This window comes from Anoplopoma fimbria, chromosome 17 (assembly GCF_027596085.1).
Source record: "Anoplopoma fimbria isolate UVic2021 breed Golden Eagle Sablefish chromosome 17, Afim_UVic_2022, whole genome shotgun sequence".
Lineage (NCBI taxonomy): Eukaryota > Metazoa > Chordata > Actinopteri > Perciformes > Anoplopomatidae > Anoplopoma > Anoplopoma fimbria.
The window spans coordinates 21,926,165-21,998,253 of NC_072465.1; the positions used below are offsets into that span (position 1 = coordinate 21,926,165).

At 39.3% G+C, this 72,089-nt stretch overlaps 4 protein-coding genes across 5 annotated transcripts in view; 1 reads left to right on the forward strand and 3 right to left on the reverse strand.

Moving 5' to 3' along the window:
* Nucleotides 1-9,406: 9,406 nt before the first annotated feature.
* On the reverse strand, nucleotides 9,407-12,437 carry nat8l2 (N-acetyltransferase 8-like 2). Its single transcript, XM_054617656.1, has 2 exons — nucleotides 12,337-12,437; nucleotides 9,407-10,307 (listed from the first exon to the last, which is right to left on the reverse strand). The coding sequence occupies exon 2, from the start codon at nucleotides 10,293-10,295 to the stop codon at nucleotides 9,624-9,626; it is 672 nt and encodes a 223-aa protein (XP_054473631.1). The 5' UTR covers nucleotides 10,296-10,307; nucleotides 12,337-12,437; the 3' UTR covers nucleotides 9,407-9,623.
* Nucleotides 12,438-14,505: 2,068 nt separating this feature from the next.
* On the reverse strand, nucleotides 14,506-15,725 carry LOC129106356 (adenosine receptor A1-like). The gene is made up of 2 exons (XM_054617745.1): nucleotides 15,397-15,725; nucleotides 14,506-15,160 (listed from the first exon to the last, which is right to left on the reverse strand). Exons 1-2 carry the CDS (start codon nucleotides 15,723-15,725, stop codon nucleotides 14,506-14,508), a joined length of 984 nt encoding a protein of 327 aa, XP_054473720.1.
* A 10,204-nt stretch (nucleotides 15,726-25,929) lies between these two features.
* On the reverse strand, nucleotides 25,930-27,057 carry LOC129106367 (adenosine receptor A1-like). Its single transcript, XM_054617755.1, has 2 exons — nucleotides 26,729-27,057; nucleotides 25,930-26,500 (listed from the first exon to the last, which is right to left on the reverse strand). Exons 1-2 carry the CDS (start codon nucleotides 27,055-27,057, stop codon nucleotides 25,930-25,932), a joined length of 900 nt encoding a protein of 299 aa, XP_054473730.1.
* Nucleotides 27,058-40,241: 13,184 nt separating this feature from the next.
* slc12a5a (solute carrier family 12 member 5a) overlaps nucleotides 40,242-72,089 on the forward strand; it is a 145,690-nt gene continuing 113,842 nt past the window's right edge. For both annotated transcript variants that reach the window (XM_054616573.1, XM_054616572.1), the window contains exon 1: nucleotides 40,242-40,401. In XM_054616573.1, coding sequence (XP_054472548.1) covers nucleotides 40,242-40,401 — 160 coding nt within the window. The remainder of the gene's footprint in view (nucleotides 40,402-72,089) is intronic.

The following is a 72,089-nucleotide window of genomic DNA, read 5'->3' on the forward strand; positions in this document are numbered from 1 at the left end:
AAACCGCATTGATTTCTTCCTGAATCACCTCCTCAAGGTCTCCTGCTGGAGGACTCTGATCCGTCGCTTGAAACTCGTTGTGCTCTTTTTTTTTTTTTACAATGGAGGACAGAAAAGTGAAAAACAAGCCGGAGTTTCTCGTCCCTGCGTCCTGAGCATACTTCATAATCAGAAGAATATTTAGAGCGCTTTAGCTGCTGGTAAACGTTTCTTGTAAAAGTTGTGGGGCAGTTACTCTCAATAATGCATCAGTGACAGTTTATTGGGTGATAAATATTATTTTACCCTAGCGGAAGTCATTTTCTCCGAAAGTGCACTATAAAACTTTAATTGCCTCTGTTCAGCATTAAGTTCAGCCTCTGTGGGATTTAACTGCTTTTTGTGTTCGGGTGTGTCGCCGACAGTACAAGCGAAGTGTGTTAAAGAGTTGAAGTTTTTTTTTTGTAGATGCGGAAATGAAAACCAGGAGTTCAGGAATAAAGGAGAAGAGTTTTCATTGACAAAACAATCTTAATTCAAAGTCTTTTGACTGTATCACATGGTCTTCATCAGCAGATTGAGTTCACTCAGTTGACATGAAACTGTTGATGTTTAAACTTCCATCTCATCTCATCCATGTTGGCTTCAAGGTTGACGTAAAATAGCTCAGAAAAACAGAAAGTTTAAACATCGAAAGATCCACCACAACTGAACAAACTGCAACTGCTGATGAAGACTGTATAAAGCAGTCAAAAGCTCCGGTATAAGGCAAGGCGAGTTTAATTGTGAAGCACATTTCAACAAGACAGAGTGCTTTACATAAACATATATATAATCATTGACACATAAGAAATACAAGACATGATGTAAAGAGAAATATAAGAAAGTCAGTGGACCTTGAGTTGAAATTGTTCTTTCAATGCTGTTTCCAAGAACAAAAATTAACAAGATCTAGAAAAATCTACAAGAGATTTCTGAAACTGAAGAGTTAAATATCATAAAATACAATAAAATACAGTTTACCCTTGAGTATCTGATAAATTTCCAAATTTTGTTATGATGGTGTAGATATCTTTTATAGTCAGTTCTTCTTTCTGGAAAATTGGGAACTATTATTAATTAACAATGGAGGTCAGAAATTAATATATAGTGGCTTCAGCGGGTGATCAGATCAACGTTTTGCACTATTTATTGGGTAACAATTGGTTGATTAAAAATCATCGTAACTTTTTTGACAATAAGTCATACAATCAATTCCCATAATGACAAATCAAATCCCCATTTTGGGATTTTTTATCAATTTTTTCAAAAATGTATATGTTTTTGCCAAATGATAAGGCATGAACAACTTGAAACTAATCATTTTTTTTGGGCAAATATGTTAATAATCCCAATTTGAGCTCAAGTATATTTTCTTTACTTTGATTACCCTTTATTATCCCTTTATTTGTTTTATTTTTTTATCAGTGAAGCAACGTGACAAAAACAAAAAATACATGTAATGACATTGACATGGAAGACAGACCTTAAGACGGACATTCAGACAACAACATAAAGCAATTACCATGACAAAGGTAATGAAATCATAAGAGCCCTGGGGTATAGATTACAATTAGATTGGGTTACATAGGGTGTGTGTGCATGTTTGTATAAGAGGCAACAGTATACGTCCGTGTAATAGTAGTACAACTTTATTTTTTTATCAGTAAAATTGTGTTAACTTCATCATTATTGGTTATTTTATGTAGAATCAATTGGCAACATGTGCTAATCAAATTAATAACAATACAGTGTGCGAAAGTCAATTTCTTATGCCCCTACTATCAACAAATAAATATAATATATATACTGTATAAACAGTAAATCAGTGTCTTTCATGTCTACAGAAACTGAGTAATACTTGTTTAACTGGCCCTTTTTTTTTTAAATGCCTTAAATGCCTTATCAAGCTTTTAGCCCAGAGGGTCACAGGGTCAGAAAAACATTTGTTCGTGCCGTCCATTTACCTTAAAAAACACACACAAATGATAAACTAGGGGATGGGAGGGTTTGTGTGCGTCGCCAGCAGCATGTTTATTCCTCTGATCCGAGCTGTGTTCTCTATTAACGGCCTGCAGAGGAAGTCAGGGCCCTGCGGTCCCCCGCCTCCCGCGGCGCACAGAGGAGATGTCCGTCTGTTTATCATTAAAGGGTCAATCTGTCAACATGACCTGATCAAATAACTATTACACACTTTGGCAGCTGTGTGTGTGTGTGTACTTGGGCAGTTGTCGTCCGATTTTGTGCAATCAGAGTTTTTTTGGGGTTTTTTTGCCAGGACAACAAGCAGCTTGTTGTGGACCCGCTGTTCCATTTGATGGAAAAGTGTGATTGTGTGTATGTGTGCGTGTGCGTGTGCGTGTGCGTGTGTGTGTGTGTTTGTGTGTTGTGTAAAATTGTGGAAGTGCAACAGTTGCATTACATTGATCAAACAGTAGATTTACATGTGAATATTCAGGTAAAGTACTTCAAAATTGTACTTAAGTACAGTACTAAAGTAAATGTACTTTTCACCATTGCATGTTGCTTTTTCTTAAGATACATTTTCAATTCTTCAAGCATCCCAGTTTTGAATGCGTCTCTGTTCAGCATGCATATATTAAGACTGCTTAGGTAGTACATTAGATTTTATACTTGGCATTTAAACATTAACAATTAAATACTACTTTCTCATTGTTGCGCCAGTTTTAACGATCTAAATATGTAATAAAATAAAGTTTAGTCACTAATATAGATGAATAAAAAATAATATCATTCACAAGCTTCCGTTCTTGCAGAAAAAAAAGGCCAATCTTTTATACATTTTGCTGATAATACTTTTACTTAAGTAGGAGTTTGAATTTAGGGTTCGTATTTATAGATCTGAGAATGCTTTCAACCACTGCATGATACAGAGAGAACATCCTGTCACACTAGATGTTGCAAATTGATAAGCATTGAAAATGAACCTGAGAGCTGAAGTTCAGGGTCATTATTTCGATCACGACACATTTAAAAGTGTAGACTGGGCATCCTGGTCACCCAGTGGTTCAGATGCCATTAAACTACAAGATCACTGGTTCAAATCCAGCCAGGGATCTTCGATCGATGTCATGTCCCTGTCTCTCCTCTTTATTACATAGTCTTGTCTTGAAAGTATATTTTCTTTCAGCGTTTTCATCTTTGTCTTTCCTAAACTGTCGTCGTCTTTATTGGTCATCTTGCTGAAATAACTGACAATATCTTGTTGTTTATTTTGGTGTAATTTACAGAAAAGCGTGATTCAGTAGAGCATTCAGTAAATAAAGCATCTGATTGAATGATGTGATGGTCCTCTAGATTGGTCCCTCTGTTTCCATCCTGTTGTGGAAATGTTGAGTGTTTGAAGATGCACAAACCACAGTGCAGAAGATCTTTGTTACATGTAAAAGTTCTGCATTCAATATTGTATATATTGTCAGAACATACCAACAGTGAAAGTACTCATTATGCAGATTGTCCCATTCAGAATAATATACATTATATTATTAAATTATAGTTATTGATTGATGAATTAAAGCATCACTTGAATGTTGCAGCTGATAAAGAGGGATGATTTTAATTACTTTATTAACTGCTCTATAGCTAAATCTATAATAACATAACGTATTTTAATTGTTGATCATATTTTGTACGAGTATTCTGAATCTGTAAAGTAACAACTAAATTCATCAAATGAATGTAGTGGAGTACAAAGTACAATAAATGAGTAGACGTATAAAATAGAAGAACGTGGGAATACTCAAGTACAGTGCCTCAAAACAGTACTTAAGTACAGTACTAAAGTAAAGGTACTTAGTTACTTTCCACCACTGCATGTTGCTTTTTTTAGCTTTTTGAACAGCGCAGTTTCAGTTATGATCAATGACTTTTGAATGGTTCTCTGTTCAGCACGCATATATTCAGATAAAGGCTGCTTAAGGGTAGTTTGGGAAAAAGTCAAGAAGAAAATATAATGACGCCGAGGTTTGTTCCACACAACAGGAATACGTTAAAGACACGTTTTTTTTTAACCTTTTTTAACGTATAAAGTGGCCTATTTCCCTCATCTGAGGGATTTTTATACAAAACTAGACGTGATATTCCACATCACTTTTTACAGTGTGTGGCTGTTATTTTCAAGGTTGTCCTCCCTCAGGCAATTCATTATGAATCTGCTTTAATGTAATGATGCATAAGTATCATTGGATGCAATTTGTGGTTAGACTTAGACTGTGGTTAGAGTCTGCATTAAACTTAATCATTATTAAGTTATATAACATTTGGATGCAGCCCCAATGTTTAACCTCTGGAGGACCACTGTTGGTTGATTCAGTGTCTGAGAGAGAACACATCACTTCTTTCTTCAAAGCTTCTGATTCCTATTTGTACAGTTTTTTTTTAAGTTTACAACTGTTCTTTGAAGACTTTTGTCTCAGTCGACTCTATAAGGTTCATATTGATAGATTATTGTTTAGTTTTTTGCTTTTGTGTGTCAAATATGAAAAATGAAAATCATCCGTCAGAAAAAAATAAATAAAAAACATATACTGTCAGTTTTCATCCAACAACAAACCAAAGTGTCTTTTGAATATTTGGTATTTACTTATAAGTTCTGTTTATATTTATCACATCAGATTCATTACAAGAGAGTATATTATTCTCTTGCAGAGACTTATCTTTTTGTAATTTCTTATTATTACATATTTGTCCATATTTTTGCTGCTCACTAAGCTCCTGACATCATTTCATTCTTCTTCTGCTATCCTTTTTTGTTATCCATTAAATTCGGTATTTTAAATTTAAAGTAACCAATGTTAATTTTTTTTAGGAAATACATAAATAGTTTATTATAAACAATAATCATGTATGTCTGACTCTTTGGATAATACCACACAGCTGACACATGCTGAGTGTTGACTCTCATGGAGGCCTTTAACGATACAAACCTTCACATGTTTGTCCCCTCAGCCTCTCAACACCTGACACAGATTCAATATTGCCATCTTGTTTCCACTAGTGTTGAACTCAAAGCCTCTGATGCACAGATAGAGCACACAAAAACACTGCCAAGTGTTATAACACAGGTAAGAGTGACTTTACCTCTGCTTTCTCAATCACTCTCTTTGCTTTGGAGAGCTGCCAAGTGTCATTAACCTGAAATGTGTGTAGAGGTGAACTCAAAACAAGTGTCATGTGTTTGTGGGTACAAGGATGTGACGAACGAGGACTTAAAAGAACAGAGATCAAATAGAGATGACGAAATGACGCTGAAAGAAATAAACTCTATTCACATTTATCAATTTATTATTAGCATAAAGCACATACAATACTTGAAAATATCATTACAGATATGTATAAAGAGGTTTATAGAGTGATCCTGCAGACATTTTGGAAAGGTAAACTTGATTGGCCAATGCATTCTTCATTTCAACACATTTTGGCTGCATTTAAAGGAACATTTCGTGGAATACGCTTGTGCTAAACGTACACATTTCATACAATATCTACCGTAAATGCTCATAGATAGATTTCATGGCAGAGGTGTTGTATTGAATTGCATTAGATTGTAGAGGTGTACCTTTATATAGTGGCGACTTGTACGTGTACCACTCTCAAATCTGCATGATAAACATGAAGCCTCAGCAAGCAGCTTGGTTAGCTTAGCTTAGCACAAATACTTTGAAACATAGCAAGTCATTTTTACATGTGTGGCTATATTTGAATTAAACACATAAGAAATATCAAGTTTAATAGTTAGTTTCAGAAGTGCTAGTAGGCAGATTTTGTCACCTTAAGACTTTGACGATCAAAATCTCAACTAATTGCGTCATTAAAACAAAGTCTGTACGTAGCAAGTGGACGTAGTTCTTGTAAAGTCCCCTATATGTTTGCGGACTGCGGTTTTAAAGCTTCAAATTCACCGCCATCTTAGATTTTCTTTGTCGCCTTCTTGTTTTTTTTGCAACTAATGAACGGAAGTGCCCATATTTGAACTGTGGAAAGAAGTGACATAGAGACGGCGTATACGGCTCTGGTAGCGGTAGCGACCTGTCAATCACAAGGTTGCCCCGCCCTAAAACACACCCTGCTTTATCGTCTCTTTCACTCTAAATAAGACCATAATTAACTGAATGAATATCATGCTATATTGAAGGCAACTTGAAACTAGCGATTGAGACCATAAACAATGTTTACTGAGGTAATTAAACAAGTGAGAAGTTGAGTTACTTTCTCATAGATTTCTATATAGAACTTCTTTTTGCAACCAGAGGAGTCGCCACCTGATGGCCAGTGGAGAGAATGCAAGTTTAAATCACTTCCTCATTTGCTTCACTTGTCAGTGGCGCCTGCATCAGGCCGAAACAAATTAAATGTTACTAAATCCTGATTGATGCAAAGAATTATGTGACATTCAACCCAGTCGCCTGAATAAAATATTTGCATGCATTGTACGTTTCTGCAAAAACTACAGATACGTTGACTCAAAAAAACTGATATCAACATTTCTAGAAAGGTGTGTTCTGATCGAAACCTACTTTTTATATCAACATTTCTACACGTGTATGTCAACATCATGAAGTGTTTAACTGCATTCTCGATTACATTTATGTTTAGGCACAAAACTACTTAGTTACGGTGAGTAAAACATCATCGTTTTTCTGTACCGTACTTCTGGTTTCACACTGGACACAAACAGTGGTCTCCTGGGTGAAGGTGTTTGATCCATGAACCTCCCCCCCTACGATGACTTTGATTAAACGTTGTTGTGAAACTTCAAAAACAAAAGTAATCTTGAAGGAAAAACGTTCCCTCGAAACGATAATTGACGATGCAGTTTTGTTGTAAGGAAATGTGATTTTTCTAAATGAGAAATTTCAAATCTGTAAACGGATCTCAGAGAAACAAAGAAATAAACAAATCTGTCAAGTTCACATGGCCTCTAAAGTAAAAACATTAATTTTTTGAACTACAAAATTAAAAATGTATTAACTTTATAATTTCAAAAGGTTTATCATAATAGAAGTTATTACACTAGAGTTATGTTGTTTCCGAGCAATTCCAGCAGTCATCAGTCCTGCTGAGTGACTTGTTTACTGGTTGAATCAATCAGCACAAAAACACACGTGGGATAGGCATGCGTGTGTGTGTGTGTGTGTGTGTGTGTGTGTGTGTGTGTGTGTGTGTGTGTGTGTGTGTGTGTGTGTGTGTGTGTGTGTGTGTGTGTGTGTGTGTGTGTGTGTGTGTTTGGGGCGCTTTTGATGGTAGGTCACTTGTTTTCTGACCCAAAAATGTTCTGCAGTAGTTACAAAACACAACATTTTGGTGAAAAGTTTTCAGATGATTTACTAAAGAAAAAGTAGCAATACTATGGTATAAAAATACTCCATTACAAGTAACGAGTATGAATCCTGCATAGAAAATATCATTTAGTTTAAAGAACAACATCATTATCACCAAAATGTATTTAAAGTTGTAAAAGTCTATGCACTCACTGGCCCCTGCAGTTATTATTACATTATTGGATGATTATAATATGATTTCATATGATTATCATTATTGTTACTGACGCATTAAATTGACTAGATGGGGCTAATTTTAACTGCCTAATTATATTTATTTATTCAATTTTTTTAATCTACAACAATGTGTCATGTTCTTTTAAAATCGTCCTCGTAAACTAAACTTTAACTCATACACATCTGTGCCCTGTTAATATTCATTCATGTTGTGTCCAAGCCTCACAACAAAGTAGTAACAAGTGTCTAAAGCTGCCATGTGTTGGATTTTAAACATTTAGCACCTCCCAGTGGTAGAATAAAAAACACACACACTGTGGCACACATAGTGAGTGCATCGGTATCCAGGTAATATGTTTGTTCATGTAAACAGAATCATTTGAATGATGCTATAAAATCATATGAACATTCTACAAAGTGTACCTTTCATATACACTGCTACAAAAACTAGGTTAAACATGATGAACCGCCACCTCAATCTCAATAAAAACAAACAAACTGTGACCTTAAAAACAACCCAGCAGGGCTGCTGCACATTATAAAAGGTGTTTCTTTACCTGTATTGAGTTATTTTACAAGAGTATCAATACAACCATGTAAAAATACCCCAAGGACAAGTACAAGTATGGCATCAAAATGTTTAATTAAGTAGGAGTCCAAAGGTATTATCAGATAAATGCATTAGTATTAAGTAAAAGGAATCATTATATTACTGGATTATCACTACTGATCCATTACTGTGTGAGAAGTATTCTGTAGTTGTAGCTGGTCAAATTTGAGGTAATTAAAAATATTAACCAACAATCTGTCAAGTAACTATGACTAAATGTAGTGGAGTACACATGTGAAGCACAAGTACCTCAAACATGCACTTGGAAACCGTCCTCAATGTATTTATGTTACTTTGCTAGTACATTTTGATTGGACCATCGTTCTCACGTTATTGAGTGCTTTGATTCTCACTACAGTAATATTAACACACATTACAGATATTGTAAACATCTCATTATCATCTACAGTAAATACTGCAAATAAAAGAAACCAGTGAGTTGCATCTCAGACGGTGTGATTCAGTGCTGCTCAGATAAATGTCGCCCTCTACTGTATATTATTGTAAATTATGTCCATTACCTCCATTATGATTGTGACAAAAAGCAATACGTTAATTATTTTTTGTTAAAGTCAGCTTTAAACTAGTTAATTTAAATATCTGGATTTATTAGGAGGAAAATATTATGATGATATGTGTAAATATATGAATAGGTGAAGTCAAATCTGGAAGAAAATGATAAAATACCTATATTAGTTTGTGTTCATGGCCTAAGGGCACATCTACATTATGACGCAGACCTAAATATGAGACGTAAATATTTGTTTGATATTAAAATGTAACGAACACAACAGGCAGAAATGGTCAAATGTTTGTTTCAGTTCCGTGAGGTTAAGACAATAATTTCACTAACAGTAATCTCGCCAACATCTATTGTTTAAACTCCTGTATACAATGTAAAAACAGTGCAATTATTAGAAATACGTTCTGCTATATTGAAGTTTATTCTTTTGTTTTGGCCACGCCAGGAGTTAACTATTGAGTGTCTATTTTATGGGGAGTGGTGAATAAATGAACAAGGTGTAAGTGATAATAGTGAAAGACTATGTTTGACTAGCTGTGACCCTCCTGCTAGTTTTATTGCACCCGTTTGGGTGGGAAAAGTTACATTTTTATTGGTTTATTTTTGGTGTTATAATACCAGCATAGCTCTAGCCGAACTAATGTTTTCAGTTCAAGCATGTGAGTGTTGGAAAGAGGATGTGGTGTTAGAGCAAAACCAACAGCGTCCCAAAACCATTTGAGGTGATTTTATTTCTTGCATGATTTTGTGTATAAAAACAGTTAAATGTGATTGGTCATTTGTAAAATAAAATCACAGCAGTAGAAAATGGTAAAAAATTTAAAATAATCAACAGTCGGAGCAATCTTGGTCCAAACTTTTAGGAACAGTAGGCCTACTGTTTAAAAATGCTTAAAACATTCAGATAAGTTTTATAAAGGGCGTCAGTCAAGTATTGATTATACTCAATAGTAGACTACAGGTGTTTTTCCATTTTTAAAATCGTCACCTTGGCCATCGTTACTATCCAATTAGAAGCATGGGTTTCGGTGTGTGAGGCAACGTGAATGAACCCCAGCTTCTCGTACAGGGACACAGCAGCCGCCTGGGTGGAGCTGGTATCCAGCACCACCTTGGAGTAGCCTCGCCCCTTACAAAAGTCAACCACAGTCTGAGTCATCCTGACGCCGAGGCCCATCCGACGGCACGACGGTGAGATGATCATTCTGAAGAGTTCCCCGAATCTTTCTTTACCACTTTGTTTGGCCACTACAGCCACCGTACCCAAGACCTGGGTCCTCCCATCAACCTCAGCCTCCGCCACCCAGAAACAGTCTTCCGGTCTGCTCAGATACATCCTGGGGATGTCCTGCATGTCTGTCCGGAGTTTCTCCTTGACAAAGCTGGCGTAAAGCTCATGACAGCAGTAGTACACGAGGCCCACCCAGACTCCCGGCAGCACCACGGCCCCCAACACGGAGCCGAACAGGTAGCCTGCGACACACAGAGCCAGGGTGACGCCGAGGTGTAGGGGGCTGGTCATGGCGTTGCGAAAACATGGGCCGATGTGCTCCCTGATGCCGACGCTGAAGAGGGTGAGCACTGTGTCCTTGTCTGAGGGACGGTAAGGGCGAATCAGCAGCTGCATGACCACAGGGAACTATGGGAAAATAAAATAAAAGGACTGACATGTGAATTATTGCATTATTTTATCGGAGTGTGTTCATTCATTACAAGCAAAAATACCAAACATTCATTAGTTCCAGCTTGTCAAATATAAGGATTTGCTTTGTTTTTCCTCTTTGTTATATCATTTTAAATTGAGTATTTTTGGGTTTGGGACACAACAAATTCTACAAACCAAACTCACTTTCGGCTTGGATTGGATATTTATTCTTTGAACCATCTTCTGGCCATATCCTAGCCAAATCCGAGTCAGCAATCACTGGTTTCTTGTCATATGATCGGCTTTAAAATAGCAACTCTGTGAAAGCTCACTGCAGTCAAGCCAGCCGCCTCTCAGGTTTGTCTGGTCAAACTAGCTGCCTCTGTGTGTGTGCGATTGATCCAATACTTACGGTAATGCAATGTAATATTCGTCCAGTCTAAAGCTATGGCAAATCCCTTCAAGGAATACTTCTGGTCTGGATTTCAAAGTAAAGGATCTTGTGTATTTGGGTTCAACTCTGATGTGGGATGAAAAACCCATTCTTCCATAAGTAGTTTATGAAATTTATATTTTATACTTAGTGCCTCTTAGACTACCTGCACAAACAGTATGAACTACTTTTACTGTGTACTTTTTGAGTAATCCAAGTATCTTTCAGCGACCAAGATTCAGCCTTTTTCTCCAACTTTGATGTGGTATTAAAACACTTTCTTCCATAAGTAGTTTTTTATATAGTCTTATATATTTTGAATAAGTACTTCTTAAACTGTATGCACAAATAATATGAAGTATTTTTACTGTGTACTTTTTAAAATAATCTAAGGTCAAAGTCTGTGACCAAGATTCAGCATTTTCCTCAAACTTTAATGTGGAATAAGTAGTTTACGAGTCTGATATATTTTGACTAAGTACTTCCTAAGCTATATGCACAAATACTATGCACTACTTTTACTGTGTACCTTTTGAGTAATCCAAGGTCAAAATCCCCTCCATAAAACAAGAAAAAGCCTTTTCTTGTCCATCAAGCAAATATTGCCTGGACTGGTGGAAATACATTTGTAGGCTGGTGGAGTGGGTAGAGCAGGGATGAGGGTGAGGGTGGCTGACAAGATGAGCAGGGAAGCTGGGGGCTCTGCCCTCCCCATATCAGGTTTTCTTGGCTTTACTTGATTGCAATTCTTTACGCCAGCATTGCAATGCTACTATCTAAAAAGGTTGACTTTCTGGGCCACTTGGGTTGAGTAAAATATTTTCTTTTTTGTTAGCATTTCTTTTTAACTATGACATTGTAGATCTATATTATTGAAGCATCACAAAATGATGTTACAACAAATCATGAACATGAAGTTGTGGGATGACATAGGTGTTGTTTTTCATTGTCTAGCGGAAATGAAGAGAGTTGGTTCATTACATTCTTGTGCTGCATTGCCAATTTGAATAGAACTGTGTTTTACTTTTACTGCGTACTTCAAAAAGTATGCAGTAAAAGTACTTCATAGTATTTGTGCATGTAGCTTAGGAAGTGCTTATTCAAAATATATCAGACTCATTAACTACTTATGGAAGAAAGGGTTTTTATTCAATGTCAAAGTTTGCCAAAATGGCATATTCTTGTTCTATGGGGGGGGGATTTGACCTTAGATTACTCAAAAAGTACACAGTAAAAGTACTTCATAGTATTTGTGCAATTAGTCCAAGAAGTACTCTGTCCAAAAATATTAGACTCATAAACTACTTATGGAAGAAAGTGTTTTTATCCCACATTTAAATAAATAAATAAATTTAATCATACTGAAATCTAAGAATATCTATTAAAACTGAACAACCACCCAAACACAAGCAATCTAAATTACCAAGACCTTAGGGGAAGGCAGAGAGGAACAGGTGAGTTTTAAGATTTGATTTAAAAGCGGTGAGGGAGTCTAAGGTGACGTCACTAGCGTCATACGTCACAGTAAACCCGATGCTGGTCCCATTATAACATCACACTTTAATGAAAGTTGACGCTGTCTTTACTTACGAAGCACCGGACAATTTGTGAAACTAGTCCTGGTCGAGGAGCTCCACGGTCCAACTAGCGGCACAAATGGACTACAAACGCCATGTTTGTAGTCCATTTGTGCCGGGAAAACTGACCGGATGGTTGGAAGTTAACCCAACTTTCATGTTTTATGTCGGATCAAAGTCCAGCTAAGAAGTTGTATAAGGCTACACAGTACACAGTAAAGATACTTCATAGTATTTGTGCAAGCAGTCCAAGAAGAATCCTGTCCAAAAATATTAGACTCATAAACTACTTATGGAAGAAAGTGTTTTTATCCCACATCAAAGTTTGAGGAAAAAACTACTGAAAGTGTTTTTATCAGTAAAAGTACATCAAAGTTTGAGGAAAATGCTTGTCAAAATCTTGGTCACTGGAAGTTTTTATTCAAGAGTTTGCCAAAATGGCATATTATTGTTCTATGGGGGGTATTTGATTATTCTTCATAAAAAGTACACAGTAAAAGTACTTCATAATATTTGTGCTTACAGGTTAAGAAGTACTTAGTCAAAATATATAAGAGTCATAAACTACTTATGGAAGAAAGGGTTTTTATTCAATGTCAAAGTTTGCCAAAATGGCATATTATTGTTCTATGGGGGGTATTTGACCTTAGATTACTCAAAAAGTACACAGTAAAAGTACTTCATAATATTTGTGCTTACAGGTTAAGAAGTACTTAGTCAAAATATATAAGAGTCATAAACTATTTATGGAAGAAAATACTTAATTTAAAATTTAAATTTAAATGCAAGTACAACTACTTCAGTCAGTTGAGCTGATTCAAGGACATTACTTTTGCTAATTGTGTAATCTTAACATCATGTTTTATGGCTTTTATGCAAACTACACACAATAACAAAGATAAATATTCCACATTAATTTTGATATATAGTGAACAACAATTTAAGCCACAAGGGGGAAATGTTTGCACTGATCTCACATCCTCATTTCTCATATCTGTTGATGATAATCTTGTTTAATGCAAAACTAAAGCCAGTTATTGCATCACTAACATCCAAATTATTTCCAATAGGTCTGCCCATTTCAGTCAAGTTCAAGTCGGCCTCGGCACTCGCTAACCTCGTTCTCGCCGTGCAGATAGTTTTGGTCGCACATTCCCTGAGTTATCCGTCTTTGAGATCTCTGCTGTCGTCCCGGTGCATGAAAGGAAATTTGGTTAGAATTTACATTTAAGAAAAAAATTCAATTCTTTCCAGAAAATATGTTCCTCTGTGAGCATGGACTCTGTTTATTATGAATGATATGAATCATGATTAGATACTTAAATAACATAAATATTCTACACATAGTAACTAAGTTGATTTTTTTATTCATTTAAATGAACATATGTGTAAATAGATCTTAGTGCCACGTTTAGTCTGGTTGCAACCCGCATGGAGATTTGCTTGAAAGTGCATCAGTGTAGTGAATGAAAGAGGTGTTCTTAAAGATGAACATACTAAAATACTTTCTGTCATAATATCTTTCTACCACTCATATTCCTATTATCAAGTGTTTTAAGTGGAAAGTGATAATCAATCAGTTGTAATAATATAAAGTAGTGTTTTTTATATGATTGACGGCTACAACAACAAAGTCTAATGGAGCAGTAGTTCCAACTACAAAGTATTTTTGTCCCTCAGATAAATGTGACAGAGATTCTCACTTCCTGTTAGGCTTTAAACTTGATCTTTAATAGAACACATTATGGGAAGTACACTTGTTTTGCAGTTTTACTCAGTCAGATTAAAATATTGATGATCGTGTGTGTCCGACACAGACATAGCACAGAATGCAGAGTTATCAGACTGACAGAAGAGGAAACTGTACACATTATTTTTTTTATAACGACAGGAAGTAAATCCTCACAAAAAAGCAAATAATCACAAAATATATGTACTGAAGAAAATGCAAAACTAAATTTAGCTTAAGATTTTAAAAGTTAAAAAACAACAGGCTCCGTCTACTTACCACAAACCTATTAAAATACAGTGTAACTGATAACACACCTGATAAACTACGTATAAAAAAGAAAATTGCATCAGCTAAATGAAATACATTCTGATGAGTCAAATAAAATGTATGTTCTTTGTATTCATCAATATGCCTGTATAATCATTCACTCATAATGAAGGAATTCTTCCTTCACTCTTTTCTGGCCACGCTGATCATGTTACTGCTGACATTGTTGTCTGTCGACTGGCTTGACTGAGTTCCTTGATTTTCTTCTCCACATGCGATATACTTTCTCCAGAGCTTCAGGTACGCCGTCTTGATCTTTTGTATTTTGAACGCATACACGACTGGGTTTACAGCCGAGTTAGCATGAGAAAGCAGGATGCCAACATAGAAAGCTGTTACTGGTACATCACTCGGCCCGCCAAAGTAAACAATGCAGTTCATAATGTGGAGAGGGAGCCAGGACAGGACAAACAGAGCCAAGACCAGAGACAGAGACCCCGCCAGCTGTTTCTCTTTCTCCAGGTAGTTCTGAGACTGCTTTTGGGGACTGTTGCCTGGTTTATCTCGAAGGTTTCCTCGAATGGTGCAGAAAATGTAGCCGTACAACACAGTCATCACCAACAGAGGTGTGAGGGTGCAGAGAAAGAAGTTGAAGTAAACCAGGTATGACATGGGGATCACAGCTATGAACTGGCAGACGATAGTAGAGTTGACTGAACTGGACAAAGTTTCATGGTTGTACCATCCAAGCATGGGAGCAAAACTCAGTGGTATTGCAACGAGCCAACACGCTACAACCACGAGCCAAGAATGTCTCTGTGTTACTGTCCTTTTGTACCTAAACAGAAAAAAACATTAAATTATTGATGTAACAAAAATGCACGGTGAAATAACAAACTATATAAAACCATCATGAAGTAATTGTTGTGATGTTCAGTGCCTTTACAGTGTAGGCCATGCAAAAGGGTCAGAAATGTGGGTTGAGATAAAACGGATAAAAATATAAAGCATGTCATTCTAAGCTGCACCATTTCACGTTTCTCTGCACAATTAAGAAACCAGTAAAAGTCTTACCTGAGAGGAACATACACCCGGAGGAAGCGGTCCACTGCAATAGCCATGAGACACAAAACTGAGACGAGGGTCAACAGGATGACCACGCAGCTGATGAAGAGACAGCCGTGGAACGAGGTCTTCACTCGTCCGTCCACCACCACAGCCAGTGGTATGGCCACGCAGCTAACCAGGAGGTCGGCCACAGCCAGAGAGACGATCAGGCAGAAGGTCGGCTGTCGAAGGCATTTACTGGTCCAAAGCGCCAAAACGACCAGCACGTTACCAAGACAGCAGCTAACAGCGATGAGCACCTCCAACAAGGTGTAGATCACTTCTCCCACATCCATCTGTTTGTTAATGGTGAATGTGAGTCTATTTTTCAAATAGAAGACCCTATGTTCTATATATCTATAGGTCTGATGATAAAACTAACCACAGTTGCAGAGGTATATGAGTCACTAAAGAACTCTGGCCAAGAAAACCACAAAGCCACATCCCCGATTCAATAGACAGCTCTCTATACCTACAAACAGAGCCACTTCGCTGAAAGCTGCCTGATTGGTGCAACCTGTTTTGTGTTTGTGCAGACCGGGGGGGCGCATTGCACATTTTTACATATTTTTGCATGAAACTTTATTTCCGCTTTCTATACATACGCCTTGTTTCCAATGCAAGCAACACACACACACACACACACACACACACACACACACACACACACACACACACACACACACACACACACACACACACACACACACACGCACAGACCTCTTCAAAATAACAAGGCAATATATGCATGTTGAGTTGATACATGTTGAACAATGTTTGGGTTTTTCTGTATTCACAAAAGATTTTGCACTTAAATCTTTTGGAAAAATCAGCCGGAGCTTTATTAAATACAGTGGCTTTGAGAATACAATAATAATAATAATAGTGCAAATAATAATGATACTGTTGGATGGATTGCTGAGGAATACAACACATGTTGACAAAAGTGCTGTACAGACCAGAGCATGTAGCTAAAATCACACATAGAAGACACACTGACATTAACATCAATGCACAGAGCACACTAATCCCAGTACACAGGGAATTGCAGTCGTCCTGGCGGGAGAATATGAAGGCGTGGATGAATTTCTCAACATCTTTTGATGCAAGAAACAGCTTAATTTTGGCCATTGTACGAAGCCTGAAAAAACTAACTTTAACTACTGCATTGACTTGCTTGTCAAACTTAAAGGCGGTGTAGCGGCATTCTTCTCTCTGTCTGGTGATCCACATTACCACTACTGTAACAGTCTGCGTATTTGCAATGAGCTTGACGCAAAATGATTCTTCAGAGGCAGTAACTCCATTTTAAAAGTTTACTCGACAAAAAACAAAGTTACAAGATTCATTCTGTGCTCAACTTGGCACTACGGTCAAAAAACTGTCTTGCTCCGCAGACTGATTAACCTCAACTGAGGGCTATTGGCTATGACGTCGTCAGTAGCGTAACTAAAGGAGCATTTCAACATTTTTCGTTACTATATAACTGAACACATCTTATGAAGTCTAATATGGCTCTTACATTTCCAGCCCCTAATTGCTTATGCTGACCGCAAAACAATTACCAAATATTATTTTCAACGAGCCATAAAATATTCAACAGGCATCAATAATCATACATTCGTTTACATCATGTTCAAAAGGTAAATACATTTTACACCGCCACTGCTTGCTTCAGCAGGCAGAGTTTGTTTATGGGTCTGTCCAGTGTGTTGGTTTTGGTTTTTACACTGACTCGCCTGACTGTTCCACTGGAGTCTGGTAATGTCTTTACTACACGACCCATGATCCAAGAGTTGCGAGGGGCAGTTTCATCCATTATCAAGACGATATCTCCTGGCACAAAGTTCCTCTGTAGGGTGTGCCACTTTTGTCTGTCCTGAAGGAGTGGCAAATATTCTCTGGTCCATCTGGTCCAGAATAGATCCGCCATGTACTGTATCTGTTTCCATCGTCGTCGTGCATACTGATCCTCTTCAAGATTCCAGGTGGAATGCTGGGTTTTCAGCAGCAACAAATGGTTAGGTGTTAAGGCCTCCACATCGTTAGGGTCGTCTGACGCTTGAGTTATTGGTCTATTATTGATGATAGTCCTTCATTGTCTGAGCACAGAATTTAGCACTTTTCTTACAGTACGGATTTGTCTTTCCCATATGCTGCCCTGATGAGAAGCTGCTGGGGTGTTGAATATCCACCTGATGCCCTTTTGTATCATGGTGTTCTGTATTTTCGTCTGATTCAGGTTTTCAACTGCCTCACGCAGTTCTCTTTCTGCAGCAACGAAATTTGTTCCATTGTCTGAACGCATTGTTGTCACTTGTCCTCTTCTGCATATAAACCGACGTATGGCGTTAATGCAGGAATCAGTGTCCAGACTGTGGGCTATTTCAATATGAACAGCTCTCACGGTTAAACAAGTGAAAATCACGCCATAGCGTTTGACAAGACTCCGTCCACGCTTGACTTCAAAAGGACCAAAGAAATCAACCCCCACATTGGTAAAGGGTGGCTGATCAGGCAGCAACCTGTCTTCTGGCAAATCTGCCATTTTTTGCCTACCAGCCTTTGTGTTGAATCTTCTGCACACGGTGCATCTTGAAATTATTTTCCTGACAGCTGAGCTAGCTTGAGGGATCCAATATTTTTGACGCAGCATAGCAAGCATGTAGTTACGTCCACAATGTCCGATCTCTTGATGGATGTGTTGCAGTATGAGGTTGGCCACAGGTGAATTCTTTGAGAGGATAACTGGATGTTTAGCCTCCTGTGGCATCGCAGGTTTATTAAGCCTGCCTCCAACTCTCAGTATCCCATCCTGCAAAAGGGGGTCCAGTCTGTAGATTGGACTCTTCTTTTTGACAGGAGAGTTTCCTTGCAGAGCACTGATTTCTTCTGTGTAATCCTGTAGCTGACTTAGCCGTATGAGCTCTGTTTCTGCTTTAACCAAATCTTCCAGTGATAGTGGACTTGGTTTCATTGTTGACTTGAATTTCTTCATCTGCTGTGTAAGCGTGTTCTGCTTTTCTGGGTTGTTCTCAGCTTGACTGATAGTAGCTTGGAACTGTCTTCTTTTGTTTTTTAGTTGCATCAGTGTCTCCTTTAGTCGGAGAAACCATGCCACGGCCTTTTTCAATCGTAGCCACCCTGAGTAGTAATTGATTAGCTTGTTAACTGGGTCCAGGCTGTCTTTTGTGATGCACACAATGACTGCAGCACATGTTTTGATTTCTGGGTCTTCTTCTATCACTGAATCCTTTTGATCCAATAGTTTTGGCCACTCACTTTCTGGTTTCAGCAGAAAGGCAGGACCTTGGCTCCACGTTTTGCTTTGAATGAACTTCTCAGCTTTTAACCCACGAGAAGCCTGGTCAGCTGGATTTAACGCTGAGTTGACATAACGCCACTGGGTAGGCTGAGAATGTTCCCTTATTGTGGTAACTCTGTTGGCTACGAAGGTTTTGAAGCGAGTGTTTTCATTTGAAAGGTACCTAAGCACTGTTGTGCTGTCAGTCAAAAAACTGATTCCTGTAATGGGACTTGAAGTTCCTGTCTGAGCATTCTGTCCATTTTGACAGCCACAACAGCTGCTGTTAGTTCCAGTCTTGGTATTGTGACATGCTTCAGTGGTGTCACTCTTGATTTCCCCATTAGAAGAGAACAGTGTTTTTTGTTCTCCTGGCTGGTTAACACAATGTAGGATGCAGTCGCATAACCATCCTCACTAGCATCAGCAAAATGATGCAGCAGTGCTGACTGTGGGGGTCCAAACCCTTCTGGCTTGATGCATCTGGGTATACTAAATCCTGCCAGCATCTCCAAATTTGACAGCCATTCATGCCATCTTTTTGCATGTCCATTTTCTATCTCTTCATCCCAGCCATGCTTCGTTTTGCACAGGTCTCGCAAGATGAGCTTCACTGGCAACATGAGTGGAGCTAAAAAACCAAGAGGGTCAAAAATAGAACTAACAGTGGACAGGATCCCTCGTCTAGTGACAGGCTTGTCTGGCACATTTATCTGGAACCTGAAGTTGTCAGTCTCTGTGCACCACTGGACCCCAAGGGCACGTTCCATGGGAAGTGTGTTGTGGCCTAAGTCCAGGTCTTTGACTTCAGGAACTCTTTCCTTGTCAGGGATAGACAACAAGACTGTCTTACTGTTGCTCACCCATTTGGTCAGATGGAAACCTCCTCTGGAGCACAAGTCTTGGAGGTCTTGTACTAGGCTGATTGCCAGGTTCTTTGTTGACACTGACTTTAAACAGTCATCGACATAAAAGTTTTTTAGCACTGTCTCAACTGCTTCTGTGCTTGTTACTTCTTTTGCATCTTCTGCAGTTCTTCTTAGGGCATAGGAAGCACAACTAGGGGAAGATGTGGCGCCAAAAAGGTGAACCTTCATCCTAAACTCTTCCACATTGCCATTCGTATCACCCTCTGGCCACCACAGAAACCGTAGCAGATCTGCATCTCCCTCCGGGACCTTCACCTGGTAAAACATGGACTCTATATCAGCCATAAGTGCCACAGGGTGCTCTCTGAATCTTAACAAGACACCAACGAGTGTGTTGGTGAGGTCTGGTCCTTGGAGTAACTGCTCATTTAGTGATGTTCCCTGATATGTAGCAGTGCAATCAAAAACAACTCTTATCTTCTTTTTCTTAGGGTGATACACCCCGTGGTGAGGAATGTACCACACTCTGCCATCACCGCAACTGAGCTGCTCAGTGGGTATTTTTTCGGCGTAACCTTTTTCAATTATGCTTTTCATGAAGGTTTTGTAATCTTCATGGAAGTCTGGATTTCTTTTGAATTTTCTCTTAAGTGTATCAACCCGCTGTTGAGCAATGCAACGATTATTTGGCACTTTGATATTTTCGTTTCTCAGTGGCAAACTCATGCAGTAATGTCCATCTACCAGCTTTGCCGACCTCGTGGCTAGGTGCATGAACTGGCGATCCTCTTGAGACATTTCATCCTTCTCTTCACAACTTCTTTCCGGGAAATCTGTATCGTACTGCTTCACTAGCAATTCTTCTATCTCCACCACTGAGATGCGATTAGCGGTGTAGCTCTGCAGTTTACCGCTGGCTGTCTTGAGGTCTTCTCCCTTTCTGAGAGGTCCATTTATCAACCATCCCAGGGCAGTTTTGATAGCATATGGCCCCTCACCTTCACTATTTATGACACGCCATGGTTCGATGGCTTTTGGGATGTTGGCCCCTATGAGCAGACCAACCTCTGCTTCAATGCGTGGGAGATGCACGTCTTTCAGGTAAGGCCATTGTGAAATATCTTCCTGTTGTGGAATGTTTTCTTTCTTTACTGGAATGTGGCTGTGTGTAAACACCTTTGGCAGTTCAATGTATGCGTTTTCTTCGATTCCACATACTTCTAGGTCTGAAAGCACACAACTCTTCATCAATTTGTGACTGTTAGACTTGTCTTGACCCATTGTGTCAAGAAGAAACTGGGTGCGCTTTCCTTTAAGGTTTAGGGTTTTCTGTAACTCCTCACTGCAAAAGGTTGCAGTGCTCCCAGGATCTATGAAGGCATATGTTTCTACATACCTTTCACTCTTTCTGGATTTCAGTTTTACTGGTACCACAGCTAGAACACATTCTCCTTCTCCAGCCCCAGTGCTTCCACATAACTCTTGACCCATTGTCACATAGGCACTTGAGATTGTGTTGCTCTCAGTATTGCTCCCTTCTGGTGCAGCAATATCTTCTTTAATGACATGGAGTATATCTGGGTGCCAATGAGAACATGTCTGACACTTAATTCTCTTTTTGCAGTATTTACTAAGGTGCCCAAATGTGAGGCATCCAAAGCAAAGGCCTTTAGACTTCAGGAAGTATATCCTTTCCCTGTTCGTCAGCTCTCTAATCTTATTGCAGACAGAAAGAGCATGATTCTTCTGACAGAATAAACATGGTTTGTGGAAAGCTGTAACGACATCTTTTACTGGGCTGCTTTTCTTTACTGTTGTCTCTGAGGCAGTGTCTTGTACACCTGTAGCAAAGGTGCTTTCACTTTGACCAGTTTTCCTGATGGTTCTCTCTTTCATAGTTTTATCCTTTCCCTTTGTGGCTTGGTAACTCTCTACCACATCTCCAAATAGAGGATCCAGAGCTACCTTTGACTGCCTGTCAATAAAGTCAACTAGGTTAGAAAACCTTGCTCGTCCTCTTCCTCTCTCATGGATCTCAAATGCAGTTGATCTCCACTTCTCTCTCATTTTGTAAGGAAGCTTTGAAATGACAACTCGCATGTTAGTAGGATTGTCCATTTCTTCCATAAATTCAATATCATGCATGGTGTTCCTACATCCGATCAGGAAAAGAGCGTAGGTGCTTAATGCTTTACCATCCTCTGGTTTGATCTGAGGCCATTTCAGTGCCTTATCCATGTATGCGTTGGCTATCTTCAGCTCATCTCCATAATGCCTTTGAAGTAACTTTCTGGCTTCTGAGTAGCCTCTTTCTGGTGACATATGCTCACAACTGCGAACAAGCTCTTGTGGTTCCCCACTGGTATACTGCTCCAAGTAGTAAAGCTTGTCATGATAGCTTTCAGTTTTGCTATCCACAGCATGTTCAAAGGCCCTGATGAAGGATTTGTAAGTGAGAGGGTCACCTTTAAACACTGGAATGTCCTTGCAAGGTAGGTAAGACATAGTCTGCTGCTTAACAAGCATTTCCGTAATGACATTTTGTCTCTTCATGACTTGATAGAGCCCACTTTCACCGTTTCCAGACTGACAGTGTCCGTTATCATAACATTGGTTACGTTCCGTGTCTTGTGCGGACTGCACCACTATGCTTGGATTTTGCGCTGCTCTTCTTCTTACAGCAGTATCTGAAACTAGCCTAGCCACATCTCTCTCTTCCTTTGTCTTACTTTGAGAACACTTCTTTGTCGTATAACTGATGACACTGTCCTTAGCATTGTCATGGTCTTCAAACACCTTGAGCTTTGCACTGGATTCCGCAATGGCTGTATCAATTTCTAGTTGTTCCATTTTAGCGTTTAGCTGCACCTTTTCCATTTCAAGCGCTTGCTTCCTTTTTAATGCAGATGAACGTGCAATCAGTGCTGCATGCTCTGCTTGTTCCTTTATGCGTACTGAGGAGCCAGTGGTTGTAGATGAAGCTACTGAGATACTGCCAGCAGATGAACCATATTTAGTCTTACTCCTAAAATGTCTTGTTGCAACTTGAGATACGCCGCATTAACATCACAATGTTCAGATTTGCTTGCTGGAGATTCATTTGCAAGATTAATTCCTTTGGCATCTTTTTGATCTGTTACTTTCATCCACATTGCAGAACACCAATTTTCGGTATTTTCCACAAAGTCTCTTATGGGTGCTGATCTTGGTTCGAACCAGTTATGCTGATCTGCTTGTCTTTCATCTTCATCTAGTAGAGCCATAACTTCAGCATTTATATCCTCAAACTCTTTGAACACGTTGCAAAATTTCTGATCAAGCATGTCTTCCACTTCTTTCACATTTGTGCCATCAATTTTAAGGTTTTCTATTGTTTTCATCATGGCTGTAAGTTGAGATAGTTTACCTCTTCTGGCTGCTATAAGCCGACTGATTCTGTCTTCCAATGCTTTTTCGGTGGGCTTTGGCGCCCTCTTTTGGTCAGAATATTCCATAGCCACACACCGTTCTGCCGTCTAAGTCAGTGCACAAAACTGTCTGCATTAGCTTCAAAACATCCCGTTTTCCAATGAGAAGCTAACGTCCAACAATTTCATTCAGTGTGCACCGATTTTCCACAGATATCTGTGTCCAAACCGCTAATATTTGCATCCACAGATATCTGGTGTCCAAAACACATTACATTACATTAATACATTTCACCGCTTTTATCCACTTACAATCAGTAGTATATACATATCATTCACCCATTCACACACTGATGACAGGCTACCATGCAAGGTGCCACCATCAGACTCTAACTAACATTCATGCAACATCCAGTCCACACCGATGGCAAGCCTTCGGGAGCAACTTGGGGTTAAGTATCTTGCCCAAGGGTCTGCCGAAGCCGGGTATCGAACCACGACCCTCTGATTGGAGAACTACCTTGCTCTCCACTAGCCACAGCTCCAGCGCTCCACGCGATGTAGCTTTCCGTCTGTAGGCGAAATCTTTATATATATAATCCACAGTAACGTACGTTATCCCGTATGAAGGCTTTGACTTGGTCCTCATCCGTGCAAAGGGTTTATTCCTCATGATAATCCTTTCTTTTTTCCATCGTGAGCGAAGTTTTTTGACTCAAATGTAGCGGCATTCTTCTCTCTGTCTGGTGATCCACATTACCACTACTGTAACAGTCTGCGTATTTGCAATGAGCTTGACGCGAAATGATTCTTCAGAGGCAGTAACTCCATTTAAAAAGTTTACTCGACAAAAAACAAAGTTACAAGATTAATTCTGTGCTCAACTTGGCACTACGGTCAAAAAACTGTCTTGCTCCGCAGACTGATTAACCTCAACTGAGGGCTATTGGCTATGACGTCGTCAGTAGCGTAACTAAAGGAGCATTTCAACATTTTTCGTTACTATATAACTGAACACATCTTATGAAGTCTAATATGGCTCACAGTGTGCTGGGGTGTCCACTGGATACGGTGGAAGTGGTGGGAGACAGGAGGATGATGGCCAAGCTGTCATCCCTGATGAACAACACCTCTCACCCCATGCAGGACACCCTGGCAGCTCTGTGCAGCTCCTTCAGCCACCGGCTGCTTCACCCCCGGTGTGTGAAGGAGAGGTACCGCAGGTCCTTCCTTCCTGCTGCTGTCAGGTTGCACAACCAACTCTGCTCCCAGCAGACCACATGACACATGACAATAAAAACACTGTGCAATAACAGTTAAAATAGTGTTTTTTTTCTGTCTGTAAATATTATATTTCAGTTATTGTGTTTTTCTACTGTTTTTATTGCTTATTTATAATATATTTTTATCTTGTCTTTCTTTACTATGTCTCTTGTGTGCACTTTAACTCTATGCTGCTGTAAGCCTGCAAATTTCCCCGCTGCGGGACTAATAAAGGATTATCTTATCTTATCTTATCTTATAACGAAGATAAATATTCCACATTAATTTTGATATATAGTGAACAACAATTTAAGCCACAAGGGGGAAATGTTTGCACTGATCTCACATCCTCATTTCTCATATCTGTTGATGATAATCTTGTTTGATGCAAAGCTAAAGCCAGCTATTGCATCACTAACATCTAAACTATTTCCAATAGGTCTGCCCATTTCAGTCAACTTCAAGTCGGCCTCGGCACTCGCTAACCTCGTTCTCGCCGTGCAGATAGTTTTGGTCGCACATTCCCTGAGTTATCCGTCTTTGAGATCTCTGCTGTCGTCCCGGTGCATGAAAGGAAATTTGGTTAGAATTTACATTTTAAAAATTCACAAGCAATTTATCTTTCCAGAAAATATGTTCCTCTGTGAGCATGGACTCTGTTTATTATGAATGATATGAATCATGATTAGATACTTAAATAACATAAATATTCTACACATAGTAACTAAGTTGATTTTTTTATTCATTTAAATGAACATATGTGTAAATAGATCTTAGTGCCACGTTTAGTCTGGTTGCAACCCGCATGGAGATTTGCTTGAAAGTGCATCAGTGTAGTGAATGAAAGAGGTGTTCTTAAAGATGTACATACTAAAATACTTTCTGTCATAATATCTTTCTACCACTCATATTCCTATTATCAAGTGTTTTAAGTGGAAAGTGATAATCAATCAGTTGTAATAATATAAAGTAGTGTTTTTTATATGATTGACGGCTACAACAACAAAGTCTAATGGAGCAGTAGTTCCAACTACAAAGTATTTTTGTCCCTCAGATAAATGTGACAGAGATTCTCACTTACTGTTAGGCTTTAAACTTAATCTTTAATAGAACACATTATGGGAAGTACACTTGTTTTGCAGTTTTACTCAGTCAGATTAAAATATTGATGATCATGTGTGTCCGACACAGACATAGCACAGAATGCAATGTTATCAGACTGACAGAAGAGGAAACTGTACACATTATTTTTTTTATAACGACAGGAAGTAAATCCTCACAAAAAAGCAAATCATAAAATACATGTAATATATGCAAAACTAAATTTAGCTAAAGATTTTAAAAGTTAAAAAACAACAGGCTCCGTCTACTTACCACAAACCTATTAAAATACAGTGTAACTGATAACACACCTGATAAACTACGTATAAAAAAACCTTGATAAACTACATATAAAAAAGAAAATTGCATCAGCTAAATGAAATACATTCTGATGAGTCAAATAAAATGTATGTTCTTTGTATTCATCAATATGCCTGTATAATCATTCACTCATAATGAAGGAATTCTTCCTTCACTCTTTTCTGGCCACGCTGATCATGTTACTGCTGACATTGTTGTCTATCGACTGGCTTGACTGAGTTCCTTGATTTTCTTCTCAACATGCGATATACTGTCTCCAGAGCTTCAGGTACGCCGTCTTGATCTTTTGTATTTTGAACGCATACACGACTGGGTTTACAGCCGAGTTAGCATGAGAAAGCAGGATGCCAACATAGAAAGCTGTTACTGGTACATCACTCGGCCCGCCAAAGTAAACAATGCAGTTCATAATGTGGAGAGGGAGCCAGGACAGGACAAACAGAGCCAAGACCAGAGACAGAGACCCCGCCAGCTGTTTCTCTTTCTCCAGGTAGTTCTGAGACTGCTTTTGGGGACTGTTGCCTGGTTTATCTCGAAGGTTTCCTCGAATGGTGCAGAAAATGTAGCCGTACAACACAGTCATCACCAACAGAGGTGGGAGGGTGCAGAGAAAGAAGCTGAAGTAAACCAGGTATGACATGGGGATCACAGCTATGAACTGGCAGACGATAGTAGAGTTGACTGAACTGGACAAAGTTTCATGGTTGTACCATCCAAGCATGGGAGCAAAACTCAGTGGTATTGCAACGAGCCAACACGCTGCAACCACGAGCCAAGAATGTCTCTGTGTTACTGTCCTTTTGTACCTAAAAACATTAAATTATTGATGAAACAAAAATGCACAGTGAAATAACAAACTATATAAAACCATCATGAAGTAATTGTTGTGATGTTCAGTGCCTTTACAGTGTAGGCCATGCAAAAGGGTCAGAAATGTGGGTTGAGATAAAACGGATAAAAATATAAAGCATGTCATTCTAAGCTGCACCATTTCACGTTTCTCTGCACAATTAAGAAACCAGTAAAAGTCTTACCTGAGAGGAACATACACCCGGAGGAAGCGGTCCACTGCAATAGCCATGAGACACAAAACTGAGACGAGGGTCAACAGGATGACCACGCAGCTGATGAAGAGACAGCCGTGGAACGAGGTCTTCACTCGTCCGTCCACCACCACAGCCAGTGGTATGGCCACGCAGCCAACCAGGAGGTCGGCCACAGCCAGAGAGACGATCAGGCAGAAGGTCGGCTGTCGAAGGCATTTACTGGTCCAAAGCGCCAAAACGACCAGCACGTTACCAAGACAGCAGCTAACAGCGATGAGCACCTCCAACAAGGTGTAGATCACTTCTCCCACATCCATCTGTGCTGATGTTTGATAGTTAATGGTGAATGTGAGTCTATTTTTCAAATAGAAGATCCTATGTTCTATATATCTATAGATCTGATGATAAAACTAACCACAGTTGCAGAAGTATATGAGTCACTAAAGAACTCTGGCCAAGAAAACCACAAAGCCACATCCCTGATTCAATAGACAGCTCTCTATAGCTACAAACAGAGCCACTTCGCTGAAAGCTGCCTGATTGGTGCAACCTGTTTTGCAGACCGGGGGGGCGCATTGCACTTTATTTCCGCTTTCTATACATACGCCTTGTTTCCAATGCAAGCAACACACACACTCACACACACACACACACACACACACACACACACACACACACACACACACACACACACACACACACACACACACACACACACACACACACACGGACAGACCTCTTCAAAATAACAAGGCAATATATGCATGTTGAGTTGATACTCACTAATAAGGAACCCTTCTTTAAATGCTTTATAATCGTTAATAAATTACACTATTATCATTAGTTAAACGTCATTATATTAGAACAATGTTTGGGTTTTTCTGTATTCACAAAAGATTTTGCACTTAAATCTTTTGGAAAAATCAGCCGGAGCTTTATTAAATACAGTGGCTTTGAGAATACAATAATAATAATAATAGTACAAATAATAATAATACTGTTGGATGGATTGCTGAGGAATACAACACATGTTGACAAAAGTGCTGTACAGACCAGAGCATGTAGCTAAAATCACACATAGAAGACACACTGACATTAACATCAATGCACAGAGCACACAAATAAACAACAAGTAAACACGAGTAAGAAAAAAACAAAAAACATGGACGACTGTCTAATCCCAGTATACAGGGAATTGCAGTCGTCCTGGCGGGAGAATATGAAGCCGTGGATGAATTTCTCAACATCTTTTGATGCAAGAAACAGCTTTGGCCATTGTACGAAGCCTGAAAAAACTAACTTTAACTACTGCATTGACTTGCTTGTCAAACTTAAAGGCGGGATCAATTATCACAGCAAGGTTTTTGACATGGGGGTTTCACAAGGGTGGACAGGTTGCCAAGACCTTTTAACCTAACCCCTTTTATCCCAAAATCTGAGGTCCAAAGTTCTTTCAGACACCTGCTCTCCTGTTTGGACAACTAGAGTTAAAACATTGAAATTCTAAAATATGTCCAGACATGAACTTTGAAACAACCTTAACTGTGCAGCGTTAACCACACTGCATCTTTGGAAGGTCACACTTAAACCAAAAATACAGTGGAGTAATGTCTAACTGAGCAGAAAACAAAGTCTCCCTCCCTACCTGTGTGTGTTGTTATCCGGCCATGCATGCTTTTAGTGCATGTAAGTACATGTGAGCGTGCATCAAAACCTAACACGTTTGACAAAATGTGAAAAAAATGACCCTGAAAGTGTTGGTGCACACAAACCACACAGTTATAGAACTGCATAACAGACATGAAACCCACCCCTGGTAACTTTGGTTACGGCAATATTTACATGTCTGTTTGTTTGATAAGTAAACATGAAGGCTTACTGAAAATGCTAACATTCAGGGTTAACGTTCAGCTCAGTTGGCGTGGAGACCACTCTGACAGGGGTGCGCAGATGAGGGACAAACATAATTGGTCAGTGATGTCTCAGGTCTCTCCATAAGACCGACCTGAGAGAGACAAAAACAGGCATCAGATCCACCATGAAGACTTTGTGTGTTGCTGCTGTTGTTGTGCTGACTCTCACCTCGGGGTGCCAGGCTGCACCTCTGGCATGTGGGATGCTGATCAAGTCACTGGACAAAGCTCCAGATGTAAGTTCCATATTTATACCTACATTTTTATTTTCCAAACCGCTTCATTAGATGAAACTCAATTGAACCTAACCTGAACATTTACAAATGAATTAATAATAATTTATAAATAAACAGGATTTCCCTTCTTTTGTTGTTTCAGTTGCCTGGGATTTGGTACTTCATAGCCATGTCCGCGCAGAGCTGTTGGGTTTCAAACTTAGTGAATTCTGGTTTATGGCCAAGTATTGAAGTGAACATTACCACTAAAGACGTACCGAAGGGCTACAGAGCCGAATTTAAATATAAATTGTGAGCAATCTTTCATCTTGTTGGCATGGATCTGATGCATCATATTGTCAGAGTATTTATACATTATACACCACCATGTCCAGTAAAGTTGTATTTTAAATCTTTAATAAATCGTTTGCAGTTTGGAATATTGCGATACTCATTCAGAAGATGATTTGTTTGAGAGCAACACCTCTTTTGATTTCGACAACAACCGTAAGAGTTTTTTTAATATACTGAGAGCAGTAGTGTTTCATTTAAAAATGTTCCCTTCATCTCTGCTTCTTTTAATCACTATGTCAAACTTTTACAGTGCAGACCACTACTACTTCTACTACTACTATTTTATCCCTACTACTTATAATAATAATAAAAGAGAATATAAAGTGATAGAAAATAAATATCAAAAGAGATTGTTAACAGAGCATTGATAGTGCTAATACATGTGAGCCCTCTGGTAGGCTTTGAATGATTTGTAGAACACTGAAATAGATTTGTTGCACTAAAAGATTTTTTCTCTCATGTCATTTTAATAATGATATTTATATTTTTGGCATTTTGATACTGATTTGGTGTAAAAATGTGATTATGATGTTATAGTTTTAACTTAAACCATTTAATGTTTTATTACCATCCACATTTTTCCAACAGATGGCGCAGTGGGTAAACCAGATGTGCTGCAGCAGAGTGGCTGTCCTGACTGCATCGTTATCAAGCAGGACGAGGGCATAAGGACTTTAATGCTCTTTAGTAAGGAGAACAGGGGGATTAATTAAGAAAATATTGGTTAATATTTCCAATTATGCTGATGTACAGTAATATAAAGCTAGCAGAGAGGAACAAGACTAAATTGTGACGCAACAGCTGTGCTCTGAATGCTAACGCCAGCATGCTAACACGCTGATGCTAAGCCTCACATAATGTCCCACATGTTTAGCATCTCAGGTTCTAATTAGCACTTAGCACAGGCATAGCTGAGACTGATTGGAATGTCATCAGTTCCACAAGTATTTGGTAATGAACCAAATAGGAGAAATTGTAAATTTAACCTAATGATTTGCTACAGAAAAAAATGAAGGGATCACCAAGTTATCACAATTCATCCTGATGGCAACATGAATGTCTGTACAAAATTTAAAGGCAATCCATCGGATGGCCGTTGAGATATTTCAGTCTGGAATTGGTGAACCCACCGACAAACAGACCTTAACATCACTATACCATTGAAAAATGTGTTAATTAATACTACTGTATTTTGTTTTAATCTCTGACAGGCCATAAATAGCATGCACTGCAAACATACAGTGAGTGAGATGTCTCTGGTGTATGTTTCACTGGTGTAGACAAGATATCATCACAAAGATTTAATCTCCAATGTGTTACCTCTTTAACAGGTAAGAGAAAGAACGTCACTGATGCTGAGCTGAAGGAGTTTGAGTCACAGGCAGAGTGTCTCGGCTGGTCCAAACCACTGGTCATTAACCAAGATCACGGTAAGACTTGAAAAAGAGTAAGACGTCTTAGCAGTCAGTATATGAAAACAAGAGTGTGGCGTTACACCATGTTAGTGATATTGACCTATTATTATTATTTTATTATTCAGTTCGGCTATGAAGCCTTGTGCACAGCACACTGTATATTATCCTGCAGGCCTATTATTATTCAACTTATTGTGCAATTTCCGCAGCGTATTTTACCAAATTATTCCTCCCACAGCGTCTATTTATTGGTTTATTTGGTAGGGACAGTGCACATTAATTATACATTTCTGCAAATGCACCAGAGTTAGCCATTAGGCTATGTTTCATCTGTAGTCTCTAGACAGATGTAACAAAGTCACCCTAAAAACAGAATATAACATTAAAATGACAAAGATTATGCTGCATCGTTAAACACTGAAAAAACAAACATATCATAGGCACAAATCCTAAAAACATGCAGAGTTAATACATTAAAACGTGGGGGCTGATTGGGAATCATGTGCTATGTCTTATGTCAGATATTTTCCCAGCAGTTTTTCATGAAAAACGCGACAAACGACGTGAAATTTCCACCTAGACTTACATGGGGTTATGGCGTGACGAGAGTTTAAAGAAAACTCAACTTTGGGCCCTTACTGACTCGTCATACTGTAACATAGACATTTTTATTTAAGTTTAGAACGTTACTAAAACTCTTGACTTTATTGGGCCAAATGGGCATCTTGATAGCTCTCACAGTATTCATCTAATCACTCTTAAGGGTTTTTAAGAAAATTTGGGGATTTTTAGATTTTATAAAGGATGTGTATTTGATGGAATGTTCAGACCTACAGTGCCCTCCAGAATTATTGGCACCCTTTAGTAAAAATGAGAAAAACGAGATGCGAAAAAAAATCTTTATTGTTTATCCTTATGATCTTCCATTCAAAATATTCACAAAAATGTAACCTTTAACTGAAGAAACATAATTGAAAGAAACATTAAATTCTTATCATGAAACAAATATTTTCTCAAAAATATATGTGCCACAATTATTGGCACCCCTTCATTTAATATTTTGTGCAGCCTCCCTTTGCCAAGATAACAGTTCTGAGTCTTCTCCTATAATGCGTGATGAGGTTGGTGAACACATGGCACTGGATCTGAGACCAGTCCTCCATGCAGAATCTCTCCAGATCCTTCAGATTCCAAGGTCGACACTTGTGGACTCTCCTCTTCAGCTCATCCCACAGTTTTTCTATGGGGTTTAGGTCGGGGGACTGTGATGGCCATGGCAAAACCTTTATTCTGTGGTCGGTGAACCATTTTTGTGTAGATTTTGAGGTGTGCTTCGGATCATTGTCCTGCTGGTATGTCCAACCACGGCCCATTTTAACCTTCCTGGCAGAGGCTGTTAGGTTTTCATTTAATATCTGCTGGTATTTGATGGAGTCCATGATACCATGTATCCTAACAAGATGTCCAGGGCCTTTGGAAGAAAAACAGCCCCACAACATCAAAGATCCGCAACCATACTTCACAGTGGGTATGAGGTGCTTTTCTGTATGGCTATATTTCTGCCTACGCCAAACCCACCTTTGATGTTTGTTGCCAAAAAGCTCTATTTTGGTCTCATCTGATCATATAACCCGGTCCCATTGAAAGTCCCAGTAACGTTTGGCAAACTGTAGGTGCTTTAGTTTGTTGTTGATTGACAGCAGAGGCTTTTTTCTGGCAACCCTCCCAAACAACTTGTGGTGATGTAGGTGGCGTCTGATGCTAGTTTTGGAGACTTTCTAACCCCAAGACTCAACTAACCTCTGCAATTCTCCAGCTGTGATCCTTGGAGATTCTTTTGCCAGTCGAACCATCCTCCTCACGGTGCGTGGGGTCATACACACACGTCCTCTTCCAGGCTGATTCTTAACATCTCCTGTCGCTTTAAACTTCTTAATTATGCCCTGATAGTGGAAATGGGTATTTTCAACTGTTTAGAGATTTTCTTATATCCATTTTCTGATTTGTGCAGCTCAACAACTTTTCGTCGCACATCGTCACTGTGTTCTCGGGTCTTTCCCATAGCGATGAATGACTAAGGGAATTTGGCCTGTGTCACCTCATATTTATACCCCAGTGAAACAGGAAGTCATGGTTGACCACTTAAGAGTTCCTAATCAAACAGGTGAATTTAAAAATGTAAAATATGACTGGAATTATACTTCAGTTAGATTGTAATCATGAGATTTTCTAGGGGTGCCAATAATTGTGACACACATTTTTTGGGAGAAAAATATTTATTTAATGTCAACATTTTTTTTTTCTTTCAATAATTTTACTTCAATGAAAAGGTAAGATTTTTGTGAATATTTTGAGTGAAAGACCAAGAGGATAAACAGCAAAGACATTTTTTCACAGCCTGTTTTGCTCATATTCACTAAGGGTGCCAATGATTCTGGAGGGCACTGTAGAGTGGTGATGTCATCGCTAGAGTGGAGAGGAGCTTGAAAAATATTCTATTAATCCCTATAAGGCGAGAGCTCCTCTCAAGTTCAAGACGGTCCATCACAAATACAATTACGTCTTCGGGCAGTAGCAGCCAAACTGTCAAAATGTTTTGCAGAAAATTATTCTGTGTGGCTTTGTTGCAACAAGGCTGTAAAGCACATAGTATATAATCCTGCGGGCTTAATAATCATATTCTGCTTATGCTCCATCTTCCGTACAAAAGTTTGGCGCGTAACTCATCCCTTAGCGTTGCATGCACATGTGTCAAAATACATCAAAACGTGCAGCTTGTTTGGGAATCGTGTGCTATGACTTTTCTTAGAGATTCGCCAAGCGGTTTCCATGGAAACAACAAAAAATGGTGAGAAATTTCCTCATAGCCGTGAATGAGTTTTTGGGGTGAAGAGAGCTAAAAAAAAACACTCAACTTTGGGTTGAGTGTTTAAAACGTTAACAAAAGTTTAAAAGTTTAAAACGTTAACAAAACTCTGGACTTTATAGGGCCAAATGGGTATTTTGATAGCTAGCACAGATTTCATGACATCAGAGTTTAAGTTTCAGGAACATTTTCAGTCCTTTTCAGATTTTATAATGGGTGTGTTTTGGATGGAATGTTCAGAGCTAGAGTGGTGATGTCATCGCCAGAGTGGAGAGGAGCTTGAAAAATATTCTGTAATTTTTCCAAACAATTTGCTCTTATTCCCACAATTTTCACTCTTCATACACATTTTTATGGTCAAAACGTAGGAAATGTTGTGCTGGTCGTAGACATGTGTCTATGAAATCAATAAGACTTACACATTTTGACTCCATGAGCCAAAAAGCTACATCAACTGCTCCATTGGACTCAATGTTAATTCTGACGACAATTTCTCAAAGAAAGCAGATAGTACCATTTTTCTAATCTGCTCAAAAGCTCACCTTTTTTAAAACAACAAACATAAAAAGTACATCTCTGCGTTCGTCAGAGTCTTATCTTTGTGATGATATCAGCATGTTGTCTATTGGAATCATGGTTTTACGATTAAGGGCGGGAGTTTGACAGTTGATTTTGTTCAAAATCACTGTCTACCAAAAATCTTTAATCAGTCTGACTCTCCACCCAGGTGCTCCAATCGCCATGGCAACCAGGAACCTATGTGTGTGTGACCTGAATCTCAAATACAGAGATGAGAGGAGCGATAGCTCCTCATTCTCAAGTGACCTCATGGTCACATTTTAAACACCACAAACATAAAAATGATATCAACGTGATTGACAGAGTCTTTTCTCTCTGTTGATAATAATATTTTGGCGATTGGACTCCTTTTTTTTCCAAATGAACCTCATTTGTACTTTAAACGAACCCCAAACTAACCCTAACTGAACCTCAATGATACAGCTGTCTTAGAGCTGTTAATATATTGCACCGTCTTCGGGCAGTAGCAGCCACACAGTCAAAATTTCTTGCAAAATTTTCTAGTTATTATTATTGTTGTAGTTATTATTATCACTGTTTTTAAATATTATAAATATTCTCTGCCGTGCCATTTGTAACATGCAAAACATGGCATTCTAAAATGTTTTCTGGGGTTGTTATAAATTGCCATGAACATTAGAGAATTCAATATAAAATAGTTTCAATTATGTTGTCAGTATTGTTATTTTTCTTATATCTTTTCTTTTTTGCTACTTTCACAGATTATAAAAACTGCCTAAAACTTGAAGATGACGACATGGCTACATCAAAATTATTATCTTTGATCTCGGAAAGACTGAAAAACGCAAAGCCATTCGATTGTCTCGGAGAGAATGTTAACCCTCCTGTCGTGTTCGGGTCAAATGTGACTGAAATACTTTAATCAATCATAAATATCTGATTGCCTCAAGGCCTTATGATATCCTCCACACTAGGCATTTGAACATATAAATTGCTGATCACCACTTTCATTGAATTTTGAGTGGTTTAGTCAACTTTGTTACACCCATGGTGTTCCCGGTAAAAAGTGAACGCCATAGGAAATGAATGGGAAACACTAGATTATGTCCATTCATCAGATGGAAAACAGCCCCATACACACCCACACATCCACAACCAAACCCCATATTTTCCCCATATCCCCACACCACACACACACAGACACACACCTGTGTGAACACATGTTCACAGCCCCATATATAAAGTTGTACACATTTCAAACTTCAAAAAAAAAATCAGGTGTTTGTTATGGGAACCCATCTCCATCCCGAGCTTATGTGCCATCCCCCCACGTGAACCACACCTTCTAGACTAAACAATGTTTCATATCTTCGCACTTTGCCCCTATATAAACCTTTATTGTGCCTTGCTTTCATTTTACTCTGTGAACACAATGAGTAGGCGACTGATAAGGCGATTTTCTGTCAGAGAGGCTCTGGACCTAATTTAGCAAAACATTTTCAGTGTCTATTCTTTGTATATTCACAGCAGTTATTCATGTAAACCACTAGTCTGAGACATTATTTACAGCTTAAAAAGGTGTTAAATAAAATTTGGTGATGATTAAAGGTTTTTGTGTTAATGTAAGAGCAGTTAAAACAGACTGGTCAAATTTGACTGGGAACACTAAAGTAAGGGGGGAGAAATGAACATGACAGGAGGGTTAATTATTACCCCAGCACTTTAATGGAGTGGGCTCGGCAAACATGGGCTAATTTGTAGTGAATGTGCTCGAGCACTGCGATACTAACTATTCGTTAACACCAATCATGTTTTTGTGAAATGGAAACCCTACTTAAGATGTAAAGTTGTTTTGGAGGGAATTATTAGTGTTTGATTTACTGTTATTAGACTCTCAAACCCCTTTTTTCCTTGATTTAAGTTTTTAGCGGTGCTCTACATTGCTTTTTACAGCAAAGTAACCAGCAAATAAATAAGGCTTTTTCAAAATATTTTCTTTCCTTTTCCAGTTTTAATGAATAAATGATTAGTAAAGTGTGACAGACTTTTGCAGACAGAGAGTTTTAGAAAGCCATTATTTAGGATTTAACCTGTTTACTGCTGCAGGACGCTGTACAGCAACTCAGCCTGCTCACAGTTCTGAAACACATTAAAACACTTCCCAGTTGTAGTAAAAAGACTAGATGTTTCTCTGATTCACATCAAATAATATGGAAAGGAAAGGTGGTCTGATCTGTGGTGAATGTGCTCGGACACAGCTATACTTACTATTTTTGAAGAGAATTATTACTGTTTGATTTACTGTTATTAGACTCTCAAACCCCTTTTTCCTTGATTTAGGGTTTTAGTGGTGCTGTTCATATCTTCTCTCTTTAAAACAATTCAATATCATCATTAATAACTGATATATAAATTTAAGGTTTATTCAATATAACGTTGATTTTTCTTTTCTTTTCTTTTCCATTTGTAGTGAATAAATGATTAGTAAAGTGTTACAGACTTTTGCAATGCAGGCAGAGATTTTTAGAAAAATATATATTAGGATATAAACTGTTTACTGCTGCAGGACACTGCACAAATGTCAAATATGAGATGTGTCTACAAATTTACCTATTTGTATTTGTGCTAAAGTGTTTTGTATCAGGATTTGTGTTTAACATGTGTTTAATGATGAATCAAAATTAAAGTTAAAGAGAAGGTTACCCCTTTACACCTTGCATTCAAATGTGTTTAAGTGATCGGATTGCAATTAAACAGTTCTTGACAACATGAAAGTACAGGTGTAATATCAGCTCAAAGCATTCCATTGGTGGGATTTATTATTAATTGCAGACCTAGACCCCTTCACAAAAAAACATGTTGACTTACTAAACACTTCTGTAACTAATTATATTAATCATTTTTGCATATTATTAAGCTGAAGTTCCAGAGCAATGCAACTGTGCAAGCTGGTTCAATAAAACAATTTACTGACACAGGTAAGGCTAATAGAAAACAGACATCACTGTTGTTAATGTTACACTTGAGGACCTTCTGTTATATGACTAGCTGACATGTACACAATTCAGTTAATATGAACCTGTCAATCCCCATGTTTAGGATCACTGACATACATAGAAACAGAATAATGGATACACTCTTCAATATAGTGTAATACAATACAAAACCACAAACACAGCCTCCATCAAACCCTTGAATTGGATTCACGTCACCATTACACAGCAAAAAAAGATTCTGATTTTGAGGTTTTGTGGAAGAGTCATTGCATATTGGTGATATTCCATTGCATTAGGTTCAGTTTAACAGTTCAGCTTAACAAGCCTAATTCAAATCAGGGTGTGCCCTTCCCCATGGTCTTATATTTGATGTTTATCCACAATAAAATAATGTTACATAGTTGAACCCTCTTTATAACCAAATCTTTACACTGTTGACAGAAACAGAGCAATGTCTTCCCAATTTCTGAATCTACTGTGTGATCTTGCATCATTGTAAGAAAACTACAAAAACTAAAACTAAATTATAATTATTCAATACATACTATGTGCTGCAGACATTTCATGTCATGTTTCCTGGTAAGAAGCCTGCTTGTGACGGGAGGGTCTCTGGTTTGATTCTGGACCAAACAAATAGGTAGACTTAACTATCAGGGGGACATTTTTACTAAACTGCCAAACTAAGAAAAAACAAACAATAAATTACTTATTTAGGGTTTTTGGGTCCTGATATTGTGCATGCCGCTGACTCAATGTCGTGGTTTACTGGGTAACTTAAATACAGCAGAGCCAGCCATTGTTAATGTTAATTAACTTTTCCTATTATCACAAGTCAAAGTGTCTGTTTGGAAGAGCCTTGCTTGGACAGGGAATCCTAAAGAGCAACACTTGTTTCACACTTCTACAGTAAATCATCTCCCACACCTCAGATTTTTCCATCAATTCAAATTAATCAAAGTGAAATTAAATTGAATCAAGTCTGATTGTTTCTTTTCAGGGTGGAAGCGGGGCAAAATCATCCAGTGGGCCCTGATCAATGTTCAATTAAATTAAATTAAACAGCTGGCACTACATAAGAATAGTTTTCTGGGGTGGGAAGAGTCCTGTCTGGTTGTCAGAGGAGGAAGAAGTATTCAGATGTTTTTACTTAGCACAAAGTACAAATTACAAATGTACTGGCATACAAATCTAGTTTAAGTACCAGTATTATGCAGAATGGCTTATCTCAATCATATTAATGGATTGTTTTTATTGTTGCATTAATGTGTGCGTCACTTAAATTTTGCAGGTAAAGGTGGAGTTTAATTTTGATTTATATGCTACAGTGTAGCCTAACCCATAATACTATATCATAATCAATTTGTTGCTTTATATTTGGTATTGAAGTAACTAAAGCTGTCAGTTGAATGTAGTGGAGTAAAACGAACAATAAATGTTTCCAAAATGAAGTGGATTGGTGCCAAATTACTTAAAGTATGCTTTCAGTTACATGCCACCACTGCCGGTAGATAATCCAGCCTTGGCAGCAACCAGTTGCCTTTTATCAGGATATATCATTGACACATCAAACTATTTATATACAGTACCAGTTAAAGGTTTGGACACACCTTCTCATTCAATTGTTTTTCTTTATTTTTATTTTTTTCTACATTGTAGATTAATATTGAAGACATCCAAACTATGAAGGAACACATATGGAATTATGTGGTAAACAAACAAATTCACAACAAACCAGAATATGTTTTATATTTTAGATTCTTCAAAGTAGTTGAATGAGAAGGTGTGTCCAAACTTTTGACTGGTACTGTATATACAAAAATACATTTGAACTCAACGTCAGCCGGTTTACTAATTGATCTTTGGCGTTTAGTTTAGTTTTAGTTTAGTTTATTTGCACAATTGAAAAATATAAAAAACACAACATTGATAAATTATATTACAGTGCAGGAAGAGGCAGAAAGCCCACTGGGCTTATTTGAAGCCTCCACCTATATAATATTAAAAAAAAATCACAATACTATAACGAATACAAAAAGAAAATACATATGGTATGAAATATAATATATAATATATGTTCGGTGGTTGCCTAGCAACGCCAATTCAGACGTATAAGATGGCTGTGTTGCTTTGAATTAAAAAATAAAATATAATAAAATAGGACTAGATTAAACAAATACAGTCAGTATATGGAAGCATAAGGAGTGTGGTGTTGCACCATGATAGTTATACCGATTTTTTTTTTAACCAATATTGTTATCAATATTATTATTATTATAATTATCCATCCATCCATTTTCCGTAACCTGCTTATCCAGTTAAGGGTCGCAGGGGTGCTGGAGCCTATCTCAGCTGTCAATGGGCGAAGGCAGGGTTCACCCTGGACAGGTCGCCAGTCTGTCTCAGGGCTGACATATAGAGACAGACAACCATTCACACTCACATCCACACCTACGGGCAATTTAGAGTCTTCAATGAACCTAAGCTGCATGTCTTTGGACTGTGGGAGGAAGCCGGAGAACCCGGAGAGAACCCACGCTGACATGGGGAGAACATGCAAACTCCACACAGAAGGTTGTCCAGCCCGGGAATTGAACCCAGGCCCCTCTTGCTGTGAGGCGACAGTGCTAACCACTACACCACTGTGCAGCACATTATTATTATTATTATTATTATTATTATATTATTTATTATTATTATTATTATTATTATTATTATTATTAGTAGTAGTATTAGCATTATTGTTATTATTATTATTAATAATATTACCATTGTTATTATTAATAGTAATATTAATATAATTATTAATAATATTATTTTTTATTATTTTTTGTATAGTTTGTATTATTGTTATCATAATTATTATATATTATCTGCATTGGCATATGCAGTATAGGCATTATATAATGATATATATTATATATTATATATATTTTTTTACCATGTTTAGTATAATTGTGTTGTGTGCGACCCCTATGCTTCGGCGCTAGGACCCAGGGGCCCGCGGTAGCTCCAGACACCGGTTGATGAGACGGCATCACAGGTCTAATTAACCCGACAAAGAGCGGCTGTCGGCTCCGGTCGGTGCAGACTGAGGTTAAGCTCCATCACACGGTGAAGGCGGCGTGCAATAACGAAAAAGCATCCGTCAATCAGTCACCGTGGCAAGAAGACCCCACGCCCACTGGCCTCACCGGCGACAACCATGAGCCAGAGATTCACCGTCTGCAAGAGCGACGGCGCCCGACGCCCCTCAGACATCCAGGGGGAGGTGAACCAGCTGTTCGAGGGGGACGAGCCCCCGACCCCCGGCGGCGCGGAGGGCGATGATCCGGCCGGTGCAGAAGTGGTGGTGGTGCTGCAAGGTAGGGGAGAGACACTGGGGCTGCAGGATACACACACACACACACACACACACACACACACACACACACACACACACACATCTGTGCACATGCAATGTGCACAGATGTGTGTGTGTGTGTGTGTGTGACATGCATTTTTACATTGCATGTGCACAGATGTGTGTGTGTGTGTGTGTGTGTGTGTGTGTGTGTGTGTGTGTGTGTGTGTGTGTGTGAAAATATGAAAAAACAAAAAGAGCTGGAAAAGACCAAGGTCCCTTTGTGAGGACACTGTAACAGGACCTTAGTGTTGCTGGTAATGTTCTAAGGGAAACACATAACCAGTCGCTTTTACATGCATCCTCTCTGTTCTCACAACATGTCTGCATGCTTTTCTCTGTGTGTGTGTGTGTGTGTGTGTGTGTGTGTGTGTGTGTGTGTGTGTGTGTGACATGCATTTTTAATTTCCACAAAGGGCACTGTCTGGCCAATATCGGGGCGGCACTGCAAAGGGCTCACACATTTCTCTTTTCACAATAAATTGTTACTGTTTTGTAACATTCTGATGTGCATGTTGACAAACACAAATAGGGGGAATATGTTTTTATGTTTTTATGTGTTTTAGAAAATGTTCTGTTAATTATGTGTGCATGCTCCCACTGCTGCATACGTTCAAATGTGTTTATTTTTCATAATTAGTCCAGTTAATTTCCTTTGTGACCCCTCAGTAGTCAGACAGTAGCCTGTAATGCTCTCCATCCTGATTTATGTAGGATTTATGTATACTTTCTTATATTGAAGCAGTCATGATTCACCCTCTTCACATGCTACTTGTAACTGCGTGTGAGCAGCAAACTACTTGATTCCCTGGTGATGAAAAGGATATACATCAATGTCAAGTATGTTTCAACCTTGCGGCTTTGCTTACTGTAATAGCAACACTTTATTAGGCAATAGCTTGCAGTGTGTGTCTCTTTTTGTTGCAATTGAAATATAAATATACAGGACTAATCCTGTGCTCATCATAAGAAAACATCTGATTAAAAGGGCGAATAAAAACAAAGGTGGCCAAACCTTCTTCTCTGCTTTTAGTTATTGCCCCTCTGAGTAGTACCAGCCTACTGGGAACCAGAGCCTTTGTGGTGCCATCCAGTCACCAACTCACCTTAGTGAAATAATCAAGGTCCTGTCATTCATTTTCTGAATTGAATGCGGCAGTGCAGAACAAATGGGAGGCTAGAAACTCCTATCAGGCCAAAAAAATGGAAGCCATTACCATTACCAATGATTAGCAGTAGGAAAAGTGCAATCATTCAGGTCCACTCAAGTGCAAATAAAGATCTAGCTGCAACTGAATCAATATATTTATACAGTTTGAACTTATGAAGGCTGCCACATCAATGGCATTTCCAATTAATTGGCCAGGCTCTCTGGATTCCCAGAAATGCATATATTGCAGCTTTAGATTGGCTGCCCGTTAGTTTTTTTGCTTTGCTCGGAAGTCTATTACAGTCACAGTAGGCAAACAGTTACATATTTTGTCAGAACAGGGCTGTTCTGGATTTATATGACTACCATAAGTCCTTACACTTCATGGCTTATACTTGCCCCTCTCATTGGATATATGAGATGTCATCCCCTTGTCTTGTCCTTCCTGCTGTGCCAACGTTTAGCAGGGCTGACAGATTTCCACTATTAAACCAGCCAGCCACTAAGATGTGGAGTAAAAGCCTTTAATTACCAGCCCAGCACTCCCCTTCATTGCTACAGAAAGCCTTAGAGGTTCAAAACATATCACCGTGTCCTACCGTGCAAGTGCATTAACATATGCCTCCTCAGCATTTCCCCACTTGAATGCCCCAGCGTGTATCAATCATTGCTGTGGACATAAAATCTGGCTGTGTGGGTCAGTAGGAACAAACCTCACCGTCTCCTTGTGTTCCCTTTAAGAGATGGAGAACACTTTATACTGAAGGACCTCCCCTCATGTACAGTATGTTATGTTCTGGCTGAGCTGCAGCCTGGTGGAGACTGGCGTCTCTGCATCCACTTTGCTGGTTGCCATGGTGACACGGTACATTTTCACCGGCGTTGTCTCACAATGGTCTTGCAATAAGGTGAAAACACTAGCAATCAGTATCATTATGAAATCAATCTCTACCTGCGTGGTGTGGTATTTTCCCTCCTGTTTTTCTTTCTGTGTGCCTAGAAGGTTTTGTTATAGAACAAAAAGATGAATTTTATTATAAATGAGGATCATATTTGTACTGTACACCATAAGTGTTCAGATAATGATGTAGTTAGGGACACTATATATACAAAATTGTACTGTTAAATAGACGTGAAAGACTGGGTACAACAATAATTTTCATTATGGATTAATCTGTTTTTATTTTCTTTAATATTGTTTTAATAGAAGAATGTTTTTCTATTGTGAAATTGTGAAAAACGTCCATCCATACATGAGCTAAAGGTGACATATAAAAAAAAAAAGATGATGTGACCAGCAATCCAAAAAATGCTAAAAATTCTGTCATACAAGACAAAGAGAAGCAAAAATCTTGACATTTAATGCTGCGTTCGAAGAGAAAACATGTAAAGTCAATGCACAGGCGCGAATAGACGCGAATTCGAGCCAGGCGACGCGAATGAGGCGAAATTGCGAAATTCGCGTGACGCTGTGTTGCGAAAGCCAATCAGCGTTGAGATTCTCCTCCTGTCATCCTGTCATGTAAGCAAAGTCTAGCACCAATCGATCCGAGCTCCGTTCAGAAAACAAGCATTTTAAAAGTGATTTCCTTGTGGTCTTACAGAGAGAACTAACAAAACATGAATTCTGACTTTTTACAAATCGGCATCATTATGTAGTTATTTCGGCGTCCCTTTTTGTACATTTATTGCAAATAAATCACAGCAAAATTGTTTATTTTCGGTCCATACAGCTGTAGTAAACCAGCCGACGTGTGGCCTGCTTCCACCGATGTTATGAACCCAGACAAGACGGCGTTTAGTTTCCCGGGGATATCTGGGACTGCCACAACAAGCACAAAGCAGAAATAGCAGTTATTTCTTGCATGGTTGATTGCGGAAATAAATGGCTTAGTTGATGACGGTTTCCAGGGAGATAAGCCACTCCCCCTCTCCGGTGCGTCTGTCGCGAATGACGTGAATAAACACTGACGCGAGTAACGCGTCGCGAATATTCGCTTCGCTTTTGGTGTGAATGCGGCATAAGAAATTGAAACGAGAGAATATTTGTCATTTTATCTTGGTAAATGATTAAAATGATTGATCCTTTTATCAAAATAGTGTTTTTGTCGATTGACTAACGATTAATTGACTTATCTTTGCAGTTCTAGTGTATAATGATTTTTATCGCAGTATAGATGGAATCAACCCCATTGTGTGTTTGCGTGAGTTAATTCAGCTTAAACCAAGGGCTTGTGTAACTATGATTCATACTTGCAGGCGTGTGTGTGGAATAGGACTGCGAATGTGTTCAGGTCTGAATATATCTATGTAATTATTCCATTGTTGGCACTTTATTGCTGCGTGATAATTCCACTGTCTACCGAAGCCCCCATTCAGCCTTGTTCGTATTTTAGCTGGTGGTACCAGAGCAATCTCTAAATTCTTCCACCTTGGCCTGGACCCGTGATCCTGTTTCTATTGATCCAGAGGGAGGTGTGAGCTTAGTCGGCTCAGCAGGGCCAATGTGGTTGGTGATGGCTTGTTGCAGCAGGGAGGAAGACCCTCGTCTGGCTGCCAAGTGCCCCTCTCTGCCCTTGACCTTGCAGTGGTGTAAAGGGATATATCTTCGTTACAGCAGTCGGGCTCTGGAATGGGCTGCATATGGGTTCAGAATGGGCTGAGTGTTGCAGTTGGCAAAATAGTGAGGCTTTGCAAATTCCAAAGTCATTTATAAATCTTATATTCCCAAACATATTTATCATTTAAACCTGCAGTCATTGTTTTTTTTTTTTTGCACTGAAAACACGACCATAATTTGTTTGACAGAGACTGTGCGCATTGACATATCACATATTATCACGATTTTAAAATCATCTTAATATGGTGAGTGTAAGCAAACTTTCATTATGAGATGTGTGTCCACCTGATGGATGTAAATTCAGTGTTTGGTCTCCATGAAATATCTGGGTGTTCAGCTGCTAAAAGCTCAACGCAAGATGGTAAAAGGTTCTGTAAAGCAGAGTCAGCTGATAATAATATGTTGGTTACATATTAATCATTGTGTTTTGATCCATTTTTAATAAAAAAAATATTGATTCGAGCAGCTTTTAGATAGGAGTGTATGCTTTTCAAATCTTTTGGATTATCACTGTAACTACCTCAATTAAATTCTTTTTTTTTTGTCATTTACATTTTTTATTCTTTTGGACATATTAACTTTATACATAGACACAAAGATACTATAATGAGGTTTAGGATACAGTAATGATATATACACACAAATCCAGTCCACAAGTACTCCACACCTCTAAGATCGTGAATCTGTAATGTAAGCCATCAGTTTTCCACGTTTGGTCAGTTCTGCTTTTAAATACCGTATTTACACGACGGAGCAGACCTCCATATGTCTGAACTATTTAGGGTGAATGAGAGTGGCCTCTTTTTATAACTCCATCTATTACTGATGCACTCCTTGCATGCCTCGACTCCTGCGGTTTTCAGTCAAGCTGTGATTGCCCCGACGGTTTCTAAATTTGTGTAAGAGTGTGAATATGTGTTTGTGTATATACTTGTGGTGTAGTTGTATTCATGAATCAACAGTAACTAGCAGAAGGGCTTGGCTCTCAAAACACAGACATTCTGACGTTAATAACTGTTTCCCAATTTGTCCCCAGAGGTTTGGTTTACGAGCAGAGAAGCCGACTTGGCTGAGGTTTTAATCCGTGTCAGGATGTTCTGTTTCCTTGTAAGCGAATACGGTCCAGAAGACAATGACGCAGCATGGGAGCACAGCGACAACAACAGCCACAATCACAGCAGCACAACCTCATAACCTCATGAAAGCGGGAAAAACAGATTTAGTTTGGAGCCAAAAAATCAATTCGTGTGCATTTTTGTCTTTGCAACTCACTGTAGGTCAATTTCTAAAATGTATACTGTATACAGAAATATCTGTGTGTGTGTGTGTGTCAAGGAACAAATGGAGAATTAACAGCAGTGTACAATTCCCAATACCCTTCCTTTCACTCCAATTTAAACAATGTATTATTATGTGTTTGCTGTGGTATCACCTCGTGTATACTGGCCTTTCAACACCAAACCCAGAGCTGAGCTAAGCAGACAGTTATTAAAGGTTTAAGCTGGCAATCTTCTGTAATATTGTATTTCTAATGTAAAAACAAACAAACATTGTTGTAGTTAATCTCTCAGTATTTTCTGTCTTTCTTTGTCGCACTTGTGAAAGATGTTCTAGTCTCATTATGACTTCCTAGTTCAAATGAAGCCCACTGGTTCCTACTAAAGATGCAGATCTTTGTAATAAATATATATAAATAATAAATAAATATTATTATATTATATTATTAAATCAGGATTAAATACGGTATTTGTTAGGGGCTATTCTCCACATAATGTTGTTATTAGTAAGTCGGCTGAAATCCGTATCGAGCAGCGGCTGCCAGCGATTGTGCTCCCATGATAATGGGCTGTTGGCCGACCAGACTGAGGATTGTTTGTGTGTTTATTCAGGCATTTCTGCCCCTGTGTTGTAATGATGCCACGTAAATAATGGAGAACCTCTTTGATATAGAGGTGCAGTCCGATGGTGAACACAGATACTGAGACACAAAGGGCCATTGTAGGATTAATATAGTGGGCTGGCTGTTTATAGTCACTCCTGGGAAGAGTGTGGACACCTGATTAGGATTTTTATGGATTATTTATCAACACCCGGAAAGCCTCGCGTAATCACAGCTTTTCTTGTCGTGAAGGGAGAACTGTGATACTAAACATTGCATTTGCTGTTGTTGGCCATCTGTTCACACAAAAAGGGATTAGGTTTGAGACGTGAGGTTTTTGTTTGGATAAAAGCTAAATTATTTTCATTTTTGAAATGTATGGGGGCTACAAAAACAAAATGTCAGCATTGAATGAAAACGGAAGTGCAAATCCTGCTACAAGATCCTTGTTTATTAGTGTTCAGTCAAGACCGATTTGACAGTTTGTCAGTGAAGTTTGTTTGGCATGCGTTTCATGCATGGTTAGCCAGAATTGCCCATAATGCACCTGTGATTGGTCCAGGTGGTGATAGGACCCTTTCTTTCCCAACTGCCAAATAAGGCTAATTGGTTTGACATTCAGTCTAATAGGAGCCAACCTCTGAAACAGTGTCTGCAGTGGTTGTCATTGCAAAGTCCTTTACCATGAAGTGTTATGATGTTTAGTCTGCCTCCTGTTGTTATCGTGCACATAGAGGAACAAACCTACCTCCTGTGTGCAGAAGTGTAGACCTAACGATTATATACTGACAGGCTGCTGCTATAAACAAAAAAGTAATCGGTCACAACCTTGGGGTTCGTAGCAGTTTACTGGGATTTAAATGATGAAGATTGCTTTTCTTTAGGTCATCTAGGAGACTTTAAGGTGCTCTTTGTGCTCAGCATTCCCCTTTATCGAGATTCAACGTGCCACGCTCTGGTCTTGAATCCTTCCCAAACACATTATCAAAGCTCGGCTGGGAATTTGAACATGGGAGAAGCTTTATTGCTTGACTGGCTGTACCATCTCTGCACATTATCTTTAACAGATGCACCCGTGTGTGTGTGTGTGTGTGTGTGTGTGTGTGTGTGTGTGTGTGTGTGTGTGTGTGTGTGTGTGTGTGTGTGTGTGTGTGTGTGTGTGTGTGTGTGTGTGTGTGTGTGTGTGTGTGTGTGTGTGTGTGTGTGTATATATATAAGTATAATGCACTTTGTGAAACTACATACAATGCACAATGAAAATTAAAGGAAAATAAGATACATTTTGTTGATAGTGAGTGGGACATTTATTCAACAATTATAGCTTTTTAAAAGGTGATTTAAATAAAATATCAACTTTTTTTGTTTATTTATCTTCCAAATATGAAATTGGCAGTAGTTTTCCAAAGTCACAGTTTGTTTAACATCTGTCAGTGGAAAAAAGAGATGCACCAATATCTGATATTGGTCCGATTCTGACTCAACTAGCTGGATCGGGTGTCAGGTAACATTATTCTACTAAATAACAAGTCAGCTCATTTATATCTATTTTTATTTGTTATATTTTGTTCTATAAAGTAAAGTAATGTTTACATTATACCTGACGTTGCCTTACACATAAAAGAATGATCCCATTCACTTCCTCTGCAGTGAGGCACTCAGCTTATTCATTAAATGCTGGTGTTGGATCGGTACTCGGTATCGGCTGATACCCAAAGACCAAATATTGGTATTGTGACTGAAAAAGTGGAATCTCTGCATCCCTAGCAGAAAAACTATCATTTCCAGTCAGTGCAAACAATTGAGAACCTTTTGTTTCTTTTACCTGCCAGAAAAATAAACCGTGAAGATAAATCTAAAATTGTTTAAATGATATACTTTTCTCTTGACCCAGTAAAACATCTTTAACCTTCCACTTACCGTTCTTTGTCTTCCTGCCCATCTGTCCTCCTCCTGCTGTAATGCCATTAAATGGCTGGACATTTTCTCCCTCAGAAGAGCCATTGATTTGTAATCCAGCGAGCCATTAAATGCCGCGGCCTCTCCGCCATCGTTCACCATGTTATTCCTTTTCTTTCCAAAAAAGCCAAAGAGGGGAACCAGCAATAAAGTGTGGATCAATACGACTCATACACCATTACCTATGTATGTCCAGATCCTGTCTAATTATCTGTTTAAATTGAATCAAGTGATTAGGGGCTTCTTCGGGGGGGAAGGGGAATGAGACGCCGTTTCACAGAGGGGTGTGGTGACATTGACCGAACAGCAGAGGGCAGACCGTTTAATGTTTTTAAGGTGGAGACACACAAGACTAACGCTGTGTGTGTGTGTGTGTGGGTTCTCTAGAGCGTTGAGAAATCCTTCTAATTTTATTTGAAGAGGTTTAGGTTTTTACATATAATATGTTAATATACAACAGACGTAAGAAGCTTTAACAGCTGCTTCTTGCACGTGCAGATTGTCTTACGGTACATGTGAATTGGAAGGCTAAATGTGACAAATGAATTGCTCTGCAGTGACCCAGACAAGTGTGTTTCTCCGATCAGACAACAGGGGGCAGTCATGTCCTAATCAAGACGCCCAGCATCTACGTATGTATTCCCCTTCAGTCAGAATCATGTGGTAGAAAAAAACTGATAGAAGAGAGGAGATCAGGAAGCCAGCGAATTACGCAACCGTCTGTGTTATGCGTGTGTGTGTGTGTGTGTGTGTGTGTGTGTGAGACTGAAGGTGCGTGTTAAGCATATGGCAAGTGAACAAAGAGTGTGTGTGTGTGTGTGCATGTGTATGCTCTTGTGTATGTGGATGTGTGTGTGTGTAAGGATTGGATGAAGAAGAAGTAAGGGAGAGAAAAAAGGTAACAGCTCAAGAGGGGGAGTAAACCTCTCGTAGCCCAGAAATCCTAGTGCCGTTATGTAACTGTGTCTGCAAACGGGGGGAGGTGTGTGTGTGTGTGTATGTAAATGTGTGTGTGTGTGTGTGTGTGTGTGTGTGTGTGCGGTGGGGGATTGGAGCCAATTGATAGAAAGTGACAAAATCCTCCTCACATGCAGGCAGGCTGCAGGGCAGACCTCAGTGATACTAACATGGGACGAAAGAGGGGGGGGAGAGAGCAGGGGAGGAAACCTCAGCGGGGAGAGGTGGAGCATTTCTCTCTTCCCATCGACCACGCAACTTCGGACCGATCTGCTACCTTTACACTGGAGGTTTCCACCGTGTCTGCGTTCTCACATCGTCACAGCCATTAACATCCCACATCGATTCAGACTGTCAGGCTGGTTTACAGCAGCCTGTAAGAAATGGCCATGTATGTCTTTAGAAAGGTCTTTTACAGAAATGCTCTCAAGATGCATTTTGTGTGTATTCTCTATTTCCCTCTTACAGTACCCGATAAGAGGTGCGGATGTTTCCTGACGTTGTTTCGGAGAGCAACTATGGCCGGCATATTTGTCATTATATTTACTAGAGCTGAAACATGTCGCTTTTGACTAATAAGTCAGTCGACAGAATGTGGCGACAAGTTTCATAAGCAAAAATTTCACTTGCGCTAGAAACAAAAATGTGCATATTTGCTGCGTTTTTAGTCTTAGTCAAAACAAACTCTGGGAAATAATGATGGGCATTTGACTGATTGGTAATTAAAATAACTGTTAAAACAAAAAGACGTTACCCTTAAAGCCTAGAAACAAGAATGTTCCTCTGTATGAGGTTGTTTGGGGCTGAACTGACTGATAACGAATGGGATGTAATAATGTAGATTTTCTGTACTTAATTCCTGTCATTACGGTCTATCTTCACCCCTTTCCTCTCCTCCTTTTCCTTCACCTATCAGTGACTTGTCTGTATTGTACGTTTTTGGTTTTTGCATTGCATGTGTCACAGTTGGCATATCATGGCGTTGCAGTTAGTTTCGTCATTCTGAATTTACTTATTAGTCCCCGGGGATCCGCCTTTACTCATGGCAGCACCGTCAGGATCTGTGGGCAGTGAAGTCTCCCAGGACTCTTCTGCTCACATTTAACAGCTGAACCCAGGGGGGAGCAGAGTTTATGGTAATATTCCACACCCAAAAAAATCTGCTTGTATCAACTATATTTTGGGAGATACTTAATGAAACAATACCTGGGGACAAAATCATTTTTAAAACATCAGTGTGATTATTTATAAGACATTGGTTGCCAGAATAAATCACTTCTACCTGAATGTAAGAGATGTAGCAGAACACGCTCCATCTACTGAGGCGATGGAGGCAGAGAGCAGCGGGCCAGAGATGCAGGCCATGGATCCCCATGGGCCTGGGCTGGTATACAGGAACTACACCAGGCCCACTGGGCTGTGTGCTCTCTCTCTCTCTCTCTCTCTCTCTCTCTCTCTCTCTCTCTCTCTCTCTCTCTCTCTCTCTCTCTCTCTCTCTCTGGCTGGGAAACAATTTCAGGGCTGGGGTGGGAGCATAATTTAGTTTTTTTTTTGAAAAGGTGAACTGTAAAGGAAGATATATGATGTAAGAGTTGTGCCACCAGCTAAATGAATTTGAATTATGTGTCTTCAATTTGAATTATTTGTTTTTGTGAATTGTAGTGCTGCTTTTGGCTGGCCGGCTGGCAGGCAAGGTGCCATAGTGCTGCAGCATACAAAGGGAGAAGGATGGACCTTGTGTGTGTGTGTGTGTGTGTGTGTGTGTGTGTGTGTGTGTGTGTGTGTGTGTGTGTGTGTGTGTGTGTGTGTGTGTGTGTGTGTGTGTGTGTGTGTGTGTGTGTGTGTGTGTGTGTGTGTGTGTGTGTGTGTGTGTGTGTGTGTTTTGTGCTCGTTCCACTGCCCGGTTCTCTCCACAGTCCACAGGTTCTGTCAGCTCGCCGCGCTCAGTTGGGGTTTCGCTCTCCGTCACCATTACCATGCATGACACTGCTGTGGCGCAAAGTCAAGAGGGTGACTGCAGAGAATTTCCTATTACTTCTAATTGTCTTAGAGTATACGCTGATTATGTACAGAAAACAAATGTACGCCTTTATGACGGTTCACCACAAACCATTGCTTATTCTGGTACTCTAAATAGATTAAATAATTACAGGTTGTGTTGTTAATAGTACTTTGAATAGTTCTTGGCATTGGGAGTTTGTCAGTACAGACACCTGCTGCCTTCCTCCAGTACGATCCAGTCACCACCTGCAGTTCTGGTCATGATAACATGCACCACTTTCAGGCAAGGAAAGTAGTTACAGCAGCAGAAGCAACATATAATGTTTTAATATAACATAAACATTCTGAAGTTATTCTTCCATCTATAGTTTGGCTGGACAATAATTCAGTATTAACATTTATTCACCTTCAGTCAAATTGTATCTTGATGACGATCATGTCGCTATTGTTTAGTAAAAGTCTGCAGTACGAATAAACGATTTTAAGCAAAATGTAACTATGTGGATCAAGGCTTATCCTCTTCGATATATATCCTAGTGTACAACTGGCTCGTGTTGCCTTTCCATTTGAGCTAAGCGAGGCTGTCCAAGATTATTCTGTATGAACTAGGATTGGCATGTTTTGGTTTGTCGGTCAATCACTGCTGTGTTTGATTGCAATGTGCAATTTTGATACACGGTGGGTTTCGCAGTACGGGCAGTCATTTGTTTTAACAATGATATCAAAAACACCGCATGATGAGAATGCTAATAGTTTAATGTCGTATAGTTCACTGCAGTACATAGAATATTTTTTTATTTGCAGTACATCGATGCAGACTAATTTTTACTCCGCTCAACATCAAAGTCTGACGTTTGCTGCCGTGCACATGGATGTATGTAATGTATTCATAGTTTCATAGTAATTTTTTCAGAATTGTGTGAGTGAACATTCATATTAAAGTAAAGTAGGTATATTGCACAATAATGAGCTTCATACCACTTCTGCTGCTTCTCCAATTACTTTCATTACTTTAAATTCTGAGTTTGATTTTAGTTATCTTCTTAAGCAAGACATTATTACATAGTGTTCGTTATAGCAGGCTTTTATTTATTCATGTATTCATTTTATTCAAATTAGGCTTCACAGAATAGCAACAAAATACAAATAAGCATTTGCATGCATGTTGCCACACATACAAGCACATACACACATATTATTCAGTGCTCTAACAATGGTATAAAAATGTGGAATTGTACACATAGTACATACGTGTATAGATGGATGGACACAGTTGGTGGATGGTATTCTGTAGAGCTTTCTTCTGCCAGTGGATTTAATCCAACGTAGTTTTGTTCTGCTCACCTTTTAGCAATCTAATCATTTACTATAAACCGTAATTTTATGCAAATCTAATCATTTACTATAAAAAATGTAAATGTATTTTAATTTCAGTATCCAACCAAAATGAATAGACAGATAAATGGCATAAATAAACCTTAAACTTCAGGTTAAAGTTTAGGAAGTTAGTGGTGGTTTCATTGTGTGAATCAACCACTTTTCAGCTTTTGAAAGCTTTCTGGTGATCTGTCTTTTAAGGAACCTCAGTTGCTTTTCATACATTACAGCATCAATGACATCGTGCAAGCTTTTACTTTCTGCTTTCACATGAAGCACTTTTGTAACACTACTTGACCGACAATGTCTGCTGCCTTCAAATGCTCTGTAAACTTTGGGTTAAAAAGATGTTAATGTGACTTGACATCCTTTTTTGGCTTTTGGATAAAAATAATGCTTTTCTTTTAGATTCCAGCAGCACCAAGCTACTTGACTTTCTTTCACCAGAGTGAAGTGGACAGAGTATAACATCTAGTGCTATAATTGCTGTTTTAAATAACATACCACAGCATTCAAATGTGTCCGCTTGTGGCAATATAAAGACATAACATCAAGGTGTGTCGGGTGCCGAGCATTGAAAGACACGTAAATAATAAATATGGCGACTATTATAATTGATAATCACATTTACCATTAATTGTTGATATAGCTTCAGGTCTCTATGCTCCATAAATGTCAAATCTCAGCAACCATGAAGCTTTAACTTCCCTCATGTATTTACCACTTTGGTGGGTTGTTCATGTGTGCACAGCTTGTACTGTAATTATGATATTTCCAAGAGCATTTGAAGACAGGCCAGGTTGTCCTCAATTATGCATTCATGCAAGATAGTGAAACATGTAATTTCAAGCTGTAAGGTGAGCAAAGTTACAGAACAAAGTGACAAGCTTGATTAAAGCTGTGAAAGTAAAACTGTTTAGAAGCTTATAACAGACCTCAACATTATTGAAACTTTAAAAAATAGCACACATAACGTCTGATTCCTCCATCATGGTTGACAGAAAGGGGCACATAGTGAATCACTTGACAACAGGCAGACCATGCGTGGTGTTCCTAATGGAGCTGAAACAATCGGTCGATCATTTTGCTTATGCAAAAATGCGCCAAAACATAACTGGTGGCAGCATCTTAAATGTGTGTTTTTTTTTGTCTACTATACCTTTTAGGTTTTGACTGTTGGTTAAAAATAAAAGACATTTTTAATAGTTTTTTGACATTTTATTTACCAAATTATCAAATAGTAGTGAAAAACGGCGATTGCGACTTCTCGGATGCCAAGGGGACACGTTAAAATTCTTTGTTTTGTTTCAATCAACCGTCCGTAACCCAAATATAATACATTCAGAGTGATAAATACAGACAGAAGCAGAAAACCACATTTTCTTAGAAGCTGATATCTTTCGGCATCTTTTGCCATTTTGCTTGAAATGTGACTGAAATACTCCAAAGATTGATATCAAAATAGCTGCTGATTAGTTTCTTACAATGGTTCCCGACCACTCATTCTACCATCTTCGGATCCCCACAGACCCCAGAGGTAAACTTTTCCTCATATCTCACAAGCGCTTTAATTTATCTAAATTTTTCATGACTTTGTCATTCATTTTGGTCCTAATGACTTCATATCGTTGTTTTCTGTTTTAATTTGTGCTTTTTAAGTAATGATTACTATCCTCACTCTGCCCGCCTTCCACTCATCTAGTCATCTCTTCTCTACAAGTGCACCAAGTCTATTTAGACACATGGTCACTATCCACTCTGGGAATCAGCCCCACAGTTGCTCTCAGAGTGGATTGAGTCATGCCAACCCATTAATCCTCTCCCTTTCTTTCCCCTCTCTGTCGTTTGCTCCCTTTTCTCACCTTCCCTCTTTCATGTCACAGTGACCTTCCGTTTATCTGCCTGCCAAAAAGCTGAGTGCTTCTGGAGTTTCCCTCACGTCGAGTATTCAAAGAATGCACATTATGATCCTCCGTCTCCGCAGTCATTTGTTTTTTCCGCGCCGTGTGCTTGTTGTCGGCCAGGTAAACCGCAGACAGCTCCGCCATGCATGATCTATCTTTACCACATGTCCACTTGATGTGTGTTTAACGCCTCGCTCTCAATCACTTTTAGCCACAAATTTCCCACAAAGCACTTTTTCAGCTGCATCCAAAATACTCTGTCTTTTCTGTTCATTCAGCTCGGGGCCACTTTGCCTGTCTGGCTCGCTGAATGGATGGCAAAAAAAATCACCAGTGTGTGAATGGGTGTTTGGTCGGCTTGCTTTGTTAATGGTGTGTGGAGGGGATGATGGGTAGGACTGCTCTGCCCGCATTTTGTGAGTGCAGTCAAGGAAGCGTACAGATGTGTGCGTTTTTGCTCGTAGTGGCAGGGATCAGGATTGTGTCTCTGTGAATAAAAAGGTGAAAGGGAAAGTGAAAAACTGACATCTTGGATTTTCACTATTAACTCCCTCCCCCTCCCAACCCCCCAATTGACAGCAGCGCGAGCTAAAGCTAGATGGATGTCAAATAGGTTTTCTTGTACCTCACACACACACACACACACACACACACACACACACACACACACACACACACACACACACACACACACACACACACACACACACACACCTCCACTCCCTCCGTCTGCCTCTCTGCGATCTTTCTTGTTCTCTTTCTCCCGTCTTGATGAAGTCTCTCTTTGCTTTTACCCCCCTCTCCGTCTTTTTGACTCCCTCTCTTTCCTTTCCTCTCCTCTCTATCCTTCTTTCTCTCTCTCTGTCTCTACCCACCCCCTCACTCTTACACCCTCTCTCCCCTTGGTTTTGGTGCATTGCAGTGGCTCCACCACCACATTGGAGACACAACAGCCTTGGCAAACGAGGTCTCCCTCTCTCTCCGTCTCGCTCTCTCTCACACACACACGCACACGCGCACACACACACACACGCACACATACTCACACACACTTTCTACTTTCTATTCTCTTGTTTTAGCCCCAATTTCCCATCCCTTTCACTTTCGTACTCTCTCAAGGCTTATCGAGAGCGAGAGACAAAGCCTGGAGAATGAGCGGAACAGTAACCTCAACCATTTCGCATATCAAAAAGCTGCACAAGATTTGAAATAAAGAGCCACAAACCCAATCCTTTGCCCTCATTCTTGCTAGGAAGACTGATTTCTATATGCACACACACCGCAGCCTTCAGAAGCCCCGTGCCACTCGAACAGTTGCAAGGCAACCACCTCTTCAGTTTTCATATAATGGATTGCTCTGTTCTCGGGGAATAAAGACACTTCTCAGATCTTGAGCGGACAAAGACTTTGTAAGATTCCCTGTTTGTGTCATCTATCACACCTGAATAGACTACCAGGCGAGGGGCACCGCACCGCAGGAGGTGACTGTCAAAGCATCAATCCAGCTCCGCTCTCTGTTGCTCTCGATCTGCCAGCACTGATTAAACATACATTTGATGAGGGATCCTTCTCCAGTATCATGTATTCTCAGCTGGATATACCAACAAACTCGCAAAAAAGGATTTCAGCATCACGCTCGCACTATAATGATTCTCACATCTTTTAACGCCTCTGTGTTATTTCATATGTTTCTACTCAGTCGGTGACTTTAAGTGTAGAAAAATAAAAAGATCAGTGAAACGCCTTCAGTTGATGCTGCAACAGGTCTTTATGTGTCTGTCTTTACCAGCCTTGACGGCAGCGCTGGCATTCTTTTCACTTTGGGAGTCTGTGTGTGAGTCATCGTGACGAGATGTGGTCCTGGAGACACCTACTGCTGCGGGAAACTACCACAGAGGCGGTTAGGAGTGTTCTGCCAGGTGTTTACAGGTCTGTCTGTCCGTCTGTGGACAGATTTTGTGGCTGTGATGGCGTTGAAACCGTGTAAGATGCAGTCATGAAACTTTACAGATGTGCAGTTGAGATCTAAATGAAGGTGGAGTTTGAAGATGGGCGTGGTCTGACTAAGGGGGGTGAAGGGACACATGGCCCCGACCAATTAACGGCCCTGGCCCGATTTTGAGTAGCAGCTGTTGTTTCCCCATTGATAGATGCTCTTTAGTTAATAAGTTTACTTGCAAATCATATAACAACTACAGCACAAAACCTTCCACACACATTAAATAATCTAAAACCATTTAAACTCAACCTACTTTCCCTCTCCATTCATTTCATATCGACTCAATATTACCTCATATTTACTGCCTTCTTGGGCTATTTTAATAGAATTTGTTGTTTTTTAATGATAATTTATTTTGTTTGGTAATGTTACCTGTAAAAATGATGGCTGACATGTGCTGGTGTTACTAATTTTTATGTCACTTCTGTTGTTAAAACAATTTGTACATCACAAAGAAGTGTGAAGTGGATTATCTGTTTCCCAATCAGGTCTGTCTTATTCATGTTTACTCATTACATTTTTTTTAGCTTACAAGCTTCTGGAAATTGTCTTTGAAATGCAAAGAGTTATATCACTTAAAGCACGTTTTCACATTTTTCTACCATTTGGAAAGGCAAAACAGATCTTTCCTTGCACATTATTGTTGAAGCGAGCTTTCCAAATTAACCGAACAGTTTAAATGTTAGAATATAATTTACTGATTTCTACAACGTATTGTAGTTTATGATATGAACAAATTAGGAGTCAATAAATAATAACTACTGTTTTCCAACAAGTTTGTGTCACTGAAGCATTGGACTAAGTGCCCTCATACTGGCACCTGGACTGGCCCCCTTTTCTATTTATAAATCCTATTCAGTCCAAGCTTCTAAATAGTGATGACGACTGTGGAGATAAACTTATTATTGGCTGCAAATCTGGTTTCAGATCACTTTAACTTCACAGTTTTATCTACTTCCATAACAAAATGAACTTACAACCAGGTAATTACAGGATTTAAATGTGGGGTGTGCAAATCTACATATCAAGACAAGCAGTGAATGTATAATATATTAAAGACGCATAATGCTGTATAGTAGTAATTATTTAGTACACTACTGTATAATTAAGTACACTCATGCACTGAATTTCGATGTAATCATATCCTGTATTGATTAGTCTTTTAAAGTCTATACAAACCACACAGGAAGAGATGTAAATTGAGGAAACCGTCAAAGTCAAACAGGAGTGAATAGGGTATTTGTTGGGGATTATTTTCAGCCGTGGATTAATACACATTTAGTGCTCTGCTGATTATTTACAGCAGCAGGACGGTGTATTTGGGATCAGCTCAGAATAAACTACAGTGGTTGTGTTCCTTCATCATAATGAACGGACATGTCAGACAGTGCGGCACTGTGGCTCACTGATAATAATGGAGGTCTATTGCACAGAGGAATAAGTTATATTAGGCTTTGGCTTCACAAGCAATATGTTTTGGCAGGATCAATTCATTGCTGGTTTTGATGTGTGTGTATATATATAAATACAACATATTGCCAGCCATTATCTTTAAAGGTGTCGTCAACGAATCCTAATTTCAGATTATTATACACTATATTAAACATACTTATTAATACTATATTCCATTCTTGCCAATAGATCCCCCTTAATGCTGCACACTGTTCCTTTTAAGAACAGACAAGAACCAGGCTCATAATGTTTCATCTGATCTAGAATCAGTTTACTCGTCACGTTTGCCCCACACAATGCATGCCGGACTGGGCGAGGCGAACCCCGTGAAGCATCCCTTGTTTTTAATCCGAGCTATTTAAGGATAACACTCCCACTTGTGAAAAAAAGTCCAAAGCCGAGCCTGTGATTTAGAATTCCATGCATGCGTTATGTAATGCTTTTGTCTTTCATGCTTGAACTCCTCTCCAGGCACGGGCATAGTTTATTAATGAAAGGGATTGCATGATTGGGGGGTTGGTTGTCTGTGTGTGTGTGTGTGTGTGTGTGTGTGTGTGCATGTGTAGTGTGTGTGTGTGTGTGTGTGTGTGTTTGCATCACTGAACAATAGTTTTTTCGTATCTGTGTGTGCATGCCTGTGTGGGCAGCTAGTGTACTGTATGTGTGTCTGTATCTGCTGTGTGTGTGTTGTGTGTGTGTGTGTGTGTGTGTGTGTGTGAGGAGATTGTGGGAATTCCTGTGACATGAGGAGCATGACAACATGGCCACCCAGGACCGTGATAGTTCAGGGTTTGTCTTCCCTGAAGACCATATATAATGGCCTGTCACAGTTTGCACGGATTACCCACTTATGCCATCTGACATATGTGAGATGTAATGTGCGCTGAGTGACAAAAGCTCACACGCCAAAGTGGAGACTAATAACCAAGGGTTGTTGTTCACTATTGTAGGCGACAAAGTAGAATCGTGCTGCTGTACACTAAGTGTTGTTGTCCTGCTTCTTCTGATGAATTATTCAGACATCCTGTCTCGTTGTCAAGTTTTAAAATTCAGTGAGTTCAAAAATCTAAAAGTAAAAATATGACATCACTCGTGTTTCTGGTCCAACAGCAATTCAAAGTTGTAGAAAAAAAAGCTGTGTTTTGCTTTTTGAAAAACAAAAAAGATCTTCTTAAGAGTTTTTTTTTGGAGGGTTAGATAATGTTGTCTCTGTGTGCATTCAGTCTTAGCCATTATTAGGTGCATGTTACCCTCCCTCTCAAAAAATGTTACTACAATGGTCCCCAATTCAAAATAAAAAATAGTACAAATAATTTTGGAATGATGTTTTTTAGGAGGATATATTAAAAGGCTCAAAGTTATAGTTTTTCCTCAAACCCAGAACTTTTTTTAGCTACTACAACGAGTTGTTACTAGAAATCTTTTTGACTTCACATCCTTGAAAATTATCTTTCATTATGACTTTTAGAAGTTCATAAAATTACAAAAAATGAGAGTGTGAAGGCCATTCTGTTCATCGCATGTTCATTCACAAGATACACGTCATGTACTTTTCTTTTGTCGGAAAAAGGTTAAACTGTTAGTTCCCCCAGTTATCACATTTCTTCAAAAAAATCCGATCAAGTCATAAAATAAATGCTACCCTCTCCTGCTCGTCTTGTTACCTCTATGGATTTTGTGTGCATTTACTGACTTGAGTCGAAGCGATGAAAAATGACATGATTAATAAAAAAAATAAATCAAGACAGCCCCTCAAAAGGTCAGCCATGTGGAAATGGATTATGTTAGCTGTGATCAATGGATCGTCGTGGCTTTTACGCTGTGGAGCAGCTGCAAGTGCTCGTCTGCTTCTAACTTTCTTGGTCAAATTAATAAACGCCCCGCGCGCTTGTCAGCAGCTTATGTTGAAGCAGTCATTCGCTACCTCCGCCCGTCTCTCAAACCCAAGAAGTAAGGGGCCCTGTCTTGGCAGGGGTTGGCTTTTAATTGAAATTGATTTTGTCTCCAGCGAAGGAAGCTGATGTAATAGATAGGCAATGTCGCGTAGCTGCCTGCAAAACTCCCATCGGGTCCCTAATGGTTTTTTGAAGGCTCATAAGTTTAGAAGTGTACAAAACAAAGCCTCTCTTGTTAACCTGCTCTTATGACAGCCGTCTCGGCAGAAATATACACACAGATGCATGTTGGAGCACCAAATGCATCCTTCAGGAAAAGCTACGACTGTTGCATTTTATGTTCATTGCCACTCATTTATGGCATTTTGTCTGCCTCACTAGCTGTGTAAACATCTAATGAAGCCATTATTTCAGCTTTCACCGTTCCTTCACTGCTCCCGTTTTATTACCGCCCTCCGCTGTCTCTCCGGATCCCTCACTCTCTCTTTATAGTGTGACTATTCACCGTCTGTGTAGGTGTGTATCAGTGGAAAATTGCTTCTTCTTTTTTTCTTTTTTTTTTCTCTCCCTTCAAGTGGGAAAGTAGTGACGAGGCGTTGGAGTGCGCGGAGGCTTGTCCTTCGGCATTAAGCTTAGATTGGCCGAGTGCAATTGTCCGGGCTCTTTGTGTACACCTCTAATTGAATTGAACCAGACCAATTGACCCCCCCAATCTGCTTTCTATTGAGTCAGATGTGGAGGTGAGTGTATTTATCACTTTTTCCTTCAGCGCTGAAAAGGAAAACCACTTGCTCTTCCTCGTACCAGGGTGTTTCGGCTCCCCGGGGCAGGTCACAACAGAATCGGTACCACGGGTTCTGCCACTCGAGCTGTGTCGCAATTGATAGCTTTACGCCCCGACACCTCAGCGAGCTCAACACAAAACCTCTCTTTCTTCACGGCTAAAGGTCTTGTCAGCCCTAATCTCCTACACAGCCCTGTGGTATGGATTGGACAGCTGAATCCCAATAGCGGTCAAACATTTTGCTTCCTCTCTCCGGTGAGACACATTGGCAAAGGAAAATAAAAAAGTAATCCCTGTAACGAGATGTTCACATTTTCTCCCTCTCGGCTTTTCTCGCCCATTATTCAGAGAAGGGAACCGGCGTAAACGTCACAGTGTGCTATAAATGGATGTGCCTAGGATGCCGTGTAGTCAAGGAAACCATTTAAAATAGATGTTTATTTCTTTCTTTTTACAGAGGAGGGTTTCTGTGTGCTCCCAGTGTGACTCTGCTGAGTGATGCATTTAAAAGATGAATCTAAAGCATCGGTATATCCTGATATTTAAAACGCTCAAAGCAAAAAATGACTTCACGATGGCTCATGATGAGATTTCATTAGTGGCCCCGTTCAGTGGAGTTCCTTCTGCCACTGACTTTTTTTTGACGGTCTGATTTGGCTTCTCCTTGGCAACGAATGCAACGAGGGAGAATTACAGAGTGATTCATCTCACTACTGTGGTATCTGGCTCAGTCATCGAGCAGCAGCACACAAACTAGCCTACTCTCATCCTGTGTGTAGGATCCAGCGTCACACTCCGAGGGCTGCACCTTCAGAACAAATCAGAGATATTTAGTGGTTCTGTCTGTGTGAAGCTAGTGGAGTGATACCAAGCTTTTGCAGTGGAAAAAAAAATAAAAAGGGCACATTTTATTTATTTATTTGGAGGTTGCAACTTTAAATCAGATGATGCTTTATTTTTATTTTTATTGATATTAAAGATGCTATTTATCCACCAGAAAAAAGTGTTTTTGTCGGTCCTAAGGTTCCTTATCTTTTCCTTACTGCCTACTGTATCAATTTTTTCCCCCTCAGCTGCCGCTTAAGATTATTACATGTTGCAATTAGTACTCGCATAGTTTTTTTGGTGCCCCGCTGTACAGTAACAGTACAGTAGATTTCACGCCTCAGACCATCAACCAGCTCCTCCTAAGGCTGTGTTTATCACCCCCTTAACAAACGAAAGTTAATTAATGAAAGAATAATTAGCCGCGCTAATTAGTGAGCTGTTAAAATCTCTGAAAGTGCATTTCGTCCGACTCGGACACTATTCCTCACACCTCCAAAATAATTTGGTTTGTGCTTCCCCCTTGTGAATGTATAAGCGGCTTATGCATTTGCCAAACATTGATTTGATCTTCTCCGCTGACACGTGCATGCTGTGATGGTCATGCTTGTAATCCTGTTGGCTAAATATGCTTAGCTGTGAAAGCAGATTAAGACATGGCTCTGTTTTCTTGGCCAGATATTCCCATGGTGGCCCGGGCTGATCTAAGCAGGAGCTCTGAAAACATCTGTCCGGTGCTGTTGTGTTTAAGCATGACCTAAGGCAGATGTTCAATCAAGTATAGTATGGAAAAATATAAGCATTGCTCATGTTCCTGTTGTTAATTGTTTCAGGGTTAAGAGCACTTCTTATAGCTTTAGATATTGACTCCTAATCATCAGACTTTTTCTTCAGTATCAAAGTAATCCAGCTGATATTGTCTGTTTGCAATGCAAAGGAAGCGTTAGCCGCTTTTCACCCCCAATGCTCGGATTTACATTCATGCTGAGTGCGTAGGACAGAGGGCATTACAAGCAGATGATGTGTAAAATGATACCTTTTAGAAATCAAAGAGTGCACCTATCTTAAATATTCTCACTTTTCCAACTAAACTATGTATTATTTTACAAGTATTTCCATTGTTTTTTTGTGTGTGATCAATAACTGTTGTTAAGAAAAGCTATGACTCAGACCTAAGCATGAAAAGGAACACTACATGCTGTGCTGGAAGGCTTGAGTCTAAGACGTTCCTCTGCAAAGGTGAATGAACCTTGTTTTACTGTTTATCTGTAAACCTGAAGTGCTTAGCAGCTAATTACAAATCTTTTGCGGTCTTAGTGTATAATTGGGTGAAAATTGCAATAGACCTGGACATAAATCAGCTTAAAGTTAACCAACATCATAAACACGAACAAGTTATATAGTATAAATAGTCTCAACTCTAAAGCATGATGCATCTGTAGCAGACTGATAGGTATAAGGCTTTTACAAACAACTAGTATTGCACGATATAGCAATACTTGAAAGGTATTGCGATACCCTGCTGGGTTGTCTGTATCAGCAGCTGTTTTAACCAAAACTTTTTTTTTATACGCTGTTTGATGTGATATCTAGTTGCAATAATTAAGTTAAATATCAAATAAATCACCTAAACTCAAGTAGAGGTGACATCATTTTTTTATTAATACATTTTTACATTTAATTAATTGAAGAAATAATATTAAGATCCGTGTTCTGTCATCTATTATTCCATTACTTTCCTTGATATTTTAGAATATTGCCATGGTATCATTTCAGTATCAGTATCGAAGTCAAGTAACAGCTGCCTCTATCATTTCCACTTTGCTATATCAGACTGTTTCCTGTGACCAGCTTTTTCATAGAGTAGACTGCCAGCGGCCTGACTGTCAGCCGGGCAAGGTGAGAGCAGCATGCCTGGTGAAGGCTGCATAAGGCTGAGGAGGGGCAGTGGACTGGAAGAGGGCAAAGCTCTGGCAGTGGACACCACAGCCTGGCTCATGAGCAGCCAAGTGGAAAAGGGCAGTCTGGTGAATCCGGGACTGGGCAGTGATGTATAGTGGATTGATTCGAGAAGGCAGTCATACAAATATATAATATCTTGTAATATAGATAAAGGAGGATTTTCTTTATAGATAGAAAAATTGGAACAAAAACACAGGTGAATGATCATGCTGTGCATCATCATTAGTGCAAATCCACATTTCAATCTGTTTTTAAATACATAATTCATTTGGATTTTATTTAGTCAATGATCCATAAACATTTTCTGAATTATCAGTGACTATTTTATAGCAAAAGTGTAAGTGACGCTGAACCCCACATTGCTCCCAAGAATAAAAGCGGATCATACTTGGTGTAAAGGACTGTGAATAGATATCTGATTACTCTCAAATCGAGTCTCGCAAATTGGGATTGAAAGTCAAATGCTAACGTTTCATCTTGTCGGATCACATCAAACATGATCAGAGCCAGCAGGACTCACTGGTGGAAAAAAAAAAAAGAAATCCCTCAACCCCTACTTACGCTACATTCAAGACATGGTCCATAAATATGGGCTATCAGCATGAGGCCAATCATACAACAGACACACACACAAACACAAAAAAGCAAACATCGCAGCAAATCCATGCTGTGGTATTTACACATTCGACACAAAAAGATAAAACAGCGGGGAAGACGAGAGAGCGAGAGAGAGAAAGGTGGAAAAAGAGAAGGAAGCAGAGAGAGAGAGAGAGAGAGAGAGAGAGAGAGAGAGAATGGCAGACCCACTGCTTGCTATATTGGACAGGAGTGCCGTTGCCATGGCAACCGGCAGCCCTCGATTGGTATTTGGAGCAGCGAGTGGAATTACTGCAGAGGATTTGATGTTCAGTACACATCTGGGGTCAGCTAATATGGCGCCACAATCAGCTACTCCTCTGCTCGCTCCGCACCGCGCTCACAATCCCCTGTTTGGGACGCGGCGGCTGGCAAACCGACAGCCACCGGCGTTAAAATCTCTCACCGAGTGCCAGATCAACCGACGGTTCCCTTCATCCTGACAGATGTTCGCACTGCCAAGTACAATGTGGGATTGGCAGATGTAAACAGAGCATGTGTTGGTTTCAGGGTAGCACTCATTATTGGCTCTGTGAAAGTGTATGTTTTTTCTTCCTGTCCAGTTTTTTTTTTTTTTTTTTTTAAAGCTGCAGAGTTCAAGGTCAGACTGTATATGAAAGTAATGAAAACAGCAGAAATACAGTTAGCGGTTGCATATTTATTAATATACTGTTTTCACTGTCATGATTGGGATTAGGTATTTTTATTGTCAGCTTTCAAAGACGGATTTGGTTATTGTTTAGTGTTTAAGTGATAAAATATGACAGCTTTTTGGCCACAGAGGGCATTTCTTAGACAAGATGAAGTGCCCATTGATTTTACAACATAAAAATAGAGGAATTCTTGTGTAAATATTGCAGTGTTGGATAGAACGTGTTTTATCAAAATGTTATTCACCATCCATTTTAGGCCAAAAAAGGAAATGAGTTTGTCTCTTTCTGTTTGAAATTGTGATGTTTTTTGAATGTGTGTTGTACCTGGGCTGCTGTGTGAGTAAAAGAAGAGATGTTTACTTAGACAATGAACAGATGGGGGAGAGACGCCATCGCTACATGTTGTGATTTGATGAATTCACCACAGCGATTCCAGATGCAGAAGACGAACCCTCAGAGCTGTAGAAGCTTTGTTTCTGAAAGCTAATTGTCGCTGGGTTGGAGGGTCTTCACTCACTTGAAAGTTCACTATGCCTCAAATTTAGCGACACTGATACTGATCACTTGAACGTCAATAACAATGGCTTGTCCAATATTGACAGCCGATTGACTCCCGCTCTTTAACGTTATCCATCCATTGTCTCTTATCTTCAGAGGGAGGAGCCGTGGCTGGAGGCGCTCCCATCTGACATTCTGAGAGAGGCGGGGTAAACCGTGGTCGCCAGTTAATCACAGGGCTGACACATAGACACACACTGTTGCTCACATTCACGCTTACGGGCAATTTAGAGTCGCCAATTAATCCAACATGCATGTTTTTTTTTCCGGACTGTGGGAGGAAGCCTGGAGGAAAAACCCAAGCAGACACGGAGAGAACATGCAAACACACAGACGGAACGCACGCTCATGCTGTGAGTGCAAACCAATGCACCATATGCTCCTATACATTAAACCCTGCAAAGCGTTGCCATATGAATGTATGATATTATAGAGCTGTACTGGGCAGCCCAACAAAGTAGAGGATAAGGCTGGTGACATTCCATTTTTCTTCTTTTTTTATCAATTAATAACATGAAAATACTAAATCCAATTTTGCTCTGTGCCTCTGGGCCACACTGTGACACTGGGTAACGTGTTCCTTCATTACCATGAACATGGGCACTGTAGTTTATTCAGTGTGAATTTGCAAATACATTACACCAAATATACTCTGTTGCGGACCAAATGTGTATTAATCCACAGCTGGAAATAGTCTCCAACAAAGGCAACATTTACTCCTGTTTCGTTACTTGGTGAAAACTAGGGTTCCCAGCTGTTTTAGGAAATTATGTAGTTTATTTACTAAAATGACAATAGATTGACTCAGGACCAAATGGCACAAACAGGACAGGGTATCAAAGTATGAACAAACTAACCCATTGTTGGTTTTGTTATCTTTCTTACAATGAGAAAAATATAATTTAATAGCACCATTCCTTATACTTCACTATACTGCAAGATATTGACAACATCTTTTATTTCGTTTCACCCAACTGAATGGGCTTCCTCCACCAAACATCTGTTCTCCCTCCCCTACCTGCCTCTCTGAGTAATCACAAATCAGACAGAAAGATCAGATTAAAAACAGATATTTCATGGTTAGGGTATGTTATGCAGGTTATTTTTGTTAACTCACAAATAAAAAACCCAACACCCATTTAGAAAAAAATAAAAAAAGGTTTTTGAAACCACTTCCCGCTGTGCCCACAAAATCCACTGCAGAGCTTTATGGTATCGTCTTGTAGCCTTTGCGATTTGATAAACAAGCTTCATATATTTGTGTAATGATGTTTTTCTGTGCAGGGCATGCTCCACTAAACAGAACTTCAAATAAATAGCTTTTTAAATTTCAAAGCAAACACTCTTCTATCTCTCTCTCTCTCTCTCTCTTTCTCTCCCCCCCTTTTATTCACGGGTTTAAACTTTTCACTTTGGATCCCGTCATTTTTTTCTACTTGAGTTGATAAATCTGCTAAAAGGGTTCAATGTCACACCAGCATTGTCATTTAAATATTTGAATGTCGGTTTCACTTCCAGCAGGAAAAGAGGATGGCAAGCACTTTGAGTCCATTTTTAGCCTCAGGTTGTAGAGCTGCACCACTTTCACATGGTTTGCCACACACTTCCCCCTTCCCCCTTACTCACATGTGCATACTGTACACTAGGGCACACACACACACATTCACACACAGACACACACATGCGTATACTATAGACCCTGCGGAAAAAAAATTGTTCAAGTCTTTTGAAGTCTATAAGCCACAAAATGTTCCCGAAAATAATTAGGAAAAAGGAAGAAGAAGAAGAAGAATATGATGATTTAGCAACGACCGGGTGCGGATTAAAGCAGCAAAAAAGATTCTTTCCATCTTTAAGTGCTTCATAGTCTCAGTCAAGACACTGTATCCAAAGACCCATTCACTCAAAAGCACCACAAGAGACCCACATACAACGACAATAGTTTTATTAAAAACATTACGATTACTGTGGGCCATTTTCATAGATATGAATTGATGCATTATGGTTGTAAAAGCTCTCCTCTCCGCAGAGCTATATTTGCCAATTAGCAAGGCATTATGGTCAATCTGTGAGATTGTCAAACAAACGGGCAGCATGATTTCTCTACCTTTTTTTTTTTTTTTTTTTTAACTGAGAAAAACTCATTGTTTTGTTGTCTTATCAAGAGACAGGGTGATTAGTTTAGAACTGAGTGGCTGCAACAGCTCCCCCATCATTTTTGTAAACTGAGCAGGGTAAACAAACTCATTCAGCAACATAATGCTCGTGGCAATCAATTTTCCACAAGTAAAACTCAAACAATGCACGGCGGATGCTGCCACTGCTGCTAGCATTCAATAAGGAACTCTGGCTGAAACACACTGTCATTGTTAAAAATTGACATGGATTAGGTTTCACATTTTTCCGGAGTGATAGTTTCTGCTGTGCGATGAAGGGAGTGGAGTGTGACCAGACACATTCATTCATCCAGCAAAGGTTGTGGGAAGTTTAACCCTCGGCCTGAGTTTTATGGAGGAGGTGATTTAATAGAAAAGGGGGTTCTACATCAAACACAGTGCACGCCGGAAAAGCAGTTAGGCCCGGTGGCAAGTATTTTGTTAATGGGGGCCCAGCGGCAGACTGATGGCAGACAGAAGGAAAATAAGATTAATATACAACACTTCCTGTAAAGACGGGTCTTCATCCACTGTTACAATTATTAATAAGCAGAAGCAGCATTTGTGCACATATCAGTAGCTTGTGTAGCATAGAGGTGCTAACGCTCGTTAATAACGTGCTAACAAACTCTGCTAATGTTAGCTCCACTGTTTTTTTACATAGAAAGGTAACGTTTTAGAAACGTATATCTCCTTCCAACCTCCCGGTAATGAGTATCACTGTCATATGTGCCCCATGGACAATGTTTATCCATCACTAGTTGGAAAACCACAAAAAGTAGCCTGAAAAGGGAGAAATTATGAAATGATTGATTTAGAGTCAATGGAGAAAGGCCCAATAGTTGTCGACACATGTCGGAGCTAGCCGATGTTACGCTATGATTGGCCAGTCAGCTTATGAGGGGCGTGACTGAATAAAGGGTCATTTGAGAATTTTAAAAGCTATAGACCATTTCACAGTTGTAAACAAAAACATTCTAAATGTTTACCAGTTTATTCCCTGTTTAGGTTTATCAGTTACTGTCAGTTTGGCTAGCTAGCTAGGGTTGTTAGCGGTACGGTAAAGAACCCTGATTTATAGATTGTATATAAAGATGGACATCGTCACAGCTCCCCAAAAGTGAAGCCTTTTTCTCGATCACCTCCTGGTGGCTGGCTGCAGTATAGGTCATAAAGCCCGCCCCTTACACTTTAGCGAAAGGAACATACACGTCAAATACATATGTCCCAGAGATTGCTTCTGTCATTTCAATTAATTCTCATCATGCTGTGAACTGTGATCAAGTGCTCACTTTTCTGATAAGCTGGGTATAGAAAAGTGCTACTAAAAATTCACTTAAAATAATAATTAATAAAAATCTTCCCTGATGCTTTGACCCAGCGGGGGTTCAACTTAGGCCCAGCTGGCCACCAGGCTACAAATACACTGGTGGAAACCCTGCAGTGTTAGATTTGTTCATACAACTCCGGACAAGAAATGGTGTTTTGTCCAGTCGTTGTGTAGCTAACAGACTGACGCTTTCTTCGCTTATATTTTCTTGTCTGGAGCATCCTTGTCTGTGACCACCTGGTATTGTTAGGTAAAGCACACAGAGCCACTGAAAGCTTTTCATTGACAGAAAATGAAATCAATGTGGGTGCCCCCCGTTGAATTTATAGAAACAAAATGTACCTGTATTGATGCCCGGTACGAAGTGTCTCAGACAGATCTGTGGGGATCTGTGTTATACAATGCAGTGTGAATATTTGATAAAGAGAAAGAGCTTACTGCCAACCCTGTGTCTCTGTGGACATAGTGGGGATAAAAGCCCCACGTTTCTCCTCTCACTCCTCTAAGACCCAAATGGTTCTGTAACGCTCTCTGTTCTCCGGTCTCGCAAGAGTTATGGCACGTTTCTGACTTGTCCTCAACCTTTTAAATATTGACTTTTAACCTTTTATATTTTTTTAATATAAACAAGTGTTTAAAGAAGAGACCCGGCGTCATTTGTCACTGTCATTTTAGAGGCTAGATTGGTAATGAGCAAGCCGAATTCCTGTAATTAATTAAATTATTATCTGAGTGAAACAGTACCCCTTCCACTCCTCCCTCCTCCTCCTCCCTCCTCCTCTGTGTATTATTCATCATAGAGGACTCCTGCCCTGCTTCCCCGGGCTATTTTTACCCAGCATGTCCGTCACATTAACTGAGAGCCCCAATCCCCTGCTGCTCCCAGCAGCAAGCCTCCCCTCCATCTGGATCATGGATTACATCCCTCGTTTTCTACCCTTTCTCCTACTCTTGGTACCTCTGAGTCCCCCTCACCCGCCCACCTCTTAACATCCCTCCATCTCTTGTTTTATCCCCACTCCTGTTTCTTCACCACTCCACTAACCCTCCCGCTCTCCTCTCCTCTTTCTTACGTCTTTCAATCATTCATATTAGTGTTCCCAGTCCCCTGGGATTACTGACTACACATCTCTTCAGAGCGCAGTCATCGGCTGCTGAGCTTGTGTAACAGCGTGGCTGACATACCCGACCCACAGCACACATGTCAGTCACACAATTTCATGTTTACAGTGAAGTCCTGCCATGTTGACATGACGTTAAAAATTACCTCCGACCATGAATTTATACAGTCTCTGATTTATTAAACTGTAAATAAGCTTACAGACCCGACAGATTGACCCTGAGTTGCCTTGATCCCGATAGAATGGAAAATAAAACTCATGATATGAGTTTTTAGTTTATAGACTTTGGTTTTATGAAACGCTATATTTTTAGGTTTAGTATCATTTCGATATGATGATTCATACTTGGTACTTCAATATGTAGATAAAAAATGAAATGCTCAAATGTCTTCGTCTGAATTCGTTGTAGTTGTCCATCCCCCATCGAAGAGGAGAGTTGTAGAAGGTGCATTTTGTAGGCTTAGATATGATGGGAAAGTGCTTTAGTTATATTTAGTCTGCACTATAATAAACACACACATTGACCCATGAATGACAATATACTAAAGACAAGAAAATGAAGAGTTCGACTGCATCATTTAATAAAAGGTGGTTTTTCCATTTTTGTAATGGCAAAGGAGCTTTTATTGATATCCTCTCTACAAAACATGCAGTGCCCCCGAGCAGGACTTGAAGTCGAGCTTTTGGCTTTACTGACTCTCTTCTTTCCTCTCCTTTTTAAAAGAAAAAATAACCAGGTTTCCAACAGGGAATTGCAGGGCACAAACTGTCAAAAACAAATGGTCCTTGTTTTTGCTCTCTTCTTGTGAGTCGTGCACAGGCTACAAAACCAAAGTAGAAAAACTCCTACAGTTTGTGAAATATGTTTACTTGCTTTATTCACTCAGATGAGGAGATCAATATCACTTTCAGCTAAACTTTAGAGGCTTGAAGCTAGGGAAACAAAATGGTGTGTCAAAATTATAATAATATATGATAATATTTTCTTTTTTGAGGTGGCTCCTTCATACGAGGGCATACATGTCTATTTGTTTATAATTAGAATTCAGAGAGTCACTTGTTTGGACAGGATGCTGCATACCCACATACAGCCTATTAACCATCATACAAACAACACAGATTGTCCATTCATGTTCAAATTGCTCAAGTTCACTTCGGTCAGATTGGACCAAAGCCAATTGACAGGACATATGTAAATGTGCACACTAGTACAGCAATATTTACTTTTTGTTTTGTTATATTTATTTAGAATTAAACATATTTAGTTGTAACAATCTGTGAGGTAACAGAGGGAAATTCCTGAAATATTGGATTCATGCAGCCCTAGTGATAGTACTTCAGGACATTTTTACATAAAAGCAATCCTTGGGCACGATGTCATTTAATTTCGAATGAGTTCCCTCTATCCCTATCCCTCATCAAATAAACAGGGCCTCTTCTGAGAACCACGGCCCGCTCATTACTGGTGGTTATGTTTCAGTCTCAGAAAACACTTAAAGAGACAATGAGGTGCTCTCTCTGCAGAGTTCCAGGCTATTGCAACACTTTTTCTTTATTTCCTATTTAAGCCCATTTCCCCTCAAGGTAGCAAAATCAACATTTTATAAAACCCACGGGCTGACATCATCTAGAGGTAGTGCACGTCCATAAGAGCTCGAGACAATCTCTAGTAGGCATTTTTTTTGCTATTTCTGAGCATCTGCAGAACAGAACCTGTTGTCATCTTGTTTTTCTCTAGTTTGTGAATGTATTCAGTTGGATGCTACGTTCACTCCAGCACTTAAGATAAATGGAGGTACGTGTTATTGTGCACACTGAGCTGATGTGTTTGCATTTTAATCAGAAAATGGCAGCATCTTGCAAATCTAAGACTAGGACTGATAGAACATGCAGGTGACCTTAGTCTTTATTGATCTTGAATAACAACACATATTCTCTTGAGAACAAGTGAACTACAACCCTAACAAGAGGCTGACACGACCCTTGATCTATCGTGCTTCCAACCAAATAACATTGATTTACAAAAATGTAAACTATTATAATAGTTTCAGAAAAATAAACTATTATAAAGTTTCTGCTTTAAGAAAGGAAAGACGTGCATAAAGTATGAACCCATAAGAAACTCAAAATCCAACATAAACTAAATTGCATATTTTCTGCCTGCTAAAGAACAAATATCTGCTCAGCAAATAACGAGTCCTTTGTAAGCCATTGAGAAAAAACAAGAAAACAAAAATGATGAATTTTATATTTTTTTATTTTGATGCCCCCTAATTTTGTGCTAGTTCATCAGAGTACTGTTATTTCGGGGTCTACTCAGATCTAAATGGTTGATATTTCCATAGAGCCAATCCAACCACTTTCTTTTCAAAAGGAGCATTTCTAATATTTTCTCAAAAGACTTCTTTATTTCAATTTTATTTATAAAAAAAACA

What these genes read in the sequence shown, in the direction of transcription:
- LOC129106356 (XM_054617745.1), bottom strand. Translation starts at nt 15,725, where the DNA reads ATGGATGTGGGAGAAGTGATCTACACCTTGTTGGAGGTGCTCATCGCT. An exon ending in CGGGTGTATGTTCCTCTCAG is followed by an intron (nt 15,161 to 15,396) that starts GTAAGACTTTTA and finishes TTTTCTGTTTAG; the next exon opens with GTACAAAAGGACAGTAACAC.
- LOC129106367 (XM_054617755.1), bottom strand. Translation starts at nt 27,057, where the DNA reads ATGGATGTGGGAGAAGTGATCTACACCTTGTTGGAGGTGCTCATCGCT. An exon ending in CGGGTGTATGTTCCTCTCAG is followed by an intron (nt 26,501 to 26,728) that starts GTAAGACTTTTA and finishes TAATGTTTTTAG; the next exon opens with GTACAAAAGGACAGTAACAC.
- nat8l2 (XM_054617656.1), bottom strand. Translation starts at nt 10,295, where the DNA reads ATGCAGCTGCTGATTCGCCCTTACCGTCCCTCAGACAAGGACACAGTG.